Source organism: Triticum urartu, chromosome 7 (assembly GCF_003073215.2).
Source record: "Triticum urartu cultivar G1812 chromosome 7, Tu2.1, whole genome shotgun sequence".
Lineage (NCBI taxonomy): Eukaryota > Viridiplantae > Streptophyta > Magnoliopsida > Poales > Poaceae > Triticum > Triticum urartu.
Window position 1 is genome coordinate 22,556,268 of NC_053028.1, and position 72,089 is coordinate 22,628,356.

Below are 72,089 nucleotides of genomic sequence, written 5' to 3' on the forward strand. Positions count from 1 at the left end.
CACATGTGACATGCTTCGTCCTTAGCATTTATGCATCTACCGATGAAGAGAGCAAAATAATGTATAGCAGGAAAGTGAATGCTCCCTATGGTAGCCTGCGTTATATCTCTAGATTCCCCCACAGTTATACTTGCAAGAAAGTTTCTAAATTCAGATTTAGGGGGATCCCTAACACTACCCCATGATGGAAGTTCGCAAGCAGAAGTGAAATCCTCTAGGTCCATGGTATAAGATTTGTCATAGAGATCAAACATGACTGAAGGAGAATTACGTGAAGATGAATACTCAAACCTCCTCACAAATGAACTTGTGAGATCATGATACTGGGGGCATTTGTTAGCCTCAAAATCCTCAAGACCGGTATTACGCAAATATGCTTTAAATTCTTCTTTAATTCCCGCATGGTCCATAAAATTTTCCGACGGCCATTCGCAAGGCCGTACTGGAGCGTCTCTTGGTGGAACCTCGTCAGCATCGCGCATGGCAATCTTGGGTCCTTGCTTCTTAGAGGAACCACCTTGGAACATCTTCCTAAACATATTGTTTTTCTCTAAAAAAATTCTGAAATTTTTAGTAACTTCAAAATAAAAGTAAACCAAACTCAATAATATTGATAGCAACTACTCCTACAAGTGCCTAGAGCCTATATCAAGCATTAGAACTACATGGAACCATATAAATTTGACATGCAAGCTCAAGAACATGGTCACCTATGCATCACAAATTTGCAAAGGATAAAGCACTAGAACAAAAACTAATCGGACCAATGGAGGAGTCACATACCAAGGAACAATCTCCCCAAGCAGTTTTTCGAGAGGTGCTTTGAGCAAGGAGATCAAAAATCACAGCAAAAGTGGCTGGAACTCGTGCTTGAGTTGGTTTTTTGGGTTTGTGTGAGACAGAGGAAGAAGATGGGTGCTGGGATAAGTGGAGGAGGGCCACCGTGGGCCCACGAGGCAGGGGGGCGCGCCCTATAGGGGGGGCGTGCCCACCACCCTCGTGGCCAGGTGGCAGCTCCTCCCGCGGTAATTTTTGCACAGTAAATCATCAAATATTCCCGAAAAAATCATATTAAATTGGCATGGCATTCTGAGGACTTTTATTTTCGGGATATTTTTATATTGCACGGATAAGTCAGGAAACAGACTGAAAAATACTATTTTTACTTTATTTAAGCTAAATAACAGAAAGTAAAAGTGGGTACAGAAGTTTGTGCTTCTAGTTTCATCCATCTCATGCTCATCAAAAAGAATCCACTAACAAGGTTGATCAAGTCTTGTTAACAAACTCATTCCGATAATCATGAAACCGGAGAAATTTCGAATAACACTAAGTTACCTCAACGGGGATATGCACATCCCCAATAATAAGAATATCATATTTCTTCTTGACAGTAGGAAGAGGAAATTCAAAACCTCCAAATATAATCGATGAATTTTTTTCCAATAGAGTTGATACTATGAACTTGAGGTTGTTTCCTCGGAAAGTGTACCGTATGCTCATTACCACTAACATGAAAAGTGACATTGCCTTTGTTGCAATCAATAACAACCCCTGCAGTATTAAGAAAGGTCTTCCAAGAATAATAGACATACTATCATCCTCGGGAATATCGAGTATAACAAAGTCCGTTACAATAGTAACGTTTGCAACCACAACAGGCACATCCTCACAAATACCGACAGGTATAGCAGTTGATTTATCAGCCATTTGCAAAGATATTTTAGTAGGTGCCAACTTATTCAAGTCAAGTCTACGATATAGAGAGAGAGGCATAACACTAACACCGGCTCCAAGATCACATAAAGCAGTTTTAATATAATTTCTTTTAATGGAGCAAGGTATAGTAGGTACTCCGGGGTCTCCAAGTTTCTTTGGTATTCCACCCTTAAAAGTATAATTAGCAAGCATGGTGGAAATTTCAGCTTCCGGTATCTTTCTTTTATTAGTAATGATATCCTTCATATATTTAGCATAAGGATTTGTTTTGAGCACATCAGTTAATCGCATACGCAAAAAGATAGGCCTAATCATTTCAGAAAAGCGCTCAAAATCCTCGTCATCCTTTTTCTTGGATGGTTTCGGAGGAAAAGGCATGGGTTTCTGAACCCAAGGTTCCCTTTCTTTACCATGTTTCCTAGCAACAAAGTCTCTTTTATCATAACATTGATTCTTTGATTGTGGGTTATCAAGATCAACAGCAGGTTCAATTTCTACATCATTGTCATTACTAGGTTGAGCATCATCATGAACATCGTCATTAATATTTTTACTAGGTTCATGTTCATTACCAGATTGTGTTTCAGCATCAGACATAGAAATATCATTTGGATTATCAGGTGGTTCAGCAATAGGTTCACTAGGAGTTTGCACAGTTCTATCATTTTTCTTCTTCTTCTTTTTAGAAGAACTAGGAACATCAATATTATTTCTTTGAGAATCTTGCTCGATTCTCTTAGGGTGGCCTTCAGGATACAAAGGTTCCTGAGTCATTCTACCAGTTCTAGTAGCCACTCTAACAGCATAATCATTTTTCTTATTATTCATTTCATTAAGCACTTCTTTTTGAGCCTTAAGTACTTGTTCTACTTGAGTGGTAACCATAGAAGCATGTTTGCTAACAAGTTTAAGTTCACCTTTAATATTAGCCATATAATCACCCAAGCGTCTAATCATGTAAGCATTTTCTTTTAATTGTCTACCACAATAAGCATTGAAGTCGTCTTGCTTAAACATAAAGTTATCAAACTCATCCAAGCACTGACTAGCAATTTTAGTAGGAGGAACTTCAGTTTTATCATATCTATAGAGAGAATTTACCTTTACTACCTGCGTCGGGATATCGGGATCAGGAGGTTCTTCAGTAAATAAAGAATTGAGATCATATGTTTCTTCAACGGGCGGTATATTAAGACCATGTATTTCTTCTATAGGAGGTAAATTCTTAACATCTTCAGCTTTAATACCTTTTTCTTTCATAGAATTCTTTGCCTCTTGCATATCTTCGGGACTGAGAAATAAAACACCTCTCTTCTTCGGAGTTGGTTTAGGAATAGACTCAGTAATTGGAGCAGGAGCTGGCTCAGGAGGTGGCTCAGGAGGTGCCCAATTATTTTCATTTGTCAACATATTATTCAATAGAATTTCAGCTTCATCCGGTGTTCTTTCCTTGAAAAGAGAACCAGCACAACTATCCAGGTAATCTCTGGAAGCATCGGTTAGTCCATTATAAAAGATATCAAGTATTTCAGGTTTCTTAAGAGGATGATCAGGCAAAGCATTAAGTAACTTGAGAAGCCTCCCCCAAGCTTGTGGGAGACTCTCTTCTTTAATTTGCACGAAGTTGTATATTTCCCTCAAAGTAGATTGTTTCTTATGAGCAGGGAAATATTTAGCAGAGAAGTAATAAATCATATCCTGGGGACTACGCACACAACCAGGATCAAGAGAATAAAACCATATCTTAGCATCACCCTTTAATGAGAACGGAAATATTTTGAGTATATAAAAGTAACGCGATCTCTCATCATTAGTGATCAGGGCAGCTATATCATTTAACTTAGTAAGATGTGCCACAACAGTTTCAGATTCATAGCCATAAAACGGATCAGATTCAACCAAAGTAATTATATCAGGATCAACAGAGAATTCGTAATCCTTATCAGGAACACATATAGGTGAAGTAGCAAAAGCAGGGTCGGGTCTCATTTTATCTCTAAGTGATTCTTTGTTCCATTTAATTAATAACCTCTTAAGCTCATATCTATCCTTGCAAGCTAAAATAGTGGCAAAAGATTCCATATCAAAAAGTTAGCCCTCAGGAATAACATGCATATTTTCATCATCACTATCATCATCATATTTAGATTCAATAATTTCTTTTTCTCTAGCCCTAGCAATTTGTTCATCAAGAAATTCACTAAGGGGCACAGTAGTATCAGGCATAGAAGCAGTTTCATCATAAGTATCATGCATAGTAGAAGTGGCATCATCAATAACATGCGACATATCAGAACGAATAGCAGAAGCAGGTGTAGGTGTCGCTAACTTACTCATAACAGAAGGTGAATCAAGTGCAGAGCTAGATGGCAGTTCCTTACCTCCCCTCGTAGTTGAGGGATATATCTTGGTTTTTGTATCTCTCAAGTTCTTCGTAGTGTCCAGCCGATATAAATCCCAAGTGACTCAAAGAATAGAGCTATGCTCCCCGGCAACGGCGCCACAAATTAGTCTTGATAACCCACAAGTATAGGGGATCGCAACAGCTTTCGAGGGTAGAGTATTCAACCAAAATTTATTGATTCGACACAAGGGGAGCCAAAGAATATTCTCAAGTATTAGCAGCTGAGTTGTCAATTCAACCACACCTGGAAACTTAGTATCTGCAGCAAAGTGTTTAGTAGCAAAGTAATATGATAGTGGTGGTAGCGGCAACAAAAGTAAAGACAGCAAAAGTAATGTTTTTGGTATTTTGTAGTGATTGTAACAGTAGCAGCGGGAAAGTAAATAAGCAAGAACCAGTATATGGAAAACTCGTAGGCACCGGATCAGTGATGGATAATTATGCCGGATGCGGTTCATCATGTAACAGTCATAACATAGGGTGACACAGAACTAGCTCCAATTCATCAATGTAATGCAGGCATGTATTCCGTATATAGTCATACGTGCTTATGGAAAAGAACTTGCATGACATCTTCTGTCCTACCCTCCCATGGCAGCGGGGTCCTATTGGTAACTAAGGGATATTAAGGCCTGCTTTTAATAGAGAACCGGAACAAAGCATTAGCACATAGTGAATACATGAACTCCTCAAACTATGGTCATCACCAGGAGTGGTCCCGATTATTGTCACTTCGGGGTTGCCAGATCATAACACACAGTAGGTGACTATAGACTTGCAAGATAGGATCAAGAACTCACATATATTCATGAAAACATAATAGGTTCAGATCCGAAATCATGGCACTCGGGCCCTAGTGACAAGCATTAAGCATAGCAAAGTCATAGCAACATCAATCTCAGAACATAGTGGATACTAGGGATCAAACCCTAACAAAACTAACTCGATTACATGATAAATCTCATCCAACCCATCACCGTCTAGCAAGCCTACGATGCAATTACTCACGCACGGCGGTGAGCATCATGAAATTGGTGATGGAGGATGGTTGATGATGATGACGGCGATGAATCCCCCTCTCCGGAGCCCCGAACGGACTCCAGATCACCCTTCCTAAGAGGTTTTAGGGCTTGGCGGCAGCTCCGTATCGTAAAACGCGATGATTTCTTCTCTCTGATTTTTTTCTCTCCGAAAGCAAATATATAGAGTTGGAGTTGGCGTCGGAGGGTTTCCAGGGGGGCCACGAGGTAGGGGGGCGCGCCCTAGGGGGAGCGCCCCCCCCCACCCTCGTGAGAAGGGTGTGGGCCCCATGGTCTTCACCTTTGGCGAGGATTTTTTTATTGTCTTTTCGAAGATGTCCCGTGCAGTTTCAGGTCATTCCGAGAATATTTGTTTTCTGCACATAAAACAACACCATGGCAATTCTGCTGAAAACAGCGTCAGTCCGGGTTAGTTCCATTCAAATCATACAAGTTAGAGTCCAAAACAAGGGCAAAAGTGTTTGGAAAAGTAGATACGATGGAGACGTATCAAGAGATCAAACACATAGCTACTGGTACATAACCTCAGCCCCAAGGGTGGACTACTCCCTCCTCGTCATGGAGAGCTCCGGGATGATGAAGATAGCCACCGGAGAGGGATTCCCCCTCCGGCAGGGTGCCGGAACGGGTCTAGATTGGTTTTCGGTGGCTACGGAGGCTTCTGGCGGCGGAACTCCCGATCTATTGTGCTCCCCGAAGTTTTTAGGGTGTATGGGTATATATAAAAGGAAGAAGTACGTCGGTGGATCTTTGGGCTGTCCACGAGGCAGGGGGCGCGCCCAGGGGGGTGGGCATGCCCCTACCCTCGTGGGCAGCCCGAGACTCTCCTGGTCCATCTCCGATACTCCGTGGGCTTCTTCTGGTCCAAAAATAAGTTCTGTGAAGTTTCAGGTCAATTGGACTCCGTTTGATTTTCCTTTTCTGTGATACTCTAAAACAAGGAAAAAAACAGAAAGTGGCACTGGGCTCTAGGTTAATAGGTTAGTCCCAAAGATCATATAAAATAGCATATAAATGCATATAAAACATCCAAGGTTGATAATATAATAGCATGGAACAATAAAAAATTATAGATACGTTGGAGATGTATGAGCATCCCCAAGCTTAATTCCTGCTCATCCTCGAGTAGGTAAATGATTAAAACAGAATTTTTTATGTGGAATGCTACCTAACATATTTATCCATGTAATTCTTTATTGCGGCAAGAATATTCAGATCCATAAGATTCAAGACAAAAGTTTAATATTGACATAAAAATAATAATACTTCAAGCATACTAACTAAGCAATCATGTCTTCTGAAAATAACATGGCCAAAGAAAGCTATCCCTACAAAATCATATAGTCTGGCTATGCTCCATATTCACCACACAAAGTATTTGAATCATGCACAACCCCGATGAAAAGCCAAGCAATTGTTTCATACTTTTGATGTTCTCAAACTTTTTCAATCTTCATGCAATACATGAGCGTGAGCCATGGACATAGCACTATAGGTGGAATAGAATGGTGGTTGTGGAGAAGACAAAAAGGAGAAGATAGTCTCACATCAACTAGGCGTATCAACGGGCTATGGAGATGCCCATCAATAGATACAATGTGAGTGAGTAGGGATTGCCATGCAACGGATGCACTAGAATTATAAGTATATGAAAGCTCAACTAAAAGACCTAAGTGGGTGTGCATCCAACTTGCTTGCTCACGAAGACCTAGGGCATTTTGAGGAAGCCCATCATTGGAATATACAAGCCAAGTTCTATAATGAAAAATTCTGACTAGTATATGAAAGTGATATCATAGGAGACTCTCTATCATGAAGATCATGGTTCTACTTTGAAGAACAAGTGTGTTAAAAGGATAGTAGCATTGTCCCTTCTCTTTTTTCTCTCTTTTTTTATTTGGACCTTTTCTCTTTTTTCATGGCCTCTTTTTTTTAGTCCGGAGTCTCATCCCGACTTGTGGGGGAATCATAGTCACCATCATCCTTTCCTCACTGGGACAATGCTCTATTAATGATGATCATCACACTTTTATTTACTTACAACTCATGAATTACAAGTCGGTTCTTAGAACAAAATATGACTCCATATGAATGCCTCTGGCAGTCTACCGGGATGTGCAATGACTCATGAGTGACATGTATGAAATAATTATGAACGGTGGCTTTGCCACAAATACAATGTCAACTACATGATCATGCATAGCAATATGACAATGATGGAGCGTGTCATAATAAACGGAATGGTGGAGAGTTGCATGGAAATATATCTCGGAATGGCTATGGAAATGCCATAGTAGGTAGGTATGGTGGCTGTTTTGAGGAAGGTATTTGGTGGGTTTATGGTACCGGCGAAAGTTGCGCGATACTAGAGAGGCTAGCAATGGTGGAAGGGTGAGAGTGCGTATAATCCACGGACTCAACATTAGTTATAAAGAACTCACATACTTATTGCAAAAATCTATTAGTTATCGAAACAAAGTACTACGTGCATGCTCCTAGGGGGTTAGATTGGTAGGAAAAGACCACCGCTCGTCCCCGACCGCCACTCATAAGGAAGAAAATCAATAAACAAATCATGCTCCGACTTCGTCACATAACGGTTCACCATACGTGCATGCTACGGGAATCACAAACTTTAACACAAGTATTTCTCAAATTCATAACCACTCAACTAGGATGACTCTAATATCACCATCTTCATATCTCAAAACAATCATCAAGTATCAAACTTCCCATAGTATTCAATGCACTTTATATGAAAGTTTTTATTATATCCTTCTTGGATGCCCATCATATTAGGACTAAATTCACAACCAAAGCAAATTACCATGCTGTTATAAAGACTCTCAAAATAATATAAGTTAAGCATGAGAGTTCATCTATTTCTTCAAAATAAAACCACCGCCGTGCTCTAAAAGATATAAGTGAAGCACTAGAGCAAATGACAAACTACTCCGAAAGATATAAGTGAAGATCAATGAGTAGTCGAATAATTACACAACTATATGAAGACTCTCTAACATTTAAGAATTTCAGATCTTGGTATTTTATTCTAACAGAAAGCAAAATAAAAGAAAATAAAATGACGCTCTAAGAAAAACACATATCATGTGGTGAATAAAAATATAGCTCCAAGTAATGTTACCGATGAACGAAGACGAAAGAGGGGATGCCATCCGGGGCATCCCCAAGCTTAGGCTCTTGGTTGTCCTTGAATATTACCTTGGGGTGCCTTGGGAATCCCCAAACTTATGCCTTTCCACTCCTTATTCCATAATCCATCGAATCTTTACCCAAAACTTGAAAACTTCACAACACAAAACTTAACAGAAAACTCGTGAGCTCCGTTAGTATAAGAAAATAAATCACCACTTAGGTACTGTTGTGAACTCATTCTAAATTCATATTGGTGTAATATCTACTTTATTCCAACTTATCTATGGTTCATACCCTCCGATACTACTCATAGATTCATCAAAATAAGCAAACAACACATAGAAAACAGAATCTGTCAAAAACAGAACAGGCTGTAGTAATCTGTAGGTTCCGAATACTTATGTAACTCCAAAAATCCTGAGAAATTAGGAAATCCTATGCAATTTCTTTAATGATCTACTGCACTTGGAATTGGTATTTTATCGCTCTCTAGTAAGAAATGAAAATTATTCTCGTGAGCGCATACTTTCTGTTTTTTACAGCAAGATCAAATAACAAACACCCAAGAAGGTCCTAAAGGCTTTACTTGGCACAAACACTAATTAAAACATAAAAAACACAATCATAACAGAGGATAGATGATTAATTTATTACTAAACAGGAACAAAAAGCAAGGAACAAAAATAAAATTGCTTTGCCTCCCAACAAGCGCTATCGTTTAACGCCCCTAGCTAGGCATGATGATTTCAATGATGCTCACATAGAAGACAAGAATTGAAACATAAAGAGAGCATCATGAAGAATATGAATATCACATTTAAGTCTAACCAACTTCCTATGCATAGGGATTTTGTGAGCAAACAACTTATGGTAACAATAATCAACTAGCATAGGAGGGCAAAACAAGCATAACTTCAAAACTTTAAGCACATAGAGAGGAAACTTGGTATTATTGCAATTTCTACAAGCATATATTCCTCCCTCATAATAATGTTCAGTAGCAACATGAATAAATTCAACAATATAACCATCACATAAAGCATTCTTTTCATGATCGACAAGCATAGAGATTTTATTACTCTCCACGTAAGCAAATTTATTGTCATGGATAATAGTGGGAGCAAACTCAACAAAATAACTATCATGTGAGGCATAATCCAATTGGAACCTCTTCCGAAATAGTGGATTCATCACTAAATAAAGTCATGACCTCTCCAAATCCACTTTCATAATTATCACAATAAGATTCAACACCCTCCAAAATAGTGGGATCATTACTTCCTAAAGTTGACACTCTTCCAAACCCACTTTCATCAATATAATCATCATAAATAGGAGGCATGCTATCATCATAATAAATTTGCTCATCAAAACTTGGGGGACAAAAAATATCATCTTCATCCAACATAGCTTCCCCAAGCTTGTGGCTTTGCATATTATTAGCATCATGGATATTCAAGGAATTCATACTAACAACATTGCAATCATGCTCATCATACAAAGATTTAGTTCCAAACATTTTAATGCATTCTTCTTCTAACACTTTGGCACAATTTTCCTTTCCATCATACTCACGAAATATATTAAGAAGATGAAGCGTATGAGGCAAACTCAATTCCATTTTTTTGTAGTTTTCTTTTATAAACTAAACTAGTGATAAAACAAGAAACAAAAAGATTCGGTTGCAAGATCTAAAGATATACCTTCAAGCGCTAACCTCCCCGGCAACGGCGCCAGAAAAGAGCTTGATGTCTACTACACAACCTTCTTCTTGTAGACGTTGTTGGGCCCCCAAGTGCAGAGGTTTGTAGGACAGTAGCAAATTTCCCTCAAGTGGATGACCTAAGGTTTATCAATCAGTGGGAGGCGTAGGATGAAGATGTTCTCTCTCAAGCAACCCTGCATGCAACCAAATAAAAAAGAGTTTCTTGTGTCCCCAACACACCCAGTACAATGGTAAATTGTATAGGTGCACTAGTTCGGCGAAGAGATGGTGATACAAGTGCAATATGGATGCTAGATATAAGTTTTTGTAATCTGAAAATATAAAAACAGCAAGGTAACTAATGATAAAAGTGAGCGTAAATGGTATTGCAATGCGTTGAAACAAGGCCTAGGCTTCATACTTTCACTAGTGCAAGTTCTCTCAACAATAATAACATAATAGGATCATATAACTATCCCTCAACATGCAACAAAGAGTCACTCCAAAGTCACTCAAAGAGGAGAACAAACGAAGAGATTATGGTAGGGTACGAAACCACCTCAAAGCTATCCTTTCTTATCGATCTATTCAAGAGTCTGTAGAAAAATAACATGAAGCTATTCTTTCCGTTCAATCTATCATAGAGTTCGTACTAGAATAACACCTTAATACACAAATCAACCAAAACCCTAATGTCACCTAGATACTTCAATGTCACCTCAAGTATCCGTGGGTATGATTATATGATATGCATCACACAATCTCAGATTCATCTATTCAAACCAACACAAAGTACTTCAAAGAGTGCCCCAAAGTTTCCATCGGAGAGTCAAGACGAAAACGTGTGCCAACCCCTATGCATAGGTTCATGGGCGGAACCCGCAAGTTGATCACCAAAACATACATCAAGTGGATCAATAGAATACCCCATTGTCACCACGGGTATCCCACGCAAGACATACATCAAGTGTTCTCAAATCCTTAAAGACTCAATCCGATAAGATAACTTCAAAGGGAAAACTCAATCCATTATAAGAGAGTAGAGGGGGAGAAACATCATAAGATCCAACTATAATAGCAAAGCTCGCGATACATCAAGATCGTATCACCTCAAGAACACAAGAGAGAGAGAGAGACAGAGAGAGAGAGATCAAACACATAGCTACTGGTACATACCCTTAGCCCCGAGGGTGGACTACTCCCTCCTCGTCATGGAGAGCGCCGGGATGATGTAGATAGCCACCGGAGAGGGATTCCCCATCCGGCAGGGTGCCGGAACGGGTCTAGATTGGTTTTCGGTGGCTACAGAGGCTTCTGGCGGCGGAACTCCCGATCTATTGTGCTCCCCAAAGTTTTTAGGGTATATGGGTATATATAGGAGGAAGAAGTACGTCAGTGGATCTCCGGGCTATCCATGAGGCAGGGGGCACGTCCAGGGGGGTGGGCGCGCCCCCACCCTCGTGGGCAGCCCGGGACTCTCCTGGTCCATCTCCGATACTCTGTGGGCTTCTTCTGGTCTAAAAATAATGTTCGTGAAGTTTCAGGTCAATTGGACTCCGTTTGATTTTCCTTTTCTGGGATACTCTAAAACAAGGAAAAAAATAAAAACTGGCACCGGGCTCTAGGTTAATAGGTTAGTCCCAAAAATCATATAAAATAGCATATAAATGCATATAAAACATCCAAGGTTGATAATATAATAGCATGGAACAATAAAAAATTATAGATATGCTAGAGACGTATCACATACCCTCAGCCCCGAGGGAGAACTACTCCCTCCTCGTCATGGAGAGCGCCGGGATGATGAAGATGGCCACCAGAGAGGGATTCCCCCCCTCCGGTAGGGTGCCGGCACGGGTCTAGATTGGTTTTCGATGGCTACGGAGGCTTCTGGCGGCGGAACTCCCGATCTATTCTGCCCTGCGATGTTTCTAGGGTATATTGATATATATAGGAGAACGAAGTCGGTCAAGGGGGCCACGAGGCGGCCACGAGGCAGGGGGGCGCGCCCCCACCCTCGTGGTGGCACTAGTAGAAAAAGGGCCTAATGTGAGACACATTAGTCCCGGTTCGATTTTGGCCCGGTACTAATGGCACCATTAGTGCCGGTTCGAACGGCTATGCATTAATGTCGGTTCGTGTTGAATCTTTAGTACCGGTTCGTGCCACGAACCGGTGCTAAAAGGGGTGGTGGCAGGCTGACGTGAGGCCGGGGCCCCATGATCACCTTTAGTACCGGTTCGTGGCACAAACCGGTACTAAAGGGCTAACCTTTAGTACCGGTTCGTGCCATGAACCGGGACTAAAGGGGTCTGACCTATAGTCCCGGTTGGAGACACAAACCGGGACTATAGGGTAATTTTCAAACCCCCCCCCCCCCCCCCCCGTGTATCGCCATTTCAGTTTTGAAAAAATCAAAAGAAAATGATAAAAACTTCAGAAAATAAAATCCTTCGAGAGGTAGTTATATTACTACACCTACTAGTTATGAAAATTTGAAAACATAAATTTGGACATGTTTTGTAAAAAGTGTAGGGAAAATGTAAAACGTCTATAACTTTTGCATACGATGTCGGAAAAAAACGTATAATATATCAAAAAATTCAGCACGAAAATACGGCCTGTTTGCAATTTTTTAGAATCCACAATTTCCAAAAGGAAAAAAAAGATATGCTCAAATTTCAGTTTTTTTTTAAATTTTGGTCAAACTATGGTCAAACTACTTATTCAAGAGTATTAATGTTACTACATAATTATTCAGGAATATTATTGTTACTAAATAATTATTTCAATTTTTTGAATTTTGGTCAAATCTGGTCAAACTATGGTCAAACTGTGGTCAAACTATGGTCAAACTTATTCAAGAAATATTAGTGTTACTAAATAATTACTATTTTTTAGAATAATAGTTTCAAACTCAAATGGTGAAACGAGTGACCTAATGCTCAAGCTAAACTGCTGAGGGTTAATAGGATTGACAGCTTACATTTGTCAGGAAAACAACAAGTGCAGACTTGGAAAGTAGGGGGAATAGAACTCTGAAGTTAAGCGTGCTCAGGCTGGGGGAGTGAGGGGATGGGTGACCGACCGAGAAGTTAGACGATTTGGAATGAGTGATCCACACTTGAGCAGTTAAGAGGGGTGATTAGAGACTAAATCATCAAATAATTGAATTCAGGAAACTGAAAATTGAAAAAAAATCAAAAAAAAGTCCAAAATTTTCAAAAAAAAAAACCTTTAGTACCGGTTGGTAACAGGTACTAAAGGTCCCCCATGCCACGGCGCGAGCTCACGCCACATGGTGGGCCTTTAGTGGCGGTTCGTGCCGAACCGGTACTAAAGGGGGGGGGCTTTAGTGCCCACACTTTAGTGCCGGTTACAGAACCGGCACTAAAGGCCCTTACGAACCGGTTTTAAAACTCCGTTTTCTACTAGTTTGGCCTCGGGACTCTTCTGTCCCACCTCCGGTACTCGGCGGGCTTCTTCTGGTCCAAAAATAAGTTTCATTAAGTTTCAGGTCAATTGGACTCCGTTTGATTTCTTTTCTTTTCTGCGATACTCTAAAACAAGTAAAAAACAGAAACTGGCACTGGGCTCTAAGTTAATAGGTTAGTCCCAAAAATCATATAATATAGCATATACATGCATATAAAACATCCAAGGTTGATAATATAATAGCATGGAACAATCAAAAATTATAGATACGTTGGAGACGTATAGCATCCCCAAGCTTAATTCCTGCTCGTCCTCGAGTAGGTAAATGATAAAAAAAGAATTTTTGATGTGGAATGCTACATAACATATTTATCCATGTAATATTCTTTATTGTGGCAAGAATATTCAGATCCATAAGATTCAAGACAAAAGTTTAATATTGACATAAAAATAATAATACTTCAAGCATACTAACAAAGTAATCATGTCTTCTCAAAATAACATGGCGAAAGAAAGCTATCCTTATAAAATCATATAGTCTTGCTATGCTCTATCTTCATCACAAAAAATATTTAAATCATGCACAACCCCGATGACAAGCCAAGCAATCGTTTCATACTTTTGATGTTCTCAAACTTTTTCAATTTTCACGTAATACATGAGCGTGAGCCATGGACATAGCACTATAGGTGGAATAGAATGGTGGTTGTGGAGAAGACAAAAAGGAGAAGATAGTTTCACATCAACTAGGCGTATCAATGAGCTATGGAGATGCCCATCAATAGATATCAATGTGAGTGAGTAGGGATTGCCATGCAACGGATGCACTAGAGCTATAAGTGTATGAAAGCTCAAAAAGAAACTAAGTGGGTGTGCATCCAACTCGCTTGCTCACGAAGACCTAGGGCATTTTGAGGAAGCCCATCATTGGAATATACAAGCCAAGTTCTATAATGAAAGATTCCCACTAGTATATGAAAGTGACAACATAGGAGACTCTCTATCATGAAGATCATGGTGCTACTTTGAACAACAAGTGTGGTAAAAGGATAGAAGCATTGCATCTTCTCTCTTTTTCTCTTTTTTTTGTTTTTTTGGGTCTTCTCTTTTTTTTTGGCCTCTTTTTTTTCGTCCGGAGTCTCATCCCGACTTGTGGGGGAATCATAGTCTCCATCATCCTTTCCTCACTTTCATATGTTGGAAGCTATATTTTGTCATCTTAAATATATTTTCCCTTTTAAGTATACATTGTATACAACCATAAATTTAAATTATTTATTAGGCTATTTCAGTTCATTCATAAGGTTTATTAAAACTAATAAATGTTTTTGACTAACAATGAATAATACAGAACTATTACATTTAAATGTGTATCTATGATAAAGTACAATTTTTAGTTTCAACATATGGTACAAGAAGGCATGTATTTATTTGTATTTAATGGTGATGCCTTTGTCTCGGTACATTAGCAAGTGTAAATGTGATTTTTATTAAAAAAATTGTACTGCTAACTTCATGAATTGGTTTTATTGTTTCATTGAGAAGATTTGAAATTTTTTTGAGTTCAACTATGATGTGAAGTACGTAGCCATTCCACATATAGTTTCATGTCCAGTTATTTTGATCTCCCTCATGGCTAGCATACTTTTATTTGGCCAATGTCAAGTTCATATATCACTATATTAAAGCATTGCTTTTGCCGAGTTTCCTAAACCGAAATTGTGATGTCTTGGATGTAAATTACTATATGGTTGAGCGGGTTTCCCATGTCAACCGTGAGGGTGAGTTGGCTACATATTCTCGCATAATCTTTAGCCTAGTATGATTAGTACATAGAACTTGCACCCGCCTAATTTATTAAAATAGAAACTAATTATGGATTATAACCTAATTGGTGAAGCGTTTGATACTTCTGCACTGTTAAATGTTGGATGGCCAAATTTTGCTCTCCTGAATTCACACACAATGATATTGTCAAACTAATATTTTAGATTACCGTGGTGAAATCTTAAACAGCACAACATGTTTATAAAACAATTGGAAAAGTTTGGTACACTAAATTTGATCGTATTTTAATTTAAGATCATGGAAGATCTGCTTAATGGAGGTGTGGCTTTTCTAATTCAATGTACAGATGTAACATTGGAAAGGCATCCCTGAAAAAAAAAAGAATAGCAGAAGCTCAACCGAGGTATTTCGCTGACATAAGTTATGAGCATAGCACATACAATGTTACCCGGATAGATTTTGACCTACCCCGATTTCTCCCATGCATTCATACTTTAGATACGTATTCATATGTATACTTCTTTTATCGTAACTATTTAATCTGCACCCACAAGTGCAATCTGGTAAGAAATAATGATCAGAATTATTACATATGAACTTACTATGAAGGTGACCTTGCCGAAGGTTTGATTGGTCTCGTCCATGGTCTTCGACGTGTCCGGCATGCCGTTTAGCATGCTTGTCATGCATGTATTTGCAATAGAGATACTGTTAGCCACTGTTGGTTGCTTAGATTAGCGTCGCAAGTCCGTGTTTGAATGTACACGCTTCTTCACACCTGGTCCGTGTGCAGAGGATGTACCCAGTACATATAGCTGGCCAACTGGCGAGTGCACTTCTGACTGGCCAAATAGTATCTCGTTCTGCCTATAGTCTCATCCGCGGTCACAGAGGCTGAGGAAACACCTGATTGTGAAGAGGAGGAAAAATTCCGTCATCCGGCTGGTGCATCTCCCTGTCACATCTCACCGGCGCAATGTGATTATCTGGCCGTAGCTGACAAACCTAGACGGGTTTTCGTGCTTGCGACCATGATCTCGTGCACCAACTAACAGTACTTCCATGACCAAACCTGGGCGGATCTTCGTGCTTGTGACCATGATCTCGACGGCCTCCGGGATCAACCGTGTCACTTTGCTGTTGCGCTAGCCCAACACTTCTTTGGATCCTGCCACCCCAGATACATACCCAGCCAATTCCACTTCGTGCCAACCAAGATATCCTCAAGCTTCAACAAAACGTTCTAGCGTTGCGTAGCGGCGATGGTCTCCACGTCGTGGACTTTGTATGGTAGAGCTCATGCATATAGGTGCAATGGGAGAGCGAGCGGGGCTTTTTTTTTTTGAAAGCAAACTAAGGCTTTCTTTTTTAGGAGAGAATAGGCTAAACTTTCCTTTCTAATTTCCTGTAGGGTCACCGGTTTATACGTGTATGTTTTCTGCCCGGAAAGACCAGCCCACCTGTTACCTTTCCATAATGTGTACGTTGCATGGTCTTGCACGTGCTCATGTTGGATTTGGATTACACGTGTACTTTTTTTCTTTTCTTTTTGAGAACAATTGCATGTGTATTTGTTTGTACGTGACTATATCAAATCAGTCGTACTTCCCCTCATCATGTTGTGTACGTGCCCATCCAAACTCCTCTCTTCTTTTAAACTTTTTTTTGACTTGGTTCTTTCCAACTTTTTCATGCATCTTATACATGTCGGTTCAATATACATAACTTTATTACTTTAGGCATGTAACGCATCTTTAAATCTCAGCCATACGTATTGCTGATCAATGATGTATATTATTTTAGATTATTTGGAGGAACGTGGTGTCTTATTTGTCTTTTGTCTTAGTTATATAATAGATAGATAGATTTTCTATAAGTTCCAGTCATAATGTCACTGTAATTTCAAACAGTATGAGTATGTAAATACACTGTAATTTTTAGAGTGCTAATTTGACTGTAAGTGTTGTGTATCTAGACTGTAAACTGCAAGTTACCAGTATACTGTAATGACAGACTAATTTTCTCACAAATGGCTGTAACTAGACTGTAATGATAGTGTTATTTGATTGTATTTTCTGTGTAATGACAGTGTAAGTTGACACAATGGAGATACACATTTGTACAGTATTTTACAAATTACAGGCGCAGCTGTTTTGTGGTCCAGGGGAACCGGATCAAAAGCAACAAACCTCTTTTGGGTTTCGGTGTTTTTGGTCATACTTTTAGCCCGAACATACACATGTGTGGGCTTTGTTCGTTGACATACAGGGAAAGAGACATACAATTGTCCTCTGTCTATTTGTTAGGAAATTTGATTGAAATACATTTGCATTTCAGTCGACTGTCAAATGGACAGTCCCAGACTTCGCACACCACGAACTACCAAGGCACGTGTGCACCAAGGCGGAATAGCACCGCTCCTTACTATGAGGGGCTTCTGTCGGGCACTCTTCTGTGCAGCTTCACATGCAACTAGTTAAAGCATCTCCAATAGAAGATGCAAATTTAGGGTTGGAAAACAGAAGATGTAAAAATTTACATCTTCAAAACGTGTTTTTTGTATCTTAAAAAAAATGCCAACTCCAACAGAAGATGTATATTGGAGATGCAAATGGATATGTAAATCTATACTTCAACTACTACTTCTTCATTTGAAACCTATATTTCAAACATAGAAAATTCAACTACTACTTCATTTCAAACATAATTAAACATAGTTCTAATTCATAAATACATAGGAAACTCAACTACTACTAGTTCACCTACTACTAGTTCGAGGTACTACATTCATCTACTACTACTAGTTCGAATTACTACTACTTGAACTACACTGAAGATGAAACTAGTCCTTGTCATCGGAGTTCTCGAACTCCTTCTAGAACTGATCCTTGTCCGGGTCGTCATAGCCCTTAGCCTCCTCCTCCGAGTCGCCCCAGTCCTCCTCCAAGGACTAGATGGGGATGACCTTCGAGGGGCCGGCCTCATCCTCCTTGTTCTTCTTCTTCTTCTTCTTCTTCTTCTTCTTCTTCTTCTTCTTCTTCTTCTTCTTCTTCTTCTTCTTCTGCTCGGCCTCGCACCTCTAGAAGAACTCCTGCCTGGCCTGCTCACGAGTGAACCTCGCCATCGCTGCCTCATCGCTATCGCCGGGACTGACGACAATTGCGGCCTCTTCTTATTCTTGTTCGTCGTGATCTCTTCCATGTGAGTGCCCCCTGGCACGAGCAACTCCGCATCCGCCTGGGTTTCACTCTCTCGGAAGTTGAGGTCCTTCGTCGGCCTCCCGGCACGCCACACCGCCACGTCGTAGGCACGCACGGCCTCGTGGAAGGTGGGGTACGTGCCAAGCCAAAAGCGGCGGCCGGCATCGGAGAACTCGACCCTGAAGTTGCCGGAGGGCTTCGCCCTCACACCGAAGAACCCCGTCTGGCCCCTCGGCATCATGGCGTCGACGGGGCGGGCTAGTGGGGTGCGGTGCAGCGATCGAGGTGGTGTCGGGGCGGAGGAGGCGGGGCCGGGGCAGAGCGCGACGGTGCCGGGGCGGCAATAGCGGGGTCGGGGTGGAGGGGGAGGGGTCGTTGCGGAGCCGTGGCGGCCTGGCGGGGTCTAGGCGGAGCAGGGTCGGCGATGGAGCGGGCGGCCCGGCGCGGTCTGGGCGGAGCAGAGCGACGGCGGCCCAAATAGGGCCATACGACGGTTGGTGGGAGCCGAAAGTGGACGGAATCGGGAGCAGACGGCAAGGTAGAGGTTGATCCGCGGCGAGGCAGCGGCGGCACACTGATTTGGGCGGCGGCCGAGCGCGTGTGCGGCAGCGGGTGGCGGGAGGATGAAGATTGGGGGGAGGTTGCAGTTCAGCAGTTGGCGGGAGACCGCGTTTTGACATCTCCTGGAGGTGGACATGCAAATTTGCATCGCGAAGTGTTATAGAGATGTAATTTTTTTTTTGCATCTGCATCATCTGTTGGAACACTATTTTTGGCATCTGGAGATGCAAAAGTTAGGTATTTTTTACATCTACATCTTCTATTGAAGATGCTCTTAGCAACTTCACATGCAACTCTGACATTATGTGCACACACATGGAGAAAGTTCTCTTGCCACACATGGATATGCGTCGATCTCTTAGTGGCTTACGAGCACAAGTTTATTGATTACTGCAGGCGATCAGTCAGAGCCTAGTTGGATGATGCGTTGACAGATGCATGAGAGGAACACGTCAAGATGGATGAGCAAAAAATACAAATTAGTGTTATACACATGCAAAACAACGAGATGCGAACTCAGATAGAAATCTTTAAGAAATTTCGATATGCACTCCATACTGCTGTGATGATTTGATAAGTAATCCCAGCTGGATCAGTAGCGGGAATTCTTCTGGTTGAATCCATTGCACTGATGATGTTTTGAACAATACCAATGAACAATGGGCAGTTAACTATTAGTTAAGTTCTTAGTATTATGCATATAGTCAAGATCAGCCCAATGCAAGCAGATACCACTAATTTCAATATGTTAAAAGAATAATAAGACATAAAGATACGAACTTATACACATAAGTTGTGATCCCCCCCCCCCCTTACTTACTAGCAGTCTGTGTAGTTAGAGTGAGCGCCACTAATTACTGTACTATCGGGGCATGCGACACATCGCACAATGCTAATGTGACATTTATTAAATTCCCTAAAAATATGAGAACAAGCCACCCTAAAAAATTGGCATGTAATGAAAAATGTTCTATAACATTGGTACAAACTTTTGAAGTTATAGAGAAAACAATGCTACCATCTAGCTCTCTCAAACCAAACACACTCCCCCATATAAAATAGGATGATTCATTCGATATGTAAGCAACATATATCAAAACCTTTGTATAACACTTTCACATACTGACCACAACTTCAAGTGGTTATATAATGACACCATGCCAGAATTCATAGCTAGTTTCTATTATTTTAGAGCAGATGTTGTATTTTCTATGATTTCAATATGATAAATCAGACTAGCAGTGTGTACTCTCTAACTAGGCACTAATGGCTTCTATGAACCGTGTGTGCATTAAAATGTGTGCTGCTAAATTCCCTACAGAAATTAAAACAAGCCAAAATATTATACCCAAATTTAGGCATGTAACTAACAATGGTCTATAACATTATACAAATATATAAATAGTATACTAGCAGCGTTCCTTTAGCATGGGCACTGCTAGTCACCACTTCTACGTCGGCGGCGCGCCCATGGACCTAAATGCTGCTAATTGTGGTTATAGAGACAGCCCCCTCACGGGATTGCGGAATAACTCTACAAACCCAAGCCTTCCACCAGGCTCGACCTCTCGAGTATTGTCGATGCTCTCTCTTCCTCCCTGGTGACCCTCATTCTCCGTTGTACTGTCGATGCCGTCCCTGGTCGCCGCACGACACGCATCCTTGCTGTTCTCCTTGTCGTCTTTCGACACATCATCGTGTCAGTACGCCCGATGCCCGTTGCCGATGTTCTCACCCACGAGCCCTATAGAAGTCTGGCGTCTGCCATCCTCACCATGTCCTCGTCCCCGGCCGCCATCCTCGCCACCCCTCGATCCACCACTTGGGAGATTTTCGCCCCATCTGATGATAGATTATGCGTATATAATACTCCCTCCGTCCAAAAATACTTGTCCGAGGAATGGATGAATCTAGATGTATTTTAGTTCTAAATACATTCATTTGTATCCATTTCTCCGACAAGTATTTTCGGACGGAGGGAGTACGTTTGGATTAAGTAGTGTATATTGGTAAGTGTTGGTTTAATTTGTAATGTAATGTATTACTGTAGATTTTATTTGTATGGAGGTTAGTGTATAGTTTTAACTTTATTTTTTATTTTTTCCTTGATATATTTGAATTCCTAGCATTCTATTGCCGTAATGGATGGATGTTACCCAACATGTGTCATCGATGATCTAAATAACAACCAATCAAACAACCTAACATATAATTATTTATCCCAAATAATAAGTGCCACACGTGTGGCACAAATCAATATTCTCCAAATGCCCCATTACCATCCATTTTGGGGCATCAAACAGATGACATGACCGGAATCTTTTTGGTTTATCGGACTTTAAAATGTTTTATCTCTTAAATAGAAAATCCGATAAAAAATCCATTTTCATCACTAAATCCCTCTCGACGAGATCTTCAAAACTAGATACCATATTGCTATGTTTTGACGACTCTTTTTGGCCGAAAGTTGCCATGATGTTGCACTGAAATTGTCATAGTGTTTACACTAAAATTGACATGATATGTTTTTTCTAGATTTAAAGCTACAATTGTATTTCAACTATTATTGGAAAATTTTATTAACTGACCATGTAAATTTTTAGTAATTAACCATGGAAAATTTAATTCATGGATCATGGCAATTCATCATGTTAAATTTAGTTTATAGATCATGCCAATTTTAGTTTATAGATCATGTCAATTCTAGTATTTTGAGCATGGAAATTATTTTTGTATGAACCATGGCAAATTTGAGTGCATGTATCATGGCCAATTTTAGTAATTCACCATGGCAATTTTAGTTTCTAGTTCATGGAAAATTGGAGTCATTGACCATGCATTTTTAAAGTAATTGACGACGGATTTTTCTTAATTATGAACCATGTCAAAATTATTTTATGGATCATGGAAAATTTTAGTAATTCACAATGGCAAGTTTAATTTCTTAATTCCCTTTTTGTAACATGTCAAAATTTACTTTAAACATAGAAGAAAACGTAGTTCAAACATAATATCACAACTTCAGTGTAAACATCATGACAATTTATATGCAAATAGACATGGCAACTTTTGACCGCAAAAAGATATCATCGAAACATATTGATATGAGATTTAGTTTTGAAGTCCTCTCCACGGCGGATTTAATGGTGAAAACAGATTCAATCTGATTTTTCATATAAGAGATACAACATTTTAATGTTTGAAAAACCCAAAAGATTCCCGCTGACACCATTTTGTCCATGTGTGAAGTAAAAAAAATGATGTGTCACGATGGGTGGTTAGAAGGACGTTCGACCAGACCTCCTTCAGCCCATACATGTGGCACTTATGTGACACCCCAAAATTTTAACCTTTGTTTTACTAATTAAAATTTTGCCAGGAAAATTAAACTTTTCATTTTTCTGGGTTTTCTTTGATTTCAGTACCATCCTTTCCTGGATTTTTATGGAGTTTTATCCCAAGTGAAAGTTTCCAAATATATTACTGGACTTGTTTTCTCCCTCGAGAAAAACATTTCTCTTAAAAGTGGATTTAATTGCATAACTAATTCTCCCTGAGATTTATTCCTTGAAATGATTTTTTTTAAAGTTTCAGGACCCAATTTGCACTGCAACCTCTTGATATATTTATCTAAAATTTTCACCAAAAATTGGAGGTGTCATGTGATGTTTTTAAATCACTTTTATGCAAAAATATATTTAATTCTTTTAATATTTTGAGCTCTACACCAAGTTTAAAAATCTGGTCCAGAGAGTAATTTTTCACTACAACCTAATTAAATATTTCTTTAAAACTTCGACCAAAATTATGGGATGTTAGTAGTGGTATGTAATTCAACTTTATGCATAAACACTTATATGTTCTTTGAAAAATTTGAGTGAATCAACCTCTTTTGCTTTCTGGTCCAGTTTGGCTTTTTCTACTACAACCCTAGTTAAATTTGCTCTAGTACTCTTGAGCTTTCTACTGCTTATAGCCCATGCTACAAAACCCTTAAGTCCAGAAGAGCGGACCCATTGGAGAATTTTTAGTGCTTGCAACCATGCCGTTTTCTTTCTGTCCAAAACTGATGTTTTGCAAAACTTGCACTAACAAGTTTATGATTTTGTCAAACTAACCTCACCACCCTCTCTTTCAACTAAAGAGACCCCAATCTAGAAATTTGGGCCACCCCAAGAATTTCCTAGATTCCTTTGGCATTTTGTCAAACATCCTATGTGCACAACCAGATTTGGCATGATTTCAAGTTTACATTGTGAACTTGATCCCCTGACTAGACCAGCATGTCACATGGATTTGCCCAAGCCTATAGCCCCACCCTGCTAACTCTCTTGTGGATTGGAGCCCCCTAGCATGCCCTGGCATTTGGTCGAACACGTCGCGTGCGTGCTCTGGGCGCGCCCAGAGCGCACGTTTTGCACGCGCGTGCACCGAGCCGCCGCGTCGCACTGCCGTCGCCTCACGCTCGTTCTGGCCTTTCCCCGCTCGCAGCCAACACCCCGCCCCTTCCCCTCGCCGCAGAGCCACCCCTGGCACTCCACAGGGCCACCGTCAGGTCGGCCACGGCGGCAAGCGGCCGGCCACAGTGGCTCCTGCCCCGGTCGGCGCCGCCCGAGCCCCCCCCGGCTCGCCACCTGCCCCCTGGAGCAGCGCGAGCTCATCCACAAGCGTGTCCCCTAGCGCTTGTCGCCGCCACGACCCCCTGCAACAACAGAGAGGCGGTTCGCCGGCGACCTTATCCACTGCTGCCGCGGAACCGACCTCGTTGCACTATAAAGAGAGACCCCGAGCTCATCTGAGCACCAATGCGACCTCAGTCCACTCCCCTAGTTCCCCCGTAGCCAACAATCGAAGAGAAGAGGTCATCTTCCCCAGCTCCGGCAGGATCAGCCGCCGACGCCCTCCAGTCCATTCGGTCACAACCCGAGCCCCTCCCGTCAAACTAGCGCCACCATTAGAATCCCCGTGATCCCGCGCAGCTGCCCAACACCTCAATCCAGCTCGGGAACCACCATAGCCCCGGCCCCCAAAAGCTCCCAAGGCCACCTTCACCGAGGAGCTCGCCGCCGGCAGCTCCCTCCGGCCTGGCGACCACCGGGAGGACCTCCCTGGGGTGGCGGATCCATCCCCGCCCTCGGGGCCCCGCGAGGAGACGCCAATCGCCGGAGTCACGCCCCCCTCTCGGGCAGAGGAAGAAGAGGGAAAGGAGACCGGTCAAACCTGACAAGTAGGCCCCATGGACCCACTGTCAGTGACCCCGCACCGGTCCACGTGTTTAAGTGAAAATGCATCACCCCAGAGTACGTCTCCTCTGCTTGAAAGCGTATTCTCATCGAAGCGTTTTTCTTTTTTCTGTTTTATTTTAAAAACAGAATTTGACCAAAACTTTGACGGGCTATAACTTTTAAAATATGAATACAAATGACTTGAATCTTTTTCTGTTGTTCCTCAAATATTGTCTAGTTTATTTTCATATTTATTTCAAAATTTCCCAAGCAACTTTTTTGTACTGTTTTTAAACTATGTGTTAATTTAAATATTTCCAAAAATAGGATTTGTGGGAGAGAGAAGAAAACTTTCAAAGTTTTGGAATGCACCCTGACTCTCCACACCTTCAAGGCAAGCATTTCTGAACTCAGGCATAATATTATCGTGTGTTGTTTAATACAGTTACAACACCACCGTGACACGGAGTATCCGTTATGTGTTTGTGACGTTATGATCATACGCTTTGAGTGCAAAGATGAATTTTTTTTTGCTGTTGGAAATGGACATACTTGTGATAGCAATCACCCTCATATGCCTCTCATGCCTACCGGGAAGGATCCGGGAAAGTCTCTGTCTTGGGTAGACACGAGCTTGTCCCTCGTCGAGATGGTTATGACCGGCGGGGCAGGGGGAGATATGATGAGTGGTGGTTGTGTCTGATGGATGTGAAATATTATCCTTGAGCTAATCATGCAGGAAATACTTAAGCCTCCTGAGTCGGCCGTAGATCGAGTCTTGTTCCAGTAACCCCCATACTTGTTTCGTGCTGCCACTTGTCCCTGCCGTATGTAGGGTACGGTTCAGTAAGTTGTCAACCCCCGTCTAGCACACACCGTACAGAGAGACCGCGATGAGGGTTCCATGGCCCTGGATTAAAGCCAGTCATCCGTTCCGGGGGCATGGGTGTTTTCGGTTGTAGCCGAAGGGGGTAGCTCCCCCAGTTTGCGCGCGGTATAAATTTTGTGATCCCATGCTAGTCGAGGTTGTAGCCTCCCCACTTAGAGTTTTGCTTAACAGGTGTCAAGGGTGATTCCAGACACTGGTGAGTTAGGCTGGTGTGTGCGGTCAGGTATGTTTTCAATCAAAAGACCATGGACGGAATTAGTCCCGATGGACTAAAGGAATCTGTTGCTAGTGGGTAAAGAGTACTCCCTCTGCAGAGATATTAAACCTATTCGAATAGCCGTGTCCATGGTTAAGGACTACAGTCTAGGATGGGTCAAGTGTCGGTCTTAGTGTCGGTCTTCGGAGGAGAAACTATTAAACCAGAATATTGATCATGACTTGTGATGCATGATGGTTATGATTATTATTATTATGGACTAACCATTTATGTTATTTGAATTATTGAGTATCCCTAGGACGGTTCTACCTCCTGGATATTCACTATGATTATTTTTATACATAAGCCCTTTATGTGGTGTCGCACAGACGCCCGACTGTGGCATGCTTGTCATTTCATTTACTTATAAGCCCTTTATGCGGTGTTGCACAGACGCCCGACTGTGGCATGCTTGATATTTTATCTACTTATAAGCCCTTTATGTGGTGTCGCTTAGACGCCCGACTGAGGCATACTTTATATTGTTATCCTTTCGAGGCGTCGCTTCAGACACCTGATCGGTGCATTCTATTTCTACTCGCTGATTGCATATTCATATATGACATGATTAACCTGCTTGCATGCATCATGAGCTTCATTTATGACTGACAAAGTAATCATGGAATATTTCAAAGCATGATTATCAGTGGCTATATTATACCTGTGTTCTTAATGTTTGCGAGTACATTCAAAGTATTCACTGGCTTGTCCCTGGCTATTGTCTTGGCCAGATTTCTTGCGTGGAAAGGAACGTTGCGATGACAGCCCCGGAACCTACGCAATGGAGATAGCAGCCTCGCAAAGATAGGAGTTATCCTGGTCAGCTGTTCCTGTGGGAAATGGAGTCCCATAGACGCCGATGATCCGCAAACCGCTTCCGCCATCAACCACTAGAAACCAATTGTTGTACCCATAGGCCAGAATGGTCTTGTACTACATATTTTGTAGTTTGCTTGGAGTTTCTGTAACAAGTTGGTGTCTCATCAGCTAACAGTAATCATGGGACTGGTGAGCAAAAGGGCCGCTTTTAGGAAATTAATATCCCGAAAAACTGGTCCTGACAACTTATCAGGGTCCTTATTTATTCTACCATATGGAAAACTTTAGCTCAATGCACCGACAACACGCGGCATACGCCACGCGAGCATGGCTAGCTAGTCACCAACAAACAGTTAACATCAATGAACTTCAAGAAAAAACAATTAACATCAACACTATGAGATGAGCTGGTATTTCCATCTACAAATTTATGACGTATAACCGAAAAAGGCTCTCACCCCGCTTTTATATATAAAGCAACGACCATACAACCCAGTGCTTACAACTTGACATCACACAAAACACACCCAAGGCAAGATACAATGGTGCAAATTTGCAAAAAAAAAAAAAGATACAATGGTGCAAGACACGGCTACGTCGCCCAAACCACACACAAAGAGATGAAGCTGCGCCCAACGAGGACTCTAAGATGGCGCCTCCAAGAAGATTACGACACCGGAGTGTTGCCGACGCCCGATCCAAAGGATCAAACTATTCACGCCAAAACCACCGGAAGGAAGCCACAACGATGCCGTCAAAAAGTATACAACGCCAACGGACGCCATCACCGTCGGCCTGGCCAAGGCCAGACATGGAATGACCCAGGCAATAAAACCCCGCCTCCGAAAAGTGGTGCGACCAATCACGAGGACACCCGCCGCACCATCCTCATTGAACATCGAGCACCGGTCACCATGCCCCTCTCACGACCATGATAACCAGCCCACACCTGTGCCGTGGTGTCGCCCACGAGCACTGCACCTCCCACCACCAGGCCCGCCACCCTAGCATCCGAGATCCCAACACCACCCCAGTTGAGACGCGCAGCTACGCCGGCGAAAGTGATGAGCGGAAGATCCCTCCTGTCCCACCCTTGGGAAGCCACCATGATGGATGGTGATGGGGAGTGGACCGAGGGCCGAACTAGGCCGCTTGCAAATGAGCCGACGCTTGGCTAGGTGCCAGTCGTTGCCGTAGCCAAACATGCTGATCTACCGTGGATCAACCACGCCGTACGAAGGACACCGCACCCAGGGGACAGAGCCACACCGTGCCGCTGCCATCCACGACAGGAGCAGCAGCCACATCGGGCCACTACCCAACCCACGTCGCCCTCCAAGATCCATGCGTCGGATCTGTCTAGCACGCACCACACGTCGCCCATATCTGGAGAGCCGGGCACCTGCCACCGCAGGTCACAGCACCATGCACTCGCCCGCGAGCAGCCTACCACGACACCGTCGCGACAACCAGCACCGCCGCCTGTCAGCGCTTAGCGCCGCGCCCTGAGCCATGGTTGCGTCCATCTCGTCGTCCGCGATGTAGATCCCTAGGTTGGGGGAGAAGGCTCCCTGCCGCCGAGAGGAGGAAGGAGGGGGTCCAGGCCCAGTGGCGGCGCGTTGCCTCCCCTGCTGCCTACATGATCGTCAAAGGAGTGGATAGGGGGAATACTTGCTTCTTCACCCTAGCGTTTTCCATGATAAATACCATTTACAACGTATAATGAATCCAATCCAGCCAAAAAAATGAAAACATGGACGAAGGCAGCCTCACCCGTCTTTTTAAAAGAGAGGAATTGGTCGTTTCATACTCATGTATTTGTATTTATGTATACAATCCACATTGAATCATTGGCATGTTAAAGTCAATTAATTATCTACAACTACCAATAGTACCACAATGAACCATTCCCATGCAATAAAGTCAATCCTCACGATTGGCCGCGCCACCGCGCATCATCTGGCTGAACTCCTTGAAGTCGACGCGGCCGTCGCCATTGGCGTCGACCTTGTTGATCATTTGGCGGCATTCCTCAACGGTGCGACCCTGCTTGAGGCCGAGGCTTGCCAGCACGGACCGCAGCTCTTCAATGGTGATGTAGCCGTCACCGTTCTGGTCGAAGACACTGAACGCCTCCCTCATCTCCTCCTCCTCATCGCCCATGTTGCCACCGTTAGGCCCATCGCCTTCATCGAGGATGGAGCGATATAGTAGGCCGAACTCCTCGACGTCGATGCAGCCATCACCGTTGGTATCAATCTTGGCCATGGTTGCGTCCATCTCGTCGTCCGCGATGTAGATCCCTAGGTTCTTGAGCAACTCACCTAGCTCCTTCTTGGTGATCTGGCCGTCACCGTTCTTGTCGAACATCTGGAAGACCTTCCTTAGCTCCGACTCATCCACCCTGCTGCTCATGATTTTAGCTCTTGGCCGTTCTATTTGCATTATATGTCGTGCAATCGAATGCTCATGGGGTTAATGTTGGAAACGACATTGGCGAAGTAGTCGGTGATTGGTTTTGTTTTCGAGGAGAATAGGCTGTGTGGTGTGGAGGGAATAGCGGTGCCTCTTTGCCAAGAGAAGAGAGATGGAATTAAGGTGTGGCTTAGTTCTTTTTTTGGCCATACTAGCTATTCTGGACATTCAATGCACACCTTTTTGTCTATTTCTTATCTCTTTTGTCTAAAAAAAGACAAGGTTTAGTCTCTTACCTCAAAACTAGTTGAATGCCCGTGCCTTGCCACAAAATATAGAAATAGAGATATTAATCAAAGCATAGTGAAAAAACTCAAAGTATCATTATAATTTACAATGTGTATGATGATTGTGTTGCGACAAATATTGCCTTAAACTTACCAAATAAGCAAAACCCAAGTGACTTGTACAGTTGTACTTAAATTTCAAGTGCACATATATACATACTAGAAGAACGCCCGTGCGTTGTAACGGGGCCACATTAACTTTAAAAGTTCAATATCAATTATGTTTACTAGTCATCAACCCGTGCCCCAGCACGGGCTAGCTAATGTTTACTATTTATGACTTATGAAACTGAAGAAGTAAAGTTTCAGGGAAGAATAATAATGTTATAAACATGTAATTTTCTTCAATGATACCAGGAAAATAGGATTACAATTGTTTGATGAAGTTGTGATTAGATGGTTTGCATGAATTTTTCCCTTTTGGTCATCCCATTTCTCATAATTTTCAAATAAGTTATTTATTTGACATGAATATGAAGGCAGTATTGCTGGTCCACATAGTTGCAAATGTGAAGTTCGTTTTATATACATTTTCCTCTAACGATCTAAAATTTTAAAATTATATAATTTCTGGGAATCTATGTTTACTTGTAACAGATTGTGAGGTGCGTTGAAAATACACAATTTACAAAATATATGGGAATCTTATATTTCTTTATGCTTCTTCATGAAATATCATTTTATTATCCACAAATCTGTTGAATATGTTTTTTCGTGATTCCTGCAAAGGCATATTATTATGTCAAGATGAGAGGGCAATCATTTGCTTTCATGTTTTGGTCGCCGAGAACAAATTTATGCACGTTGTCCTACATGTAATACATGCAATTCCCGAAACCATAAAAAACACATTTGCCTATATTAAAAATGAATAGTTACCCTAACTTTATTTCTACCAATGCTGGAGTGGAATGACACTAAATTAAATGTATGATTTTTCTCTTTGTTAATTATCTTTTATTTCCATAAATGCTGGATAGATGCCTTGAATTTATTATTTATGCCCTTAGTTAATCATCAGTTTATTATAGAAATAATATATTGAACTGGGGATCTCTAAATATTTTTTTGTAAGACGTATATTTTAGTCACTGGACTCCTAAGTGTACAAATATCTCATTGCTTTTTTAGTCACTGGCTGTAAATATGAAAATATGAGAACATTGTCACGCATCATCCATACAGATAGCTCATTGTTTTTCCTTCTTTGTACGTATACGAAATTCTGGATTTAATGTTGTTCTGTGTTCTTAACAATGAGTTGTTCCATGCACATACATATATGTATGAACAATTGTGCAAAATAGCTAATTAAATAGAACTATTACCCAAGACTACAACGTCATTACCTGGGTTGCCTGCAGAAATTAATAATCAAATATTACTATGCGTCTATGCGCTACTCCAGTCTAGACTCTAGACTACATGATACAATTATTAGTTACCATTGTTGCTTGCATGGCTGAGGCTGTATACTGTAACATGAAAAGCTGTCATCAAGGCACTTGTACGTTGTCATTGATCCACCACTGATTCAAATATCTTTTGCTGAAGATAATCTCACCGTGCAACCATGAGGACTATTATTAATACTCAGCCAATCATGTGAAAAGAAAGAGAGAGAATGTGATGTCTTTCCCCAGTATAGTATGATGATTTGTGGGCAGCGTTGCCTCTTGTCCAGCTTTTTAAATTCAGTACATATAGAAGGCATGGATTTGAGAGATAAAGAATCTAATAGCACATATGCCTCTAAATATAGTTATTTCTAAAATGAGATTGATCGTTGGACTTCCAATCAATGTAATTCATAGGATCCACAAATAAGGATTTCAGTAAATGTTTTCATTCTCTTTGACTGATCACAAACATATTTCTGTGTATCTGCATGAAGCCAATTCCTCTAATCCGTTGGGAACTATTAGAAAAGCATGTGTGCAGACCAAGAAAACATCAAACAAAGAACAAACATTATTATTTCATATTTTTATCCTGCCTACCTGGTCTACTCTCTATTGATCTGCATCACGCAATGTATCTAGTTTCCCTTGGGTAGTCAGATGAGGAAACGTCTATTAAAACGCAGACAACCAAAGCAAGAGAAAGCCAACCTGTACTACAGCTGATAGCCAAGCAAGACTTGCAGGATCTTGACAGCAGGGATTGATCGAGGAGTTGGGTGATCTCATGCCCATGCTACCAAGGGAACCCAACCAAACGTCGTCATCGTCGGAAAGATGCTCGTACAGACCACCCCTGCAGGTTCTCCTCCCCTCCCTCCAATATACAATCTGGTGAACAGAAGTGCTGCAAGATAGACATGGAAAAAGGTCAATTTCTTGATCAGACATTATAGATCCACTCAAATTGGATTTAGAGTGTTATACACATCTTCAGCCCATGCATCAGCCATCTTAAATTGAAAAACTTAGAATATAGATACGATTTAAGGTTGGACGGGAGGGGATGGATTGATTGAGTCATATTCTTGTTGATGGATGCAGTACGGATGGTCGAAGATGACATTAAAATACGGGATGGAGAGATAGAGGATGGTAGAACTGCTCACATGGATCCCAGCCACCGGCGCACCTCCCACATGGCAAGCCCATCTGCAGCATCAGCTGGGTCGGCCGCCACCAGCTTTCTTGGATGAGACTTCGATCGTGCTTTTATTGGACGCAAGAAAAGAGGAGGAGCTACCATGGATTTTGGTTGTGGAAAAAGTCCTGGCAGCAGCGCATCAGGTTGAATCTATACCTGAACGGAGAGGAACCTGGTGATGGTCTTGTTTTAGTAAAAACGTGGTGATGGTCCTGTTCCTTGTGAGATATGGACTCCTATAACATTGTTTTTTTGTGAGATCTCAACTCCTATGACGTAGTTAGTTTAGGAGAATAAAGATTGGTTTTTTTATAACATGGATGCACAAAAGGAGTACTTAGGTAAGTAAAAGTTTATCAACCAATAACCACCAGTAATTATTCCACTTAAATAAATAAATGGTATACTTCAACCAATCAGAAAATTAGTGCAACAAAAAGGAGAGAAGTTATAAAATCAATCTATGTGGAAGATAAAAGATACACGGTAGTCATCTCCACAGATAGAACTGATACTTAGGAAAACAAATTGACTCCATGAAGAAGAAAAAGAAGAAGACACCTCACGCTGCTGTTGCAGATGTTGTCGAACTGCATGGAACACTCACAACAGAGGACATGGTCCTTGGATTTCCCACTAATAGAACTCAGGTCTGTTTCCACAAAAAATAGTTAGAAAGCTAAAGTATGATGGAAAAAATTGTGTGTGTCAAAAATATAGTTGCCCAGATGAAATATCAGTTAATTAGTATTACTCATGAAGAGGCCTACAAATTATCGCGAGCAAATTTCGTACGGCTGCAAAATTGTCCCCAACAGATTCCAGTCCCTCTAGTAACATGGAACATTAAATTAAATAACAACAGTCTGTATATGTAATAAAACACATGTAGATAGAAGACCGAACCGTGAGATGGATTTGGGAGAACAATTAGTTGGGTTTGAGAAGTCAGAAGCAATGTTGTGTATCACCTACAATGTTTCGAATAGTTGTGCCATCTGTACATAGTAGCTCCTTTTCTTGGTGGCCTCATGAATGCCTGACAACAGCTGCTTCCTGATTTGTTTGAAATTGTCCTTAGTAGAGTCCTCCACCTCCTAGATCTGACTCATCTACTAAATACTAATCCAAAAATACATCCTTCTCCACTTCATTGCAGTTTGGTCTGACTCATCTACTAATCCAAAAATACCTCCTTCTCCACGTCATTGCAGTTTGGCCGTGGCATGGCAGCTAAAAGGTTAAAAGGTTAGGGTAGTAGAGATTCAAAGATCATGGAGGAAGGGGATGTGGAAGAAGCTAGTTGGATCTTTTAGAGGACTGCTATGGAAGACAGCAGATTAGACAGCAGGAGAAGTAGCTAGGAGCGCTAGGGTTTGTTGCTGGTAGGACTAGGGTTCCTACCGGCTCTACTGCGTAGGTTGTAGGGGCAAGGAGGGAGTGGACGCGGCGAGGAACGGGCGCGCCGGCGGCAGGGCGCCGTCGCGGCTAGGGTTGAGGGCGGCGGCGGCTTGGCTGCGGCGGCTAGGGTTTCCGGCTCCTCTAGGAGCCGGGCAACAAAAGATAATAATACTCTTTATTGCTTGATCTCAAAACGATGTCTTACATGAGTATTTATAACTTTAGCCTAAGATAACTTGCCTAAGATAACTTGTGGGCCAAGCCCCTAATACTAATGCTCGGTGGGCATCTTCCTAGTATAGACCAAGCCGGTCATAACATCTCTCCCCGCCTGCGCAAACAGCTCGTCCTCGAGCTGAAAGTCTGGATAGTGTTGACGGAAATCCTCACGCTGCTCCCAAGTAGCCTCCTCCTCCGGAAGGCCCGCCCACTGAATTAGGACGAACCAGACGCCACGACGGAGCTGGGCCTGCAACACCTTTGCTGGCTCTGGAAGAATGCGACCATCGACGGTTGGAGGAAGCGCCGGAGGAGCCGCCGGTGGCTCGCCACGGAAAGGCTTGAGCAGCCCCACATGGAACACGTCGTGGATGCGGGCGCGGGCTGGAAGCTGAAGACGATAGACCACCTTCCCAATGCGCTCCACGACAGGGAAGGGCCCGGCGTAGCGAGGGACAAGCTTGCGCTTCGCGCGCGGGTCCAGTGACTGCTTAGAGCGGTGGAGAAGACGCAGCCACACCCAGTCACCCACCGCGAACTCCGCCTCACGATGATGATCGTCGTAGTAGTGCTTGGCCGTCTGCTGGGCCTGAAGGAGATGCTGACGGACCTCAGCCAGCATCTCATCACGGGTGCGGATAAGGTCACCCGCAACCGCCGTCCGAGCCGTCTCCGGGTCGACCGGAAGTATAGGCGGGGGTGGTCGACCATAGACCACCTCAAATGGCGTCGCGCGCAGGGCGGAGTGATAAGAAGTGTTGTAGCAGTACTCCGCCCAAGAGAGCCTGTCCACCCAAGCGCGAGGCCGATCACCTGTCACACAACGCAAATACATGGCAATGACCTTATTAACCACCTCAGACTGACCGTCCGTCTGAGGATGGAACGCCGTACTCAGGCGGAGCTGGACACCCGCCATCCGGAAGAGGTCGCGCCAGACATGGCCCGTGAAGACTGGGTCCCGATCACTGGCGATCGAAGTCGGGAACCCGTGTAGACAGACGATGTCATCGAAGAAGGCCCGGGCCACGGACGCCGCCGTGTACGGATGGCCGAGCGCGATGAAGTGGGCGTACGTAGAGAAGCGATCGACCACCGTGAGGATGACCGACTTGCCCCCCACCTTGGGAAGGCCCTCGATGAAGTCCATGGAGATATCCGCCCAAACTTGAGACGGCACCTCCAAGGGCTGAAGGAGCCCCACCGGCCTCAGGGTCTCTGTCTTGTTGCGCTGGCAAGTCTGACAAGACCGAACCCAGTCGCGGACCAGGGCACGATCGCCAGGGATGTAGAAGTCGGCGCGAAGTCGATGGAGGGTTTTCTGCACACCCTCATGGCCCGCCGAGTGGGCGAGCTGCAACACCTGGTGACGGAGATCATCATGCGCCGGAACAAAGATCCGGCGCCCATGGAGGAGCAGTCCGTCAGAGAAGTGCCAGGGCTCCTCCAAGTCGCCGGCCGCGAGCTGCTGCTGAAGAAGTGCGGCGTCATCTGCCGTCGCAGTGGCGCGTCGAATGTCGGCGAAGAGACCGAACGATGGCCTGGAGCGGATGCATAGGGCCGTCCCGGCGGACGCGTCGGCGGGTGGCGCGAGGTCGGAATCGCGACGGAACATCGCGTCGGCCACGGTGTTAAGACGGCCCGGCCGATACTCGACGGGGAAGTCAAAGCCGAAGAGCTTGCTGATCCACTGGTGCTGCGGCACGGTCGACAGCCGTTGGTCCAGCAAGAACTTCAGGCTGTAGTGGTCCGTGCAAATGTGGAAGGACCGTCCCCACAAGTACGGCCGCCAATGACGAACGGCCTGCACAAGGCCAATGAGCTCCCGCTCGTATGCTGCCAGCCTGAGATGGCGAGGAGCGAAAGGCCGGCTGAAGAAAGCGAGGGGTCCATCGCCCTGATGAAGCACGGCGCCGAAACCAGCGCCCGAGGCGTCACAGTCCACCACGAACGGGCGGTCGAAGTCGGGCATCTGGAGGACGGGGCCTGTCGTGAGGGCCCCCTTGAGGGCCTCGAACGCCATCGTCGCCTCGTCGTCCCAAGCGAAAGCGTCGGGCGGAGCAACCGCGTGAGGGGCGCGGCGATGAGCCCGAACTCCCGGATAAATTTCCGGTAGTAGCCGGCGAGGCCGAGGAACCCGCGGCGAGCGAGGTGTCGGCCATGCGGAGACGGCCGCCACCTTGTCGGCGTCCATAGCCACCCCGTCGGCAGAGATGACATTGCCGAGGTAGGCGACGGTAGGTGTCCCGAACGAGCACTTCGAGCGCTTAAGGTGGAGGTGGTGCGCCCGAAGCTCGTTGAAGACGATGCCGACGTGCTGGAGGTGCTCAGCCCAGGTGGCGCTGTAGATAAGAATGTCATTAAAGAAAACAAGCACAAACCGCCGTAAGTAGGGCCGGAGGACGTCGTTCATCAGGGCCTGGAAAGTCGCTGGGGCGTTGGCGAGGCCGAAGGGCATCACCAAGAACTCGAAGTGGCCATGGTGGGTGCGAAACGCCGTCTTGGCGATGTCGTCTGGATGCATACGCACCTGATGATAGCCTGACCGGAGATCGAGCTTGGTGAAGAAGCGCGCCCCATGGAGCTCATCCAAGAGCTCGTCGACCACCGGTATGGGGAATTTGTCCTTGAGTGTGAGCGCGTTCAGGGCATGGTAGTCGATGCAGAAACGCCAAGTGTCGTCCGACTTGCGGACGAGCAGCACCGGGGCGGTGAAGGGTGACGTGGAGATCCGGATGATGCCCGCGGCAAGCATCAGGGCACACTGGCGCTCCAACTCATCCTTCTGCAGCTGAGGGTAGCGGTAGGGCCGAACCGCCACAGGAGGGGTACCCGGCATGAGGTGGATATGATGGTCGTACACCCGGGTGGGCGGAAGACCCCGTGGCTCGTCGAAGAGGTCGCTGTGCTGCTGCAGACGGGAATCTAGCAGGGGTTGCTCGGCCTCCGAGGATGCGGCGACCAGCTGGAGATGGGGCACGGCTGGCGCAGCGCCCCCAAGGCCGTCCCACCGGACGCGGTGGCCCAGCCGCCAGAACGTCATCGTGAGCACATCGAAGTCCCATAGGATGGGACCGAGGGTCCGTAGAAAATCCACCCCGAGAATGAAGTCGAAGTAGCCGAGGTCGATCCTTGCACATGTAATGGAGAAGTGTTCGCCACCAATGGAGATGGGAACGTCACGGGCAAGCCCATGACACCGGAGGCGATCGCCGTTCGCCACCGTGATCCACAGGCGCTCCCCGCCCGTCGTCGGAAGGGCTAGCCGACGCATGGTTGCCTCGGGCAAGAAGTTATGGCTGGAGCCAGTATCCAGCAGGGCCACCAGCCGCTCGCCATGGATCGTCACCGGCAGCAGCATGGTCCACTCGCCACGGATGCCAGCGAGGGCGTGGAGGGAGACGACGCACGCCGTCGCCGTGGGATCCGCGGGCGTGTCCGCGGCCGCCTCAGGTGATGGTGTCGCGTCGGTCGAGTCGTCCGCCTCGGTGTAGTCGACCGTCTCCAAGTAAAAGAGGCGGGGGCAGACATGGGTCGGCGTGTAGGGCTCATCGCAGTTGAAGCAGAGTCCCTAACGGCGACGCTCCTGCTGCTCGGCCGGTGACAACCGGCGAAAAGTCCGTGTGGTGGCCGGGGGCGTGGTCGTCGCGGCTAGAGGAGGCCGGCCCGGGGCTGGAGGAGTCGGCGCTGGTCGACTGGGCTGGCGGCCGCCCCGTCCAAGCTATTGCTGCAGTGCCTGGGCCCGCTGCTCGAAAGCTCGGGCGTAGTACATGGCCGTCTGGAGGTCGGGGGGATCCCGGAGCTCGACGTCCACGCGAATATGGTCCGGCAGACCGCCCACAAATAACTCGGCACGCTGAATCCCGGAGATGCTCGGCGCGTGGCACGCCAGGGCCTGGAAGCGGTCGGCATAGTCCTGAACCGTGGAGGTGAACTGTAAACGGCCGAGGGCCGCCAGGCGGCTCCCGCGGATAGGAGGCCCGAACCGGAGAAGACAGAGCTCCCGGAAGCGCTCCCATGGTGGCATGCCGCCCTCGTCCTGCTCGAGGGCGTAGTACCAGGTCTGCGCCGCGCCGCGGAGATGATAGGACGCGAGCCAGGTAGGATCCGACGCGAGAGTTCGTGCCCGCGAAAGAACTGCTCGCACTGGTTGAGCCAATTGAGAGGATCCTCCGTGCCCTCATAGGTGGCGAAGTCCAGTTTGGCGAAGCGAGGGGGTGTCAGACCGCCGTGCCCGGGGGTGGCTGCAGTCGGCAGCAGCGAGTGTGTCGGGTCGGGGATCTCCGGGGCGTAGGTCGCCGAGCCGGAGGGACGGTCAAACCGGAGGGAGGGCGTCGGTTGCTCCGGCGCCGTGGTATACACCGAGGCTGGCAATGAGCCGGCCGCCCACGCGGGAATTGGCAATGGCGATGGCGGAAACTGCACCTGGTGCAGGGGCCGACCCGTGGGCTGGGCGCGGGTGGTGATGTAGTCGACGGTGGCGGCGCCTGGAGAAGCTGCGGCGCCGCAGCCAGCGTCGAGGTAGCCGGCGGGGGCGCCTGGAGAAGCTGCTGGGAGGGGTCCCCCAGCGGTACGGTGGCGGCCGGCCACGCGGGCCAAGGGTTCCCCGTGGTTGGGTAGTGCTGCAGCAGCAACGGCGGCGGGGGCGGCCCTCCATAGGGTGACTGGAAGGCCGGGGCGGCCCACGGAAGCGGCGGCGGCCCGTAGGCGGTGGTGGCGGCGCTCGGCGGTGGGGGCTGGGTCCCGGCAAGGTAGAGGCTGATGCCTTTGACCGCCTGGACGAGCTCCCGAAGGGTTCCCGAGACCTCCTCGGGCGAGAGGATGGGGGGCGGCTCTGCCGCGGTGGCGGTCGACGCTGTCGTGGTGGCCGTCCCGGATGTGAGCGCCGGCATGGACGCGGACGGGGTGGGCGGCAGCGTAGGTGAGGCGGTGGTGTTTGGCAGCGGCGGCGGTGATGGAGGAAGCGACATGATCGAGCTGGTGTCTCTGAATACCAAATTGGTAGGACTAGGGTTTCTACCGGCTCTACTGCGTAGGTTGTAGGGGCAAGGAGGGAGTGGACGCGGCGAGGAACGGGCGCGCCGGCGGCAGGGTGCCGTCGCGGCTAGGGTTGAGGGCGGCGGCGGCTTGGCTGCGGCGGCTAGGGTTTCCGGCTCCTCTAGGAGCCGGGCAACAAAAGATAATAATAGTCTTTATTGCTTGATCTCAAAACGATGTTTTACATGAGTATTTATAACTTTAGCCTAAGATAACTTTTCTAAGATAACTTGCCTAATATAACTTGTGGGCCAAGCCCCTAATACTAATGCCCGGTGGGCCTCTTCCTAATATAGACCAAGCCGGTCATAACAGTTGCCTTGGTGGGGTTAACTTCTTGGGATTCAGATTGCACGGGAGGAGAACTTTTTTTCGGGGAGATGGACGGGAGGAGAACTGGATTAGGAGAAGCAGCGCTAGGGCTCGGTGCGTTGGTTGTTTTTTTAGGATGTACGTGGGAGGGTTGGATCAGCGGTGGAAGGAGATTGCTAGCGATGGATTCTTTTTTTTTTGCTGTATTTCTTTTTTGAACTGTTTTTTTATTGTAGATTTTTTTAGGGGATTTATGCTGTAGATGGTTTAATGTGGGATAGAATTCAAGGACTGCTGCCCGTTTTTTTCGTGAACTACTTTTTTTTAACTGTAGGTGGTTTGAGGTGGGACATAATTCAAGGACTCCTTGAGGCATCACATCTAACGGTGGAAAATACTTAATTTGGCTATCGGATGGCTAGTTTTCTTAGTTACCGAGATATATAACGTGGTTACTCGTATGGTGCCTTCAATTAGTAAATATAAGATATAAGATATAAGATATTACATTTAATATTCTCATACATATTAAGTGACATTGACGACCTCTTTTACCATCAAATTCTCACACACACACCCTCTCCCTCCCTCTTCCTCACTCTCTCTCCCCCTCTCCCTCACTCGGGACGCGGGACAAAAATAAACTCGGAACAGAGACTACCAACTGAGACATTAGGAGTAGAGATCATTTAGTTGATAAGAATAAATAGAAACGGTGTTAAAAAGGAGAAACAGATTAGAATACATTGAAAAACCAAAAGGACGATGTAAAAGGGGATTCGCCCTGCCCCCCCCCCCCCCCCCCCGGGCCTTGCCACTGAACCGGCTCAGCGGTCCAGTCCCCACGCGGTCGTCTTCTCCTGTTCTCCGAGCCGTGTTGCTACAGAGCCGGGCTCCCACCCGACCACCTCGCTGGCATCGAAGGGGAATGAATAAGGGTGACGCCCTTCCTTCCCTGCCCCCATGGTCGCACTCCTCCTTGACGCCCCTCCCAAATCCACTTCTCCTCCTCGCTCGCTCGATCCCGTCGATCTGGACGAAGTCAGACGCCACGACCACCATGACCGACCCCGTCCACATGGCCACTGCCCTCCCTGCGGGCTAGGAGCTTGTCGAGGAGCTCCGAACGCCTTCACTACTTCGTCTGCGCCAACGAGATCAAGTCCAGCACCCTCGCATCGACGTCGCTGCCGTCTTCCTGAACCTTGAGCCACCGCGACATTGTCGTTCGATCTGCGCCGCCCCAAGCTCCCATGTCTTCCCCTAGGGCGCCATTGACACCGCCATGATCTCCTCTTGCCTTTCCCCTGTTTCCCCTCTCGTTTGCGTGCCCGAGAACCACCATCCGCCATGGCCATTGCAGGGGTAGCCACCGAGCTCCTCGGATTGACCCCGTGGCACATGCCCGCTCTGTTGGGGAACGTTGCAGAAAACAAAAATTTTCCTATGGTTTCACCAAGATCCATCTATGAGTTCATCTAGCAACGAGTGATTGGATGCATCTACGTACCTTGTAGATCGCGAGCGGAAGCGTTCAAAGAACGGGGATGAGGGAGTCGTACTCGACGTGATCCGAATCACCGGAGATCCTAGCGCCGAACGGACGGCACCTCCGCGTTCAACACACGTACGGTCAGCGTAACGTCTCCTCCTTCTTGATCCAGCAAGGAGGAAGGAGAGGTTGAGGAAGATGGCTCCAGCAGCAGCACGACGGCGTGGTGGTGATGGAGCTGCAGTACTCCGGCAGGGCTTCGCCAAGCTCTATGGAGGAGGAGGAGGTGTTGGAGAGGGAGAGGGAGGCGCTAGGGGCAAGGGTGCAGCTGCCCTCCCTCCCCCCTCTATATATAGGGAGCCTAGGGGGGGCGCCGGCCCTAGGAGATGCAATCTCCTAGGGGGGGCGGCCAAGGGGTGGGGGGCTTGCCCCCCAAGCAAGGGGGCGCCCCCCCCTTTTAGGGTTTCCCCATCCTAGGCGCATGGGCCCCAGGGGAAGTGGCTCCCCAGCCCACTTTGGGCTGGATCTCTTCCCACTTCAGCCCATTGGGGCCCTCCGGGATAGGTGGCCCCACCCGGTGGACCCCCGGGACCCTTCCGGTGGTCCCGGTACAATACCGGTGACACCGAAACTTGTCCCGATGGCCGAAATAGCACTTCCTATATAATTCTTTACCTCCGGACCATTCCGGAACTCCTCGTGACGTCCGGATCTCATCCGGGACTCCGAACAACATTCGGGTTACTGCATATACATATCCCTACAACCCTAGCGTCACCGAACCTTAAGTGTGTAGACCCTACGGGTTCGGGAGACATGTAGACATGACCGAGATTGCTCTCCGGTCAATAACCAACAGCGGGATCTGGATACCCATGTTGGCTCCCACATGCTCCTCGATGATCTCATCGGATGAACCACGATGTCGAGGATTCAAGCAACCCCGTATACAATTCCCTTTGTCAATCGGTATGTTCTTGCCCGAGATTCGATCGTCGGTATCCCAATACCTCGTTCAATCTCGTTACCGGCAAGTCACTTTACTCGTACCGTAATGCATGATCCCGTGACCATACACTTGGTCACTTTGAGCTCATTATGATGATGCATTACCGAGTGGGCCCAGTGATACCTCTCCGTCATACGGAGTGACAAATCCCAGTCTTGATCCGTGTCAACCCAACAGACACTTTCGTAGATACCCGTAGTATACCTTTATGGTCACCCAGTTACGTTGTGACTTTTGGTACACCCAAAGCACTCCTACGGTATCCGAGAGTTACACGATCTCATGGTCTAAGGAAAGGATACTTGACATTGGAAAACTCTAGCAAACGAACTATACGATCTTGTGCTATGTTTAGGATTGGGTCTTGTCCATCACATCATTCTCCTAATGATGTGATCTCGTTATCAATGACATCCAATGTCCATAGTCAGGAAACCATGACTATCTGTTGATCAACGAGCTAGTCAACTAGAGGCTTACTAGGGACATGTTGGTGTCTATTTATTCACACATGTATTACGATTTCCGGATAACACAATTATAGCATGAATAAAAGACAATTATCATGAACAAGGAAATATAATAATAATGCTTTTATTATTGCCTCTAGGGCATATTTCCAATAGTCTCCCACTTGCACTAGAGTCAATAATCTAGTTACAATGTGATGAATCGAACACCCATGGAATTCTGGTGTTGATCGTGTTTTGCTCTAGGGAGAGGTTTAGTCAACGGATCTGCTACATTCAGGTCCGTATGTACTTTACAAATATCTATGTCTCCATCTTGAACATTTTCACGAATGGAGTTGAAGCGACGCTTGATGTGCCTGGTCTTCTTGTGAAACCTGGGCTCCTTGGCAAGTGCAATAGCTCCAGTGTTGTCACAGAAGAGTTTGATTGGCCCCGACGCATTGGGTATGACTCCTAGGTCGGTGATGAATTCCTTCACCCAAATTGCTTCATGCGCTGCCTCCGAGGCTGCCATGTACTCCGCTTCACATGTAGATCCCGCCACGACGCTCTGCTTGCAACTGCACCAGCTTACTGCCCCACCATTCAAAATATACACGTATCCGGTTTGTGACTTAGAGTCATCCAGATCTGTGTCGAAGCTAGCGTCGACGTAACCTTTTACGACGAGCTCTTCGTCACCTCCATAAACGAGAAACATTTCCTTAGTCCTTTTCAGGTACTTCAGGATATTCTTGACCGCTGTCCAGTGTTCCTTGCCGGGATTACTTTGGTACCTTCCTACCAAACTTACGGCAAGGTTTACATCAGGTCTAGTACACAGCATGACATACATAATAGAACCTATGGCTGAGGCATAGGGGATGACACTCATCTCTTCTATATCTTTTGCCGTGGTCGGACATTGAGCTGAGCTCAATTTCACACCTTGTAACACAGGTAAGAACCCCTTCTTAGACTGATCCATATTGAACTTCTTCAATATCTTATCAAGGTATGTGCTTTGTGAAAGACCTATGAGGCGTCTCGATCTATCTCTATAGATCTTGATGCCTAATATGTAAGCAGCTTCTCCAAGGTTCTTCATTGAAAAACGTTTATTCAAGTAGGCCTTAATGCTATCCAAGAGTTCTATATCATTTCCCATCAAAATTATGTCATCTACATATAATATGAGAAATGCTATAGAGTTCCCACTCACTTTCTTGTAAACGCAGGCTTCTCTATAAGTCTGCGTAAACCCAAACGCTTTGATCATCTCATCAAAGCAAATGTTCCAACTCCGAGATGCTTGCACCAGCCCATAAATCGAGCGTTGGAGCTTGCACACCTTGCAGCATTCTTAGGATCGACAAAACCTTCCAGCTGCATCATATACAATTCTTCCTTAAGGAAACCATTAAGGAATGCCGTTTTGACGTCCATTTGCCATATCTCATAATCATAGAATGCGGCAATTGCTAACATGATTCGGACGGACTTTAGCTTCGCTACCGGTGAGAAAGTATCATCGTAGTCAACCCCTTGAACTTGTCGATAACCCTTAGCGACAAGCCGAGCTTTATAAATGGTCACATTTCCATCCGCGTCTGTCTTCTTCTTAAAGATCCATTTATTTTCTATGGCTCGCCGCTCAACGGGCAAGTCAGTCAAAGTCCATACTTCGTTTTCATACATGGATCCTATCTCGGATTTCATGGCTTCTAGCCATTTGTCGGAATCCGGGCCCGCCATAGCTTCTTCATAGTTCGAAGGTTCACCGTTGTCTAACAACATGATTTCCAAGACAGGGTTGCCGTACCACTCTGGTGCGGAACGTGTCCTTGTGGACCTACGAAATTCAGTAGCAACTTGATCTGAAGTTTCATGATCATCATCATTAACTTCCTCTCTAGTCGGTGCAGGCACCTCAGGAACATTTTCTTGAGTTGCGCCATTTTCCGATTCAAGAGGTAATACTTCATCAAGTTCTACTTTCCACCCACTTACTTCTTTCGAGAGAAACTCTTTCTCTAGAAAGGACCCATTCTTGGCAACAAAGATCTTGCCTTCGGATCTGAGGTAGAAGGTATACCCAATAGTTTCTTTAGGGTATCCTATGAAGACGCATTTTTCCGACTTGGGTTCGAGATTTTCAGGTTGAAGTTTTTGACATAAGCATCGCATCCCCAAACTTTTAGAAATGATAGCTTAGGTTTCTTCCCAAACCATAATTCATACGGTGTCGTCTCAACGGATTTCGACGGTGCCCTATTTAAAGTGAATGCGGCAGTCTCTAAAGCATAGCCCCAAAAAGATAGCGGTAAATCGGTAAGAGACATCATAGATCGCACCATATCTAATAGAGTGCGATTACGACGTTCGGACACACCATTACGCTGAGGTGTTCCAGGCGGCGTCAGTTGTGAAACTATTCCACATTTTCTTAAGTGTGTGCCAAATTCGTGACTCAAGTATTCTCCTCCACGATCTGATCGCAAGAACTTGATTTTCCTGCCACGTTGATTCTCAACCTCACTCTGAAATTCCTTGAACTTTTCAAAGGTCTCAGACTTGTGTTTCATTAAATAGATATACCCATATCTACTCAAGTCATCAGTGAGGGTGAGAACATAACGATAGCCACCGCGAGCCTCAACACTCATTGGACCGCACACATCAGTATGTATGATTTCCAGTAAGTTGGTTGCTCGCTCCATTGTTCCTGAGAACGGAGTCTTGGTCATTTTACCCATGAGGCATGGTTCGCACGTGTCAAATGATTCGTAATCAAGAGACTTTAAAAGTCCATCTGCGTGGAGCTTCTTCATGCGTTTGACACCTATGTGACCAAGGCGGCAGTGCCACAAGTATGTGGGACTATCATTATCAATCTTACATCTTTTGGTACTCACACTATGAATATATGTAGCATTACGCTCGAGATTCATTAAGAATAAACCATTCACCATTGGAGCATGACCATAAAACATATCTCTCATATAAATAGAACAACCATTATTCTCGGATTTAAATGAGTAGCCATCTCGTATTAAACGAGATCCTGATACAATGTTCATGCTCAAACTTGGCACCAAATAACAATTATTGAGGTTCAAAACTAATCCCATAGGTAAATGTAGAGGTAGCGTGCCGACGGCGATCACATCGACCTTGGAACCATTCCCGACGCGCATCGTCACCTCGTCCTTTGCCAGTCTCCGCTTATTCCGCAGCTCCTACTTTGAGTTACAAATGTGAGCAACTGCACCGGTATCAAATACCCAAGAGCTACTACGAGTACTGGTAAGGTACACATCAATTACATGTATATCACATATACCTTTCGTGATACCGGCCTTCTTGTTCGCTAAGTATTTGGGGCGGTTCCGCTTCCAGTGACCACTTCCCTTGCAATAAAAGCACTCAGTCTCGGGCTTGGGTCCATTCTTTGGCTTCTTCCCGGCAGCTTGCTTGCCAGGCGCGGCAACTCCCTTGCCGTCCTTCTTGAAGGTTTTCTTACCCTTGCCTTTCTTGAACTTAGTGGTTTTATTCACCATCAACACTTGATGTTCCTTTTTGACTTCTACCTCTGCTGATTTCAGCATTGCAAATTCTTCAGGAATGGTCTTTTCCATCCCCTGCATATTGAAGTTCATCACAAAGCTCTTGTAGCTCGGTGGAAGCGACTGAAGGATTCTGTCAATGACCGCATCATCCGGGAGATTAACTCCCAGCTGAGTCAAGCGGTTATACAACCCAGACATAGTGAGTATGTGCTCATTGACATAACTGTTTTCCTCCATCTTACAGCTGAAGAACTTGTCGGAGACTTGATATCTCTCGACCCGGGCATGAGCTTGGAAAACCAATTTAGCTCTTCGAACATCTCATATGCTCCGTGTCTCTCAAAACGTTTTTGGAGCCCCGGCTCTAAGCTGTAAAGCATGCCGCACTGAACGAGGGAGTAGTCATCGGTACGTGCCTGCCAAGCGTTCATAACGTCTTGTTCTGCAGGGAGAATAGGTGCGTCACCTAGCGGTGCTTGTAGGACATAATCTTTCTTGGCAGCTATGAGGATGATCCTCAGGTTCTAGACCCAGTCCGTGTAGTTTCTGCCATCATCTTTCAGCTTGGTTTTCTCTAGGAACGCGTTGAAGTTGAGGACTACGTTGGCCATTTGATCTACAAGACATATTGTAAATATTTTAGACTAAGTTCATGATAATTAAGTTCATCTAATCAAATTATTTAATGAACTCCCACTTAGATGGATATCCCTCTCTAGTCATCTAAGTATAACATGATCCGAGTTAACTAGGCCGTGTCCGATCATCACGTGAGACGGACTAGTCAACGTCGGTGAACATCTTCATGTTGATCGTATCTCCTATACGACTCATGCTCGACCTTTCGGTCTTCTGTGTTCCGAGGCCATGTCTGTACATGCTAGGCTCGTCAAGTCAACCTAAGTGCTTGCATCTGTAAATCTGTCTTACACCCGTTGTATGTGAACGTTGGAATCTATCACACCCGATCATCACGTGGTGCTTTGAAACAACGAACTGTCGCAACGGTGCACAGTTAGGGGGAACACTTTCTTGAAATTATTATGAGGGATCATCTTATTTAGTACCGTCGTTCTAAGTAAACAAGATGCAAAAACATGATAAACATCACATGCAATCAAATAATAATAGTGACATGATATGGCCAATATCACATAGCTCCTTTGATCTCCATCTTGGGGCTCCATGATCATCTTGTCACCGGCATGACACCATGATCTCCATCATTATGATCTCCATCATCGTGTCTCCATGAAGTTGCTCGCCAACTATTACTTCTACTACTATGGCTAACGCGTTTAGCAATAAAGTAAAGTAATTTACATGGTGTTTCTCAATGACACGCAGGTCATACAAAAAATAAAGACAACTCCTATGGCTCATGCCGGTTGTCATACTCATCGACATGCAAGTCATGATTCCTATTACAATAGCATGAACATCTCATACATCACATATATATCATTCATCATTCATCACAACTTTGGCCATATCACATCACAAAACACTTGCTGCAAAAACAAGTTAGACGTCCTCTAATTGTTGTTGCAAGTTTTACGTGGCTGCAACAGGGTTCTAGCAAGAACGTTTTCTTACCTACGTGAAAGCCACAACATGATTTGTCAACTTCTATTTACCCTTCATAAGGACCCTTTTCATCGATCCGCTCCAACTAAAGTGGGAGAGACAGACACCCGCCAGCCACCTTATGCAACTAGTGCATGTTAGTCGGTGGAACCGGTCTCACGTAAGCGTACGTGTAAGGTTGGTCCGGGCCGCTTCATTCCACGATACCGCTGAAGAAAAATAAGACTAGTAGCGGCAGGAAAGTTGACAACATCTACGTCCACAACAAATTGTGTTCCACTCGTGCAAAGAGAACTACACATAGACCTAGCTCATGATGCCACTGTTGGGGAACGTTGCAGAAAACAAAAATTTTCCTATGGTTTCACCAAGATCCATCTATGAGTTCATCTAGCAACGAGTGATTGGATGCATCTACGTACCTTGTAGATCGCGAGCGGAAGCGTTCAAAGAACGGGGATGAGGGAGTCGTACTCGACGTGATCCGAATCACCGGAGATCCTAGCGCCGAACGGACGGCACCTCCGCGTTCAACACACGTACGGTCAGCGTAACGTCTCCTCCTTCTTGATCCAGCAAGGAGGAAGGAGAGGTTGAGGAAGATGGCTCCAGCAGCAGCACGACGGCGTGGTGGTGATGGAGCTGCAGTACTCCGGCAGGGCTTCGCCAAGCTCTATGGAGGAGGAGGAGGTGTTGGAGAGGGAGAGGGAGGCGCTAGGGGCAAGGGTGCAGCTGCCCTCCCTCCCCCCTCTATATATAGGGAGCCTAGGGGGGGCGCCGGCCCTAGGAGATGCAATCTCCTAGGGGGGGCGGCCAAGGGGTGGGGGGCTTGCCCCCCAAGCAAGGGGGCGCCCCCCCCTTTTAGGGTTTCCCCATCCTAGGCGCATGGGCCCCAGGGGAAGTGGCTCCCCAGCCCACTTTGGGCTGGATCTCTTCCCACTTCAGCCCATGGGGCCCTCCGGGATAGGTGGCCCCACCCGGTGGACCCCCGGGACCCTTCCGGTGGTCCCGGTACAATACCGGTGACCCCGAAACTTGTCCCGATGGCCGAAATAGCACTTCCTATATATAATTCTTTACCTCCGGATCATTCCGAAACTCCTTGTGACGTCCGGGATCTCATCCGGGACTCCGAACAACATTCGGGTTACTGCATATACATATCCCTACAACCCTAGCGTCACCGAACCTTAAGTGTGTAGACCCTACGGGTTCGGGAGACATGTAGACATGACCGAGATTGCTCTCCGGTCAATAACCAACAGCGGGATCTGGATACCCATGTTGGCTCCCACATGCTCCTCGATGATCTCATCGGATGAACCACGATGTCGAGGATTCAAGCAACCCCGTATACAATTCCCTTTGTCAATCGGTATGTTACTTGCCCGAGATTCGATCGTCGGTATCCCAATACCTCGTTCAATCTCATTACCGGCAAGTCACTTTACTCGTACCGTAATGCATGATCCCGTGACCAGACACTTGGTCACTTTGAGCTCATAATGATGATGCATTACCGAGTGGGCCCAGTGATACCTCTCCGTCATACGGAGTGTCAAATCCCAGTCTTGATCCGTGTCAACCCAACAGACACTTTCGGAGATACCCGTAGTATACCTTTATAGTCACCCAGTTACGTTGTGACGTTTGGTATACCCAAAGTACTCCTACGGTATCCAGGAGTTACACGATCTCATGGTCTAAGGAAAAGATACTTGACATTGGAAAACTCTAGCAAATGAACTATACGATCTTGTGCTATGTTTAGGATTGGGTCTTGTCCATCACATCATTCTCCTAATGATGTGATCTCGTTATCAATGACATCCAATGTCCATAGTCAGGAAACCATGACTATCTGTTGATCAACGAGCTAGTCAACTAGAGGCTTACTAGGGACATGTTGGTGTCTATTTATTCACACATGTATTACGATTTCCGGATAACACAATTATAGCATGAATAAAAGACAATTATCATGAACAAGGAAATATAATAATAATGCTTTTATTATTGCCTCTAGGGCATATTTCCAACACGCTCCTGCCGCTCTTCTTCCACGCCCGCAGGGCCACTCCCTCTCCATGCCCACGCCCGTGCTACACCGCGTCGGTCGCGCCCGCCGCTGCCGTCGCGCTCGCCACAGCCACCACACCATTGTGCCCCGAGCGACAAATACCCTGGCCGTGCGCCACACTCTCGCTGGCTGCGCTCGCTCCGTCTGCTGCCGCCTATCCCTTCGCTCGCCCCGCTGTCGCGCCCCTGCCTCATGCCGCCTCCAGTCGTGGCCATCTTCTGCCGGCCGCCCCCTTAGCCACGCCGGCCGCATCTCTGCCCTCCATCGTCGGCCGCTCGCCTCGCCTGCTGCGTGTTGCTTCCTGCTACTCTACCGCTGGTACGCTGCTGCGCCATGCCCTCGACACCGCCGTGGACAAATGTGGCGGAGGGATTATTAATGGAGTACGAGAAGGAGGTGGCGGAGAAGGTGTGGAGAGGCAGGAGGTCTGGGGCGGTGTCACCTGGCTGTGGTGGAGGTTTTTATGCGAGAAGGAGCCGAAGTGAAAGGAGAGGTCACAATTGGAAAGAATCACAAAAAAAAATCATAACCCAGAGATCTCAGTTCAAAAAAATGCTAATATCGATGGAGGGGTGATTTCCTTCAATACGTGAAAACATAGGAAATATTGGTTGTTATCAAGGAAAGATAAAAATTTAGGAAAGTTAGGATTTTTGAACTCATTTCTATGCAAATGGGGTTTTATTGTTTGGCAACGTGATATCAGTACCTGCCCGTTTGTGACGTGTCTAGTTAGGAAAGTTTGCAAATGTTAAGAAACTATTTATTGGGAGGAAAGTTGTGACGTGTTTGTTATTTGTTTCCTAAAACAAATTTCACTAATAAGAGAAATCGATTGATTTAGATAAGTTAGGAAAGTCAGATTAAAATGTATTATTTCTTTCCTGAAAATATGTTATTCGTTTCCTACGACAAATTGAACCAATAAAAAGAATCGATTGATTTGCATAATTTAAGGAAGTTACATTAAAATGTATTATTTGTTTCCTGAAAATCTGTTATTTGTTTCCTAAGACAAATTGAACCAATAAAAGAAATTGATTAATTTGCATAATTTAAGGAAGTTAGATCCGTGATTTGTTATACGTTAGGAATTTCTGGTTGTAATAAAGAGTGGAGAGAAAAATAAACTGATGGACCAGAGTGGGAGGGGGTGGTGGGAGGAGAGACGAAAATAAAGCAGCGAAAATAAACCGCGGACCAGGGTGGGAGGGGGTGGTGGGAGGAGAGACAAGAAAAAAACCAGCGAAAATAAACCGCGAAGACGATTCACCAACTCGTCCATTAGAAGTAGAGATATCATACTCAATATATAAAATGTTTATCTTGGTGGGGAGAAGGTGCCAACGTTTGCACTTTGTATCGACCCACACGCAAGGACAAATCCACATGGTGCCGTACTACACAATGGAACCTCTCTCCCTACCCCCCCCCCTCCCCTCTCTCACATTGATCAATACTGCACCGTCTATACCTAGCTTGGCTCTATGGGCTTAAAGGATGGGCAACCTAGCAGAGATGCTCTTAGAGCATCTAGAGCCAGGCACTTCAAACCGGTCTCAAAAGTCCGGACGGATGGACCAGTCGTTGACTGGTAAAAAAACAACCTAGACAGGCTCCTCTTACCGTTCCTAAACGCACGGGCTGACCCGCACCTCTCACATCAAGCCAAAATCTAGGGCGGGTATGAGGAGACCCTAGCGCGTCCGCCATGTCAGACCAGACAGCCTGACCCCATCACAAATTGCATCAAATCTTCGAATTCCACCAAACACACTACTGATGACTCACAAGTATAGTGAATCAATCATAGTTCTTTCGATAAGTAAGAGTGTCGAACCCAACGAGGAGTAGAAGGAATTGATAAGTAGTTTTCAGCAAAGTATTCTCTGCAAGTGCTGTGAGTAGTAGTAACAGATAGTTTGGTAGCAAGATAATTCGTAACAAGTAGCAAGTAAGAAGAGTAACAAAGGTGCAACAAGTTGGCTCAATATTTTTTATATCAAAGGACAAGCCAACAATACTTCTTGTAATGAACGAATGTTCTCGAGGGGCCTTCCCATTTGGAGAGAAGTTTACCTGCAAAAAAATCTAAGACGAGAATTGTACAAAATAACTTGCACTAGTAGAAAAAGGGCCTATTGTCCCGGTTCGTAAGGACCATTTGTCCCGGTTTTTGAACCAGGACTAAAGGGTCGTTACTAAAGCCCTAGGCCTTTAGTCTCGGTTCTTACACGAACCGGGATAGATGGGCCTCCACGTGGCCGATGCAGCGAGCCCAAGCAGGAGGGCCTTTAGTCCCGGTTGGTGGCACCAACCAGGACCAATAGGCATCCACGCGTCAGCAGCTGGCAGGAGCTGAGGTTTTTGTTTTTTCCTGAAAGGGGGTGGTTTAGGGGGTAATTTAGGGTGTGTTAGCTAGCTAACAGAGAGAAGTGTCCTCTCTTATTTCCGTGCTTGGTTTACCAAGGCTACTGCTATGCCTAAACATGGCTTAGATTAAAGTGAAGGCAACATGTGGTGCATGTCAAAAGTAATACTAATCCTAACTTGATCAAGTTTGGATTAGTACTAATTTCCACAAGCACCACATGCATGTTGCCTTTGCTATGTCTTGAGCTTGCGTTGGTTTTACCCGAAGAGGAAGGGATGATGCAGCAGAGTTGCGGAAGTATTTCCCTCCATTTTTGAGAACCAAGGTATCAATCCAGTAGGAGCCCACGCTCAAGTCCCTCGTACCTGCACAAAGCAATAGCTACCCGCAACCAACGCGATTAGGGGTTGTCAAGCCCTTCACAGTCACTTACGAGAGTGAGATCTGATAGATAGAATATTTTTGGTATTTTTGATATAAAGATGCAAAGTAAAAAGTAAAAGCAAAGTAAATAGCAAAACAATATAAAAGTGATGGAGATTGATATGATGAGAATAGACCCGGGGGCCATAGGTTTCACTAGTGGCTTCTCTCGAGAGCATAAGTTTTCTACGGTGGGTGAACAAATTACTGTTGAGCAATTGACAGAATTGAGCATATATAGTTATGAGAATATCTAGGCATGATCATGTATATAGGCATCACGTCCGTGACAAGTAGATCGAAACGATTATGCATCTACTACTATTACTCCACTCATCGACCGCTATCCAGCATGCATCTAGAGTATTAAGTTAAAAACAGAGTAACGCTTTAAGCAAGATGACATGATGTAGAGAGATAAATTCATGCAATACGAAATAAACCCCATGTTGTTATCCTCGACGGCAATGATACAATACGTGTCTTGCTGCCCCTTCTATCACTGGGAAAGAACACCGCAAGATCGAACCCAAAGCTAAGCACTTCTCCCATGGCAAGAACTACCAATCTAGTTGGCCAAACCAAACGGATAATTCGAAGAGACTTGCAAAGATAACCAATCATACATAAAAGAATTCAGAGAATATTCAAATATTGTTCATAGATAGACTTGATCATAAACCCACAATTCATCGGTCTCAACAAACACACCGCAAAAGAAGAAGATTACATCGAATAGATCTCCACAAGAGAGGGGGGGAACATTGTATTGAGATCCAAAAAGAGAGAAGAAGCCATCTAGCTACTAACTATGGACCCGAAGGTCTGAGGTAAACTACTCACACTTCATCGGAGGGGCTATGATGATGTAGAAGCCCTCCGTGATGACGGCCCTCTTCGGCGGAGGTCCGGAACAGGCCCCAAGATGGGATCTCGTGGATACAGAAAGTTGCGGTGGTGGAATTAGGTTTTTGGCTCCTGTTCTGATCGTTTGGGGGTACGTGGGTATATATAGGAGGAAGGAGTACGTCGGTGGAGCACCGAGGGGCCCACAAGGCAGGGGGTGCGCCCTGTAGGGGGGGCGCCCCCTACCCTCGTGACCGCCTCCTGTACTTCTTGGGGTAGGGTCCAAGTCTCCTGGGTCTTATCCGAGAAGAAAATCACATTCCAAAAAGGATTTTTCTGTTTGGACTCCGTTTGATTTTCTGTTTCTTCAAAACGCTGAAATAGGCAAAAAAACAGCAATTCTGAGCTGGGCCTCCGGTTAATAGGTTAGTCCCAAAAATAATATAAAAGTGGAAAATAAAGCCCAATATAGTGCAAAACAGTAGATAATGTAGCATGGAGCAATCAAAAATTATAGATACGTTGGAGACGTATCAGGCATCCACAAGCTTAATTCCTGCTCGTCCTCGAGTAGGTAAATGATAAAAAGAGAATTTTTGATGCGGAGTGCTACTTGGCATAATTTCAATGCAAAATTTCTTAATTGTGGTATGGATATTCAGATTAGAAAGATTCAAGACAAAAGTTCATATTGACATAAAGAATAATAACACTTCAAGCATACTAATAAGGTAATTATGTCTTCTCAAAATAACATGGCCAAAGAAAGTTATCCCTACAAAATCATATAGTCTGGCTATGCTCTATCTTCACCACACAAAGTATTTAAATCATGCACAACCCCGATGACAAGCCAAGCAATTGTTTCATACACTAACTTTTTCAAAACTTTTTCAATCTTCAGGCAATACATGAGCGTGAGCCATGGACATAGCACTATGTGGAATAGAAGGGTGGTTGTGGAGAAGACAAAAAGAGGGGAAGATAGTCTCACATCAACTAGGCGTATCAACGGGCTATGGAGATGCCCATCAATAGATATCAATGTGAGTGAGTAGGGATCGCCATGCAATGGATGCACTAGAGCTATAAGTATATGAAAGCTCATCAAAAGAAACTAAGTGGGTGTGCATCCAACTCGCTTGCTCACGAAGACCTAGGGCAATTTGAGGAAGCCCATCATTGGAATATACAAGCCAAGTTCTATAATGAAAATTCCCACTAGTATATGAAAGTGACATAACGAGAGACTCTCTATCATGAAGATCATGGTGCTACTTTGAAGCACAAGTGTGGTAAAAGGATAGTAACATTGTCCCTTCTCTCTTTTTCTCTTATTTTTTTATTTGGGCCTTTTCTCTTTTTTTATGGCCTCTTTTTTTTCGTCCGGAGTCTCATCCCGACTTATGGGGGAATCATAGTCTCCATCATCCTTTCCTCACTTGGGACAATGCTCTAGAAAATGATGATCATCACACTTTTATTTTTCTTACAACTCAACAATTACAACTCGATACTTAGAACAAATATGACTCTATATGAATGCCTCCGGCGGTGTACCGGGATATGCAATGAATCAAGAGTGACATGTATGAAAGAATTATGAATGGTGGCTTTGCCACAAATACGATGTCAACTACATGATCATGCTAGCAATATGACAATGATGGAGCGTGTCATAATAAACGGAACGGTGGAAAGTTGCATGGCAATATATCTCGGAATGGCTATGGAAATGCCCTGATAGGTAGGTATGGTGGCTGTTTTGAGGAAGGTATATGGTGGGTGTATGATACCGGCGAAAGGTGCGCGGTATTATAGAGGCTAGCAATGGTGGAAGGATGGGAAAAAGTGCATATAATCCATGGACTCAACATTAGTCATAAAGAACTCATATACTTATTGCAAAAATCTAGAAGTTATCAGAGCAAAGTATTACACGCATGCTCCTAGGGGGATAGATTGGTAGGAAAAGACCATCGCTCGTCCCCGACCGCCACTCATAAGGAAGACAGTCAATAAATAAATTATGCTCCGACTTCATCACATAACGGTTCACCATACGTGCATGCTACGGGAATCACAAACTTTTACACAAGTATTCTTTAAATTCACAACTACTAAACTAGCATAACTCTAATATTATCACCTCCATATCTCAAAACAATTATCATGCTTCAATCTTCTCTTAGTATTCAACGCACTCAAAACAAAATTTCACATATCTTGAACACCAAGCATATTTATATTAAGCAAATTACCATGCTATTAAGACTCTCAAAATAATTTAAGTGAAGCATGAGAGATCAATAGTTTCTTTAAAACAAACCACCACCCTGCTCTAAAAGATCTAAGTGAAGCACAAAGAGCAAAATTATAACGCTCAAAAGATATAAGTGAAGTGCATAGAGCAAAACTACATAGCTCAAAAGATTTAAGTGAAGTGCATAGAGCAAAACTACATAGCTCAAAAGATTTAAGTGAAGCATATAGAGTATTCTATCAAATTTCAATTCAAGTATGGCTCTCTCAAAAGGTGTGCATAGCAAGGATGATTGTAGCATACTAACAAAAAAGACACAAATAATACAAGACGCTCCAAGCAAAACACATATCATGTTGGTGAATAAAAATATAGCTCCAAGTAAATTACCGATGGAAGTAGACGAAAGAGGGGATGCCTTCCGGGGCATCCCCAAGCTTTGACTTTTTGGTGTCCTTGGATTATCTTGGGGGTGCCATGGACATCCCCAAGCTTAGGCTTTTGCCACTCATTGTTCCATAATCCACCAAAAGAACTCACCCAAAACTTGAAAACTTCACAACACAAAACTCAATAGAAATCTCGTGAGCTCCGTTAGATAAAGAAAACATAAAACCACTTCAAGGTACTGTAATGAACTCATTCTTTATTTTTTTTGGTGTTAAACCTACTGTATTCCAACTTCTCTATGGATTATAAACTATTTTACTAACCATAGATTCATCAAAATAAGCAAACAACACACAAAAAACAGAATCTATCAAAAACAGAATAGTCTGTAGTAATCTGTAACTAACGCAAACTTCTGGAACTCCAAAAAATCTACCAAAATTAGAAGACCTAGATAATTTGTTTATTGATCAGCAGAAATTTGAATCAGTATTTTATCACGTTCTGATGATTTTTAGTAATTCGGGCACTGAACCCAAAGTTTCTGGATATTACAGCAAGATCAAATAACTATCATCCAAAAAGATCCAATAGGTCTAGCTTGGCACAAACACTAATTAAAACACAAAAACACATCCAAACAGAGGGTAGATGGGTTATTTATTCCCTAACGGAAGAAAAACACAAAAAAACAAAAAATAAAATTGGGTTGCCTCCCAACAAGCGCTATCGTTTAACGCCCCTAGCTAGGCATAAAAGCGAGGATAGATCTAGGTATTGCCATCTTTGGCATTAGGAAAGAAAAGAGCAAATTTCCTTTCTATGGCATTTATTCTCCTATTTTGGGAAAGCACATGGCCATTAATGGATGAAGTAAGATTAAGAACGTTACGGAAATTTGCATCTATAGTAGATTTCATCTCTTTGATAATTTCGTTTTGATAGAAGCATAAGAGGGTGGTAGATTCAACTTTATCATTCATGGGGTGCCCAAATATAGTTTTCATCCTTTCATAAGTATCTATAGCATCCCCTTCAAGAAAACCCTCTTGAAAAATAGAATCTACCACTTGTTTAAAAGAGGTAGGTAATCCGACATAAAAACCTTTTAAGTAAACCTCAATTTGATATTGTGGTATATAGCTAGCCCTAATCCTTAATAACCTATCCCAAGCATATTTTAAAGACTCATCAATTAAATAGCAAAAAATTCCAGAGTCATCTTCATCAAGATTATTTAAACTCTCATTGGTGACCCCGGTGGGTCTCTCAATAGCATCATTAATTCTGAGTTTAGAGAGGATAGAGGGATCATCCAGGGTACTAAGACCTTGGAAAGGACCCTTTGTTCTATTTGATTTGGCCATGGCAATGGGAAGACAGGCGAAAAAAAGGCAAACGGAGAAGGAGAAGGAGAAAGAGGAGGAGAAAGAGAGGGCGAATAAAATGGCAAGGGTGAAGTGGGGGAGAGGAAAACGAGAGGCAAATGGCAACTAATGTAATGCGAGAGATAGCGATTGTGATGGGTACTTGGTATGTTGACTTTTTGCGTAGACTCCCCGGCAACGGCGCCAGAAATCCTTCTTGCTACGTCTTGAGCTTGCGTTGGTTTTTCCCAAAGAGGAAGGGATGATGCAGCAGAGTAGCGTAAGTATTTTCCTCAGTTTTTGAGAACCAAGGTATCAATCCAGTAGGAGCCCACGCTCAAGTCCCTCGTACCTGCACAAAGCGATAGCTACCCGCCAGGGCCGGTCCTGAGATTTTGGGGGCCCAGGGCGAAACTAAAACTAAGGGGCCCTTAATATATATTGTTTTGACAAGTCTATAGGCCTATTGATATGATCATCATAGCAATTATAGTAGATACAAGCGTATATATATTACCAACAAACATTACAGTAAATTTGCCAAAAAAATTAATAATAATTCCGAAATCAGTATTGATATGAAATTGTTTATACACACAATGTTGAAATAAAGAAATTTTGCATCAAAAGTACTCCCTCCTTTCCTAAATAAAAGTCCTTTTAGAGATTCAAATAGAGACTACATATGAAGCAAAATGAGTGAATCTATACTCTAAAATATGTCTATATACATAAGTATGTAGTCCGGATTAAGATCGCAAAAGATTTATATTTAGAAACGGTAGGAGTATGACAAACAAACAATGCATCATGTTGATAAAGATAATTACTTAATTATCAATTAACGTATAAAGAATAATGAATGATAGTTTGACCAATGATTAAAATCGTCAAAGAAAGGAAAACGCAGCAACCAAATTTACAACAAAATTTTAGCCTAAATCAGCATGACCAAATTTACAACAAAATGTTACCCTAAATCAGCACGATCTCCTGTGATCTTGGCCTAAATGTCAATCGCGGAGAAATTTTCATGCAGGATTGCGCTGCAATCTTGGCCATGTCGCCCGCCATACAAAATCATGAATATGATATTACCTTAGATCGGTTGAATCGGTGTCAATAATTGTCTGATCGGGTGCTCGGCATTGACGCGGCATGTGTATGCGTCTGGAGCAAGCGCTTGGCTATGTGATGATCACGTGTGTGCTGGCCTGCTCGGTGATTCCCGTGATGGCGTTGATGGAGTAGAGCACTAGAGATGAAAGAACGGAGTTCAGCCATGAAACGGCAACTCCGTTTAGAGCTCGCAATCGCAGCTGGGATACTCGAAGACTTTAAGCCTCGATCTGATTTGAGAATGAAATTAGGGAAACTCTTTTAAAAATAGATGTGAATTAGGATACTTCTTTTAAGGAAGGGAATTATAGGAAGCTTGAACAGACATCACGCGATCAACTCGTATGACCCTACAACGACTACAAGGAGTTCGACCTATACATGGGCCCTGACTGAACGAGTGGGATATGTGCATGCGTGTGGGCTACCGAGATGCATGTCGTGACTGGTTGCCCAGCCCAGGGCCAGTGCGTAGCTGCCAAACTGCTGCATATCTGCCGATCTTTAGGTCGGTAGGCTGCCACGTACGTACCTGGGTGGGGGCCCCTGGAGTTGGGGGGGCCGGGGCGGCCGCCCCCCTGCCCCCCCTCAGGGCCAGCCCTGCTACCCACAACCAATGCGATTAGGGGTTGTCAAGCCCTTCACGGTCACTTACGAGAGTGAGATCTGATAGATAGAATATTTTTGGTATTTTTGATATAAAGATGCAAAGTAAAAAGTAAAAGAAAAGTAAATAGCAAAACAATATAAAAGTGATGGAGATTGATATGATGAGAATAGACCCGGGGCCATAGGTTTCACTAGTGGCTTCTCTGGAGAGCATAAGTTTTCTACGGTGGGTGAACAAATTACTGTTGAGCAATTGACAGAATTGAGCATAGTTATGAGAATATCTAGGCATGATCATGTATATAGGCATCACGTCCGTGACAAGTAGATCGAAATGATTCTGCATCTACTACTATTACTCCACTCATCGACCGCTATCCAGCATGCATCTAGAGTATTAAGTTAAAAACAGAGTAACGCTTTAAGCAAGATGACATGATGTAGAGAGATAAATTCATGCAATACGAAATAAGCCCCATCTTGTTATCCTCGATGGCAATGATACAATACGTGTCTTACTGCCCCTTCTGTCACTGGGAAAGAACACCGCAAGATCGAACCCAAAGCTAAGCACTTCTCCCATGGCAAGAACTACCAATCTAGTTGGCCAAACCAAACGGATAATTCGAAGAGACTTGCAAAGATAACCAATCATACATAAAAGAATTCAGAGAAGATTCAAATATTGTTCATAGATAGACTTGATCATAAACCCACAATTCATCGGTCTCAACAAACACACCGCAAAAGAAGAAGATTACATCGAATAGATCTCCACAAGAGAGGGGGAGAACATTGTATTGAGATCCAAAAAGAGAGAAGAAGCCATCTAGCTACTAACTATGGACCCGAAGGTCTGAGGTAAACTACTCACACTTCATCGGAGGGGCTATGATGATGTAGAAGCCCTCCGTGATGACGGCCCTCTTCGGCGGAGCTCCGGAACAGGCCCCAAGATGGGATCTCGTGGATACAGAAAGTTGCGGCGGTGGAATTAGGTTTTTGGCTCCTGTTCTGATCGTTTGGGGGTACGTGGGTATATATAGGAGGAAGGAGTACGTCGGTGGAGCACCGAGGGGCCCACGAGGCAGGGGGCGCGCCCTATAGGGGGGGGGGGTCTACCGTCGTGACCGCCTCCGGTACTTCTTGGGGTAGGGTCCAAGTCTCCTGGGTCTTATCCGAGAAGAAAATCACGTTCCAAAAAGGATTTTTCTGTTTGGACTCCGTTTGATATTTTGTTTCTTCGAAACACTGAAGTAGGCAAAAAACAGCAATTCTGGGCTGGGCCTCCGGTTAATAGGTTAGTCCCAAAAATAATATAAAATTGGAAAATAAAGCCCAATATAGTCCAAAACAGTAGATAATGTAGCATGGAGCAATCAAAAATTATAGATACGTTGGAGACGTATCAGCCTTCACTTCAATCCAATCCATGTCCATTTCACCCACTGATATATAATAACTCTTCATGCTCGCATCATGCATCATCATAATAATAAGTCCTACTAATCATCATCATACAACTTCTACTCGTTATTAATAAAAAGTCATACGATCATCATCCTCATAGTCATCGAACCAACCCTACTTAATTGTTCTAGGCACATGATCATTAGTATTAGGTAGGACCTAAATACCCTCTTTAAGGTAAAATAGCATAATATAGACCTTGACTCTCCATTATGGAGAATGGAGATCATCCTTCCTCCAATTCTTTCGCTTCGCTTCCTTTTGCTTCCAAGAACCTCCTTACGACTGTCCATACATTTTTTCCATTCCTTGATTTTCATGTCGCCACTTCTTTTAGAAATCCGGTATGGACAGTTGAGATTCGTAGGATGACCTGAACATATGTTCAAAACATCAAGGCGACCACTCTGATACATCAGATGAGGCACACAATCATTCGGGATTTCCTGTTGAAAAACATATAGTAATTACTTCGTAGTTAGCAATGTAGTTAAGTTTTAAAAGAATTTATGCAAAAGATGCACGAATGTCGTAATACTAAAATATCTTACCATGGCATCTCCATGGATATTACCGTAGTTCAACACATGCACTAGTGGCACGTCTTGACCATAATGTGGAGGAGTTTTACAATAGATGTTGTAATTCTCAAGATCAGTACAAAATGCGACCAGATGATTTTTCTCCTTATAAGTTAACTCAGAGCCATCAGTGTAGTAGGTTCTATCTACCATGTTCCACACATTGTTTGAACAATCAAAATAAGCTATCAATTCAAATAAGCTGTCAACTATTTTGAAATGAACAATATAAATTAGTTAATAACTATGTTTGAGAAACTCACATAGTGGTAGAATTGGAGGCGTATCAACAAGGACCCAAATGTCCATATTGTCTTGGTCGATGTCAGGATCACCAAAATCCATGGTGACAAGCATACCCTCATCAAAATCATACATCTTGCAAAATGCTTCCCAATTTTTGCAACCAAAATGGGTTACGCTCTCTGAATTATGCAGATTTACTTGAAAATCCATATCATGATGGGTCCTTAGGTGAATTTCATTTGTTTCCATACTTTCATGGTCTTCAAAACCCATCCTCTCCAAGACATAGCGTCTTGCATGGCATGGGATAAGCTAGTCGAATTGTAAAAGATGAAAATTACACGTTGAAATAGTTGAAGTCGTGCTTAATTACGAAAAAATAACACTTGTCGTCGTTGCATACCATTTGAACATCGAAGGTCTCCTCCAGCTTAATGCTGAAGCGCCGACCTTCGTCCAGCTGAGGCCTGTCACACAGACCTCGGTCGTCGTGTCACCAGTCGCACTCCCCCGGGAGACTTTCGTCATCCGAGTACGAAATTTCCTCTGTTCATAATTCAAATATTAAACTTGTACAATTAAATATAAGTACTAAAAAACCTAAATTAGATCATTATTATTTAACACGGGTTGACTATCGGTCTGTCGAGTCTTTTCTTGAAAACTCTCAGCTCACGTGGTGTACATATTCGACCGTCGGTGATGGTAGCTCCTCCTTTCATCCCCGAGTGCATTACACCAAGTTGTCTAGAACACGTGAATGAAGGAGAAGCTACCCCCACGACAATAGTTGGGATTCTTCGTCCTCTCATATATATATGGTGGAGACTCTCCCTCACTGATTCCTCTCTGACATTCCCACCGTCGGTAATGGTAGCTCCTCCTTTCGTTCCCGAGTGCAATACACCAAATTGTCTAGCACATGGGAACGAAGGAGAAGCTACCCCCACGACAACAGTCGGGATTCTTCATCCTCTCATATATGGTGGAGACTCGACAGACTTAAAGTCAACCCAAAATATCGTTTAATTATCTTTCTAAAAAAGGACATATCGAGCGCCTGAAATTTGCCGAAACGGAAATATACATGTTTTTATCTACATCATATGAGCATTCAAACTTGATGGCCATTACATTTCAATGGTTGAATATATGAGAAAAAAAATTAAAAATATCTTATAGGACTCACATTGACATGGAGATTTGGCTGGTCTCACCTCGAGGTCGGAGGGGGGTCGGTGACGGGGACGATGGAGGGGCTCCTAGATTTCTGCAAAAACAAAAACCCTATAAGCTATCAACTAAACAAATGCATACGCCTTGCATAGTGCTCTGCAATTTTAGCATTCAAAGGAGGAGTACTTTTCCAATTTGAGTATTCAATAAGCAAAACCAAATCGTAAAATAAAGTAGTATTCAAATTAGCATGCATTCAATTATAAGCAAAACTACATCATCTATTGCGTCCGTACATCGTCGAATATTATCACTAATACACCTCGAATACTATCATAGATATAGCATCTCTAATACAGCTAGAACCGTAGCGCCCGACGGGTATCGGTGCGGGCGGTGGACACCCAAAGAGAAGGAACCATCACAGGATCATAGCTCCAGTGAGATCCCTGAAGAACCTGCCAGGTATTGTCAAACCCGCCCTCCAACTCAACCATGTAGCGACGGACGTGCTCGTCCTCCTCGCTGACACGGTGATGTACCACCTCCGCGGTGTCCGGAAGCCTCGGCACCGTCACTGGCTCACGCGACCGCCACCAAACAAGGATCGGGTCAATGACGGGCTGGCTCCTCACCAACCTACGCCCCCGGAAGGTAGCACCTCCCAATACTAGCCCGGCGGAGCCCAGTCCCGGACATGGCCCCTCAGATCAAGCCGGCCTCCTCCGCCGAGTCGACGACGAGGATGCGGGATAGGCATCATCGACGTCGATGCGGGAATAATTGCTTGAACTAAAAAATAAACTAGTTCTATTAATTTTCTTGCTAAAAATAAACTACTTCTATATATAGTAAAATAAAGTATTTTTTATTAAATCAACTAGTTCAACTAGCTACTAAGCACTTACTATAAATAAAATATGGTAGTACTTACTAAAAATAAACTACTTCTATATATAGTAAAATAAAGTAGTTTTATTAAATCAACTAGTTCAACTACTAAGCACTTATTATAAATAAAATAAAGTAGTACTTACTAAAAATAAACTACTTCTATATATAGTAAAATAAAGTAGTTTTATTAAATCAACTAGTTCAACTACTAAGCACTTATTATAAATAAAATAAAGTAGTACTTACTAAAAATAAACTACTTCTATATATAGTAAAATAAAGTAGTTTTATTAAATCAACTAGTTCAACTACTAAGCACTTATTATAAATAAAATAAAGTAGTACTTACTAAAAATAAACTACTTCTATATATAGTAAAATAAAGTAGTTTTATTAAATCAACTAGTTCAACTACTAAGCACTAACCTAAAATCAAGTAGTACTTAATAATTTTACTTTTTCCTCTACACTAACCTTAAATCGATATCTACTAACAACCTAAATAAAAAATTAATACATATATAAAAAACATATATGAACAAAAAAATTCTATGAACATTATATTCATACGTACATAGCCACATCCATTCATCATATAGGTACCACATACATATATACATTATATATATGAAAAAAAATGCAATGAACAAAAAAAATACACATTATATCAAAAAAATGCCACCTACTGGGCCCCCACGGCCTGAATACGACTAGAAACCCATCCAAGGGCCTGGATTCAGGCCCGCAGGAGGCCTAGTAGGCCCACAAGCATAGCAGTGACAATTTGGCCCGTAAGCCTGCAATAGAAAGGAGCTCGAGAGGGGTGCAGCAGTGGGGCTTATAAACCACTGCGCACCCCTCTCAACTAGCGAGGTGGGACTAAACTTTCGACGCAGCAGCCGCACAAAGGCCTTTGGACCCGGTTGGTGGCACCAACCGGGACTAAAGGGCGAGAATTGGTTCCGGTTGGTGCCCCGAACCGGGACCAAAGGTGTGCATTGGTCCCGGTTCGTGGCACCAACCGGAACCAATGTTCTGCGCCTGCCAAAGCCGCGGTGCGGTGGGATGTTTAGTCCCACCTCGCTAGCTGAGGAGCGGCAGGACCTGTTTATAAGCACTGCCCCACCATCTCTGTTGAACTCCTCTGAACTGCAGGCCTCTGGGCCTAATCTCACACTGCTATGCCTGTGGGCCTGTTGAGCCTTCTGCGGGCCTGAATCCTGGCCCATGGATGGGTTTCTAGTCGTATTCAGGCCGTGGTGGCCCAGTAGGTGGTATTTTTCTATTTTTTTCCCCAGTTTTTTCTTTTCTTTTTTGCTTTATTTATTTTATTTTTTTTCTACTTACAACAAAATACTTATTGTTGCTATTCTATTTATTCCAGGAAAATTCTTTTTGCTTACAATGTTTTGAACAGAAAATACTTTGGTAATTTTAGGTCCATAAATTTTATATATGTTATTAAAGTTTATTTTATTTTATTTTGTTTCTACTTATATATTTTATTAAAGTTTATTTTATTTTATTTGGTTTCCACTTACATCATCAATTTTCATCCCTTTATGACTTCATTTGTTATTTTTCATGCCTTTACTGATTATTTTGAGCTATAAGATCCTGAAATTGAAAAGCATTTCAAATGAACTCTGAAAAGGTTCAAAGTCGGCATGGTATCATCATTTCATCCATATAGCATGTGCAAGAAAGTTGAGAGGGTTACGGCAAAAACTGGATGCACTTCGTGTATAAAACAGACAATCTCTTTCGAAGTATCAGGATTTCATACGGAAACTCGTCTGTTACAAAGGGATTTTATTTTTTAAAACTTATTTGAACTCCTGACTTTTTGTGTGTTCAAAATGCACCATTCAAAGGCACATCATCAATTTTCATCCCTTTCTGACTTCATTTGTTATTTTTCATGCATTTACTGATTATTTTGAGCTATAAGACCCTGAAATTGAAAAGCAGTCCAAATGAACTGTGTGAAAGTGCGTTATATCGACTAGACGGGGGGTGAATAGGCGATTTTTATGAAAGTCTTCAAAACGTGGAAGTTTTGAAGACAAACTATAGAAATAAACCTATTATCATGCAGCAGAAGGTAGACTACACTAGGCAAGCCATAGTCAAGTATTCAATGAAGTGAAAGCACAATGACTAATAGCAGCTAGGTAGTAAGGATCAGATAGGAAGATATTATGAAGCCAATCAGATCAAGCAGTCACTCAGTGAAGACAAAAGATAATGCAATCATACAATGACATCACAAGGACCAACAGTAAGTAAAGGGAAGGGAAGGATGAAACCAGTGACTTGTTGAAGACAATGATCTGTTGGACCAGTTCCAGTTGCTGTAACAACTGTACGTTTGGTTAGGGCGGCTAGGTATTTAAACCTGAGGACACACAATCCCGGACACCCAGTCCTGAACACGCAGCTTAGGACACCCAGTCCTCACCGTATTCCCCTTGAGCTAAGGTCACACAGACCTCGCCCAATCACTCTGGTAAGTCTTCAAGGTAGACTCCCAAACCTTCACAGACTTCGTTCACCGGCGATCCACAATGGCTCTTGGATGCTCAGAATGTGACGCCTAACCGGCTGAAGGATTCACAGTCCTCAAGTGTAATAAGTCTTCAGATCACACAGACATGAAGACTTAAGTGATGCCTAACACTCTTTGGCTCTGGGTGGTTAGGGCTTTATCCTCGCAAGGAATTCTTTCTCAAAGGCTTTGAGGTGGGTTGCTCTCAAACGACAAAAGTCGTACTCTAACTCTGAGCAGCCAACCGTTTATGGCTGTACGGGGTGGGCTATTTATAGCCACTAGGCAACCCGACCTGATTTGTCCGAAATGACCCTGGGTCACTAAGGAACTGACACGTGTTCCAACGGTCAGATTTGAAACACACACGGCAACTTTACTTGGGCTACAAGCAAAGCTAACTTGTCCGACTCTGGACAAGATTCGCTCTCATAGTCTTCACTCGAAGACATAGGTTTTGGTTAAGCATCACTTCAGTCATTCTGACTGGTTCTCTTGGACCCCACTTAACAGTACGGTGGTTCCTATGACTCAACAAAGAAGAAAAAGAACTACAAAAGATCTAAGTCTTCGAGCTCCATATGCTTCATGCGACGTCTTCTCGTGTCATAGTCTTCAATATGAATATCTTCACATACCACCTTTGACATCAATGTCTTCATACATTTTTAGGGGTCATCTCTGGTAGGAAAACCGAATCAATGAGGGACTTCTACCTGTGTTATACTGCAATTCTCACAAACACATTAGTCCCTCAACTAGGTTTGTCGTCAATACTCCAAAACCAACTAGGGGTGGCACTAGATGCACTTACAATCTCCCCCTTTTTGGTGATTGATGACAAACTAGTTGAAGTTTTCAACGGGGAATATAATATGTGAAATTGTAAAAGGATAAGGAATTGTCTTCATAAGCTGTAAGGGCTCCCCCTGAAGATGTGCATATAAGTAATTTGCTTTTGGAATGCAAATGCACATGGCAGGTTGTGCTTGTGGAGATCCCCTTCAACTTATGATGACAATCCACTATGCATGAGAAGCTATGTGAAGATAATGACATGCATAATGGAAAATGGACGTCTGCAAAATGATCTAAGTGCGGAATTTATCGTCGCACATGCGGAACTTATCATCGCATCACAAGGTAGCAAATAAGTAGCAGACGACCAACGAGAGTTTAAGTGTTACAACTCAAAGAACCAAATGTATCAAAACGAGAGTTGTAAACACTAGTCAAAAAATATAAAGCAACCGCCCATATGGACCCGCTTGAAGACTATCAAACTCATATGCTTCTCCCCCTTTTGCCAGTAAGGACCAAAAAGGGTTGAAGACATAGAGCATCTACTCGTTCCCATGAAGAGTAGGTGAAGCAGCAGGGTCGTCGGTGGTGTTCGGAGGTGCAGAAGAACTTGGAGCAGTGTCGAAGTGTGCTGAAAAAGGGGGCGGTGAAGTAGCATCGTCTTCGTCCTCTATCACTCTGGCATTCATAGTTGCCGCAGAGGAAGAGAACTCAGAGTCTTCAAGAGATGGAGTTCGTCGCAGCACTACCCTTCGAGGAGGTGTGGAGTCAAACTTGAAGCATTCAGAGAAGCCATCCTCTTGAAGATCATCTTCAGAGCACATAAGCGTCAGCCCTTTCCATGTGCGTCGAGAGGTTTCATGGGCAACAAAGGCATTCTTGGTGGCAAGATTGCGAATGCGGTTGACATCCACCAAGAGGCTTTGCATTTGGCGCTTCAGCCAGTCATGAGGCCTATCCTGTTTCTGATGAAGAGCCACCAGAAGCTCTCGGTCATTAAGAACACGAGTGCGCTTCTTGGGTCGTTGGGCAATTGTGCTTTCGGTGGCTTCAGTAAGGGCAGGATGTGGTGCACGTGTAGTTCCAGCCAAAGGATAAACACGAGTGACTGCTTCAACTCCTTCAATGTTCTGAGAGAAACTTTGATGCTCCGCATTTTGAAGACTAAGAGTTTCCTTGACAGGCTCAGGATAAATGGCTTCAACAGACATATCCACATCAGGCAGAAAGATCCGATGATTGCGAGCAGATGGCTGATATGAGATAGCGGAGTGGAGTGTAATTAGCCGCATTATCCATGGAGCGTAGAACTTCAAGCCAAAAAGATCAGAGCCTGATGCAGCAAGTTGGCGAATGAAGAAGTCCTGTGCATTGAAGCATTTGCCATGAAGAATATAGAAGACCAAAGTCTTCATTGCACCTTCGAGCTTGGCATATGGGGAATGTCCTTTGATGGGCCAGAGAGTTCGCCTTATGATGTGATAGATGGTCCTTGGCAGATACTCAAGGTCTTCAACAAAGAACTCCTTAGGATATGCAGCATCTTGTGGCAAGGGCTTCATCATACTGAGCATCTGACTCATGTTTGGTTCAGGCTTCTGAAAGATGCTCTCCATAGCTTCACTGTGAAGCTGACAGCCAGGTTCGTAGAGATCGCCAGGAGTGGGCAGACCAGTGAGCTCAATGATATCAAAGGCTTTGGCTTCGTGATGAACATTTCCTGTCATCCACTCCAGGACCCAAGTCTTCGGATCTCGGTTGTACCCACGGATGTGAAGTGTGGCATAGAATTGGAGCAGCAACTCTTCATTCCAGTGCTCTTGGTTGGTGACAAACGGCAACAATCCAACCTCTTTGAAGCAATCCAGAGCTTCTTCCAGACAGGGCAGACCAGCTATTGCTTCGTTGTCAAGGCGCTTATGTGGGAAGATGCGACCTTGATTGTACAGAATGCAGGAGTAATAGCTTCGCTGCGGATAGCTCCAGAACTGATCAGAAGATATTCTTTCCCTTGAGTAGGGGTTCTGGGAGCTATTCAAGAAAGTATTGTCTGCTTTGAAGCCGTTGACATTGAAGGATCCAGGAGCTGATGCAGGACCTGGAAACCTGGGCAACCTTGGAATTGGCTTCTGTACCTGAGGCCTATGCTCAACATGATAGTCAAACTGAGGACCAGCAGCAGGCGCAGGAACAAGAGCAGTAGCATTTGCTTCACTAACTTCGGGTTCTTGGGTTGGTGGAGGCTCCACATTTGCTTCAGCCATGACAGCGTCAGTGGCTTCATTGGTGTTGGTGGTGGCAGCCTCAAGATTTTCTACCTCCACTTGATGAGCTAGAGGGTCGGGAACAGACACGTTCTCCTCGAGAACAGCTTCTTGGTGAGACGGGGATGTAGCAACTCTTGGGGTTTCTTTTTCATCGGCTGATGCAGCCGGAATGTCTTCAGCAGCTTTAGCTTCAGACTCGAAGACTGGAGGCCTTGGTCCTTTGCGAAGCCTGCGTAACGCTGGCGACGCCTGTGGAGTTGTCTGGGCCTCAAATTCATCTTCCTCTTGCGCTTGTGGGTGATCAGCCTAAAAGTGCGTTATATCGACTAGAGGGGGGGTGAATAGGCGATTTTTATGAAAGTCTTCACAACGTGGAAGTTATGAAGACAAACAGAATAGACAGGCCTTTCACTAAGCAGCGGAAGTTAGATTACACTAGGCAAGCCATGGTCAAGTATTCAATAAAGTGAAAGCACAGTGACAAAAGCTTCAGTGTAATAAGGATCAGGTAGGAAGAAGTTATGAAGCCAATCAAATCATACAGTTATGTTGTGAAGACAAAAGATAGAGCAAGCATGCAATGGCTTCACAATGAATAACAGTAAGTTGAAGGGAAGTGAAGATGAAACCAGTGACACGTTGAAGACAATGATTTGTTGGACCAGTTCCAGTTGCTGTGACAACTGTACGTCTGGTTGGAGCGGCTAGGTATTTAAACCAAAGGACACACGGTCCCGGACACCCAGTCAAGGACACTTGGTCCAAGACACCCAGTCCTCACCGTTTTCTCCTTGAGCTAAGGTCACACAGACCTCGCCCAATCACTCTGGTAAGTCTTCAAGGTAGACTCCCAAACCTTCACAGACTTTGTTCACCGGCAATCCACAATTTCTCTTGGATGCTCAGAACGCGACGCCAAACCGTCTGGTGGATGCACAGTCCTCAAGTGTAATAAGTCTTCAGATCACACAGACACGAAGACTTAAGTGATGCCCAATTTACTCTGGCTCTGGGTGGTTAGGGCTTTTCTCCTCACTAGGAATTTTTCTTTCAAAGGCTTCGAGGTGGGTTGCTCTCAAACGACAAAAGCCGTGCACTGAAATCTGAGCAGCCAACCGTTTATGGTTGTGGGGGGTGGACTATTTATAGCCACTTGGCAACCCGACCTGATCTGTCCGAAATGACCCTGGGTCACTAAGGAACTGACACGTGTACCAACGGTCGGATTTCGAACTCACACGGCAACTTTACTTGGGCTACAAGTAAAGCTGACTTGTCTGACTCTGGACAAGATTTTCTCTCATAGGCTTCGCTTGAAGACATAGGATTTGAATTAGGCATCACTTCAGTCATTCTGACTGGTTCTCTTCGACCCCACTTAACAGTACGGTGGTTCCTATGACACAACATGAATGAAATAAAACTACGAAGGATCTAGGTCTTCGAGTTTCAAAAGCTTCATAGGGAGTCTTCTCATGTCATTGTCTTCAATATGAATATCTTCATAAACCACCATTGTCTTCAATGTCTTCGTACATTTTTAGGGTCATCTCTGGTAGTAAAACCGAATCAATGAGGGACTTCTACCTGTGTTTTCCTGCAATTCTCACAAACACATTAGTCCCTCAACTAGGTTTGTCGTCAATACTCCAAAACCAACTAGGGGTGGCACTAGATGCACTTACACAGCCCATGATGCATCCTGAGCAATTGGCGTCAGAGGACGACCAATGCTGATGAGTTTGCTGTGCGTAAGCACAGGCGATGATACCTGTTGGTGCTCGATCTGAGGAAGAACTGCATCATCTTCAACATGGTCATGGTGACCAATGTCTTCAGCAGCGGTGGGATCAGCTGCTGGAAAGTCTCCAGCTTCATGAGCCTCTATGGAAGCAGGCTCATGGACAGTCAGTTGGCGCTCTTAATGTTCAGCGGCAGGGCGAACCATGGAGATGGGTTCAACAACTAAGGGCTCTGTGGGAGCAGCCCGTTCCTTCTTGGTCTTCCGCTTCTTCTTGGAGGGAGCAGCATCAGAGGCTTTAGAGTGTTTCCTCTTTCTGGCTTCAGCCTCAGCAGTCCTCATCTTCTTCAGTTCTGAAGCGGTTGACCTGGCCTTTGGCTTTGTGCCAGTCATGCTAGTTGGGAAGACAATGGGATCTGCTTCCTGCCTTGGTGTGGGTTCGGCCACAGTGGGCTTCTTCTTCTGCTTAGCAGCCATCCTGGGATCAATGCCCGGACGCCCAAGGGCCTTGCGCTTCTCAGCCTCGTTGTAGCCTTGCACACACTTGTCAGTCAGGCTCTTCATGCATTCACGAGAACCCTGAGCTATTGCACGTTTCTTGAGAAAGGCTTCTTTGAGCTCGTGCAGCATAATCTTGAAGTTCTTCACCTCTTGCACGCTGAGCTTGGCCATATGCTTCTTTAACTGAGCTTTCTCAAAGTCAATCTTCTTCTTCAGTTCAACAATGCGCTGGGCGATAGCTAACTCTGAAGCAATGGCGCCATGGAAGGCGACACTGAGGCCAATGGGAAGTTGCAGATTTTCGAAGCTGAGGTTGGGCGTGTCAAACCACTCATCAATGAAGTTGTGGATGATTGCTACGTCAAAAAGAGGCAGATCATTGAAGATTTCTGCTTCTTCTTTGCTCTTGATCAGTTGCTCAAGAGCGTCATCTACAAGATCTTCATCACTGGACAGATCGATGGCATCGTTACGCAGAATAGCAGCAGCTATCAGTTCTTGGCCGGTGTGTGGCAGAGGCATCTTAACTTTCTGGGGCTTGGAGATGCGTGACAAATCTTCAGACTGCACACTGTCTTCAGGAGGTGCAGTAGCCAGTGGCTTCGCCCGTGAGATTTTTGGTGCAGAGGCAGGCTTTGAAGCTTTAGGCTGCTTCAACTTCTTTGGCTTCGGCGCTGCAAGTGCGTCATCTGATTCAGCATCATCTGCAGGCTCATTCACGGCTGTCCCTTGAACTATGATATGAGTGATGAGACCTTCCAAGTTGTAGAAGGGCCCAAGAAGATTGGGTTCAGCTTCGCGAGTTCCATCGGCACGGGGAGCAGAGGGACCAGGGTTGAAGTCTAATCCCAAAGACTTGTTCTGCTTCGCTGAGTTCTGGGCAAACTGGAAGTTGCGCTTGAACAGATTGTCGTCATGACACCATAGCAGTGATGATGGGTCAGCATCCGCAGGCTGTGGTCCACGGACCATGCAGGGATAGAAGCCTTGTTCAATGGCTTCATCTCTGGACCTGGGTTGAAGATTTTTGTAGAGGATGTCTCCCCATGGTCGCTTGATGGCATTCTTTTCAGCATATTCCTTTGTCACAAATCTGTACTTGAACCACTGTTCTGCCCAATATCGTCGAATCCATTGGATTCGTGTCTTGCGCTGATTGCAATCCTCTGCAGTATTTGTCTTGTACAGCTCTGAGAGGTCATCGGGCAGATCTCTTGATGTTTCTCCTCGACGCTTTCTGCCACCCTTCCTTGTTGATTTCTCTACATCCATGAACTTTAAACTGAATGGCTTCAATACGTTCAAAGGATTCAAAGGCTTTTGCTTGCTGGACAAACAGGAACTGTGGGAGGGAAGGGGAAGAGGTCATATGCATTCTCAGAAGATTTTGAAGATAAATCAGTTTAGAAGACATTGACCTCATCGTGCGAAGACATTCACTCATAGATAAGGAGTTGGTTCCAGATTTGTACGAATCCACGAATCAGTACAAGTGAGGAATCTAACTACTTTGTGAAGCATAAGTGAATATACTAGGCATATTATGAGATGCAGTATGAAGTGGATCCAACATGTGTGAACAAAAACCACTTGTGGTAGAAAGTGATGAATCTGTAGGATCAAAGGGGCCGTAAAACGGAAGTTTTATTTACCACACGTAGAACTACAAGACGGAGTGGAAGAGGAGGCCGAGCAGTCCGATCGTGCGTGCCCTAACTTGGCGACGGAGGACACCTACGGCAACGGCGGAGA

At 44.5% G+C, this 72,089-nt stretch overlaps 1 protein-coding gene and 1 pseudogene across 1 annotated transcript; both read right to left on the minus strand.

Moving 5' to 3' along the window:
• Positions 1–28,120: 28,120 nt before the first annotated feature.
• LOC125518193 (probable calcium-binding protein CML28) lies at positions 28,121–28,642 on the minus strand. Its single transcript, XM_048683113.1, has one exon. The coding sequence runs from the start codon at positions 28,640–28,642 to the stop codon at positions 28,121–28,123; it is 522 nt and encodes a 173-aa protein (XP_048539070.1).
• Positions 28,643–33,235: 4,593 nt separating this feature from the next.
• LOC125518194 lies at positions 33,236–38,075 on the minus strand (annotated as a pseudogene).
• Positions 38,076–72,089: the final 34,014 nt, after the last annotated feature.

What these genes read in the sequence shown, in the direction of transcription:
- LOC125518193 (XM_048683113.1), bottom strand. Translation starts at nt 28,642, where the DNA reads ATGCAAATAGAACGGCCAAGAGCTAAAATCATGAGCAGCAGGGTGGAT.